At 41.8% G+C, this 72,089-nt stretch overlaps 3 protein-coding genes across 16 annotated transcripts; 1 reads left to right on the top strand and 2 right to left on the bottom strand.

Annotated features, from left to right (window-relative positions):
• Nucleotides 1-7,034: 7,034 nt before the first annotated feature.
• Nucleotides 7,035-15,889, top strand: oprd1b (opioid receptor, delta 1b). Its single transcript, XM_033641264.2, has 3 exons — nt 7,035-7,560; nt 9,072-9,427; nt 9,602-15,889. Exons 1-3 carry the CDS (start codon nt 7,325-7,327, stop codon nt 10,129-10,131), a joined length of 1,122 nt encoding a protein of 373 aa, XP_033497155.1. The 5' UTR covers nt 7,035-7,324; the 3' UTR covers nt 10,132-15,889.
• Nucleotides 15,890-26,961: 11,072 nt separating this feature from the next.
• On the bottom strand, nt 26,962-39,145 carry rcc1 (regulator of chromosome condensation 1). Its single transcript, XM_033639726.2, has 10 exons — nt 39,040-39,145; nt 37,016-37,099; nt 36,287-36,474; nt 35,983-36,159; nt 30,425-30,521; nt 30,207-30,329; nt 29,896-30,036; nt 29,580-29,699; nt 28,595-28,747; nt 26,962-27,693 (listed from the first exon to the last, which is right to left on the bottom strand). The coding sequence occupies exons 2-10, from the start codon at nt 37,089-37,091 to the stop codon at nt 27,518-27,520; spliced, it is 1,251 nt and encodes a 416-aa protein (XP_033495617.1). The 5' UTR covers nt 37,092-37,099; nt 39,040-39,145; the 3' UTR covers nt 26,962-27,517.
• Nucleotides 39,146-41,421: 2,276 nt separating this feature from the next.
• phactr4b (phosphatase and actin regulator 4b) lies at nt 41,422-71,454 on the bottom strand. 14 transcript variants are annotated; one of them, XM_078171865.1, is made up of 17 exons: nt 71,305-71,454; nt 64,650-64,733; nt 60,535-60,650; nt 60,022-60,066; nt 52,608-52,778; nt 52,206-52,286; nt 50,834-51,349; nt 49,143-49,487; nt 47,715-47,846; nt 46,108-46,624; nt 45,407-45,711; nt 45,105-45,303; nt 44,855-44,910; nt 44,418-44,479; nt 44,198-44,335; nt 43,993-44,069; nt 41,422-42,983 (listed from the first exon to the last, which is right to left on the bottom strand). In XM_078171865.1, exons 4-17 carry the CDS (start codon nt 60,032-60,034, stop codon nt 42,968-42,970), a joined length of 2,628 nt encoding a protein of 875 aa, XP_078027991.1. In that variant the 5' UTR covers nt 60,035-60,066; nt 60,535-60,650; nt 64,650-64,733; nt 71,305-71,454; the 3' UTR covers nt 41,422-42,967. The 14 variants fall into 14 exon arrangements, with proteins under 14 accessions (XP_078027991.1, XP_033497019.1, XP_033497018.1 ...); XM_033641128.2 differs by lacking the exon at nt 71,305-71,454 and adding an exon at nt 67,321-67,540; XM_033641127.2 differs by lacking the exon at nt 71,305-71,454 and adding an exon at nt 66,036-66,178.
• Nucleotides 71,455-72,089: the final 635 nt, after the last annotated feature.

Raw genomic sequence — 72,089 nt, 5'->3', positions numbered from 1 at the left:
TGCTTTTTTTTGCTGACAGATGTAAAAAAATAAAAATAAAAAATGAAAAAAAGCCAAAGCATCATGTTGTTTCAAGGCTTGTGCTCTTGTTCAGCTTTATGTGGCTCCTTCACCAGAGCGGTTAATGGCTGCGCTCTGTTGACACTGCCCGCACACCCACACTTTGTATTTTTATTTGCCACATTAACAAAATTTTGACTTCATCACAGAGTCTAAAATTAATCAGGTTGCTGGCTGCACAACCTCTCCGTGCTGTGAAAGACAGCCTGCTGTTTTCTTCTGCTCCAGACTCTTTCTTTTGTACTCTGGCTTATTTTGCTGCTCATTCAGTCACAGGCATACCGTAACAAAATATTGATCCTACAAAGACATGCCTCTGTGCATTCATGAAGAATGTGACCTGTAAATGATACAGACGTCCTGTCTCCTGGGGATTACTGATGAAAGGTGTTGTCAGGTTGTCACATTTAATTGAATGGCATGGCAAATGTTCTGCAAAGGAGCATCAATATTAGTTAAAGATTTCCCTCACACAGCTGTTGCTCTAAAATCTGCTGCTGTGAGACGACATCTTGAATGTGGTAAAAATGGGTATGGCAAAACTACATGGATCACATAGAAATTGCTCTAATTTTAGTGTGTTTGTAGGAACTAATTATAGTCCCTGCCTATCCAGGAGTCAGAAGATAACACTAGTTCACACCTAAAGGTTGAACAGGTCAGGCTGATGTTCTGTACATGGCTCTGTGTGTGATTGTTAGATAGCGATGCAATGTGACAGCCAGCAGAGGCTCAGTCCTCCGCTGTCCTCCAGCTCTGACAGCTGCACAGCAAACAGGTAACTTAAAAAGTTAAAGCCCCAGCATGCTCTAATACTGCATTTACAGAAAGATGCCAGAAACGTGGAGAAATAAAATGTCAAGATATAATACAGCGTATATCCCTTTATTCTCTGACCTTTCAGAAGTTATTAAGTACCCCAGCTCATATCAGAACTGCGACTGTGCAAGAGATATTGCAGCCTGATAGCAGATATAAAACACATCCATTCATTACAGGAGCAACATATAAAATATAAAATGACTGTGAGTGAAGCCAGTGCAGGTATGACAGCTCAATCGATGCAAGATGATATATAACTGCAGTGGTGCAGTGGTAGTTGATATGATGGATGTACTAGGTGGGTTGGTTACCAGGGAGGAAGTGGGTAAACTCTCCTATATGTTAATAGCTTTTGGGCTCGCTAACCCCTCCCATTCTTTCCAAACTCATGGGCCGGTAAAGCCCTTTGAGATGACACACTGTGATTCGAGGCTCTAGTTCACTACATAAACATAAACTTAGAAACCGTGATTGTTTGGCTTCTGTCAGATTCTGTCACAACACATTCTCACTCCAATCTTGTCACATATCCACATTTGGTCATGGACTTTCTACATCCAGATACGACGTACAAGGTACCCTGGGACACTGTGTCAAGTTCTGCCTGTTACACGCATTGTCTTCTTTCAAAATACACCTCCATTTCACACAAAATTTACCATTACCAAACAGACTATGTCTGTGTAACAGTGCAAATTAACTTGTTTTTCTTCAACAACAAACACACGTGGTTGGGTTTAGGCAACAAAAGCATGTGGTTGGGTTTAGGTAAAAAGAACAGGGTTTGGCTTTATTATCTCACAGGACGCATACACCGCCCTCTTGGGTGAAAGTCGGTGCTTGTTGGACCTATCCACCCTCCCCACCTGGACTTTCGCCGCCTTATTTTTGTTCTTGTCCCACCATGTTTCCTCCTTACACCACCGAGTGCCGTTAAACTATAACTGCGCCTGGCTGCTGTTAAAGGACGCCTTTTTTCGTCAGTGTCTAACGCCGCAAGTCACTGCCCGTGTGCCGGATTTCCACGACTTCTGAGTGAGACTGGGATGGACCCTACTTGTTTCATTTTTACGTTTACTTCCTTAAGTTTAGACAACAAAGGCAAGGGGTTAGGTTTAGAAAAAAACATAACGGTTTGGATTATTATATATATTTTTTCCATTTAATTCATTTCTAACCAGGTAAATTCCGTTGAATTTAACAATCTCTCACAAAGTAGACCTGACCAAGACAGCAGCATACAAAAAAGTTACAGCCAAATACAATTTAAAAAAAATAAAAGATACACTGTAACATGAAGAAATCAAAACAACACCTGCACAGAATGACAAGAGCCATTTATCCTTGTACTTATGAGAGTTTTAAAATCAAGAGGAGAGACAAAGTTTCAACTTGTTTTGAGGGTTATTCTGAGTCAGAGGAGCAGAGCACATAAAAGCTTTCTTTCCAAGCTCAGTCCGTGCACTAGGAACAGACAACAAAACTAAGTCTTGAGATCTCAGACTGTAGCTACAGTCACATCTCTGTTCAGTCAAAGTACAAATGTACAGAGCCTACGAAAGGTCAAAGGTATTTGTTCATTTATAAAGCCAGACTGGGTAAAATAAATATGCTTGTTACTAACGTAATACTATGTCATGTAACATACATCACTAGATGGTATGCTACATATACTAGCACACGGCACTGTTACTAAAACAAAATGGTTGACTTCTGGGTGACCATGGGACACAAACAGCAAGCTCCAAGGTAAAAGTCCAGAGTTTGTTTGACCAATCCACCTCTCCTCCTGTCCACCTAGAGGGACTTTCTCACTCTCTATACTACGGCAGTTGCAGTGGGCCAGTGACAGTGCGTCGGTATTTGACACAGTGGTAGTGATACCTGGTTGTTACATTTTCTCTCTATTTCTTTCATTTAGTATTGTCACACTGCTGAGATGTTTTTATGGGATTTTTGTCTGATGACACGAGGGAAAAAAATGACGACCCAAGCTTTAAAAAAGATTCATAAAGATTGAATCAACCACCAGCAGCTGATTAGACTCCTTCTTCTCTTGTTTGATCACTTCTAAATCAAACACATATCACCATCACTCCATCCTAATACAAAAACTCTATGTGAGCCCACTTTAAATTGTCTGCACTCTGTATTCCCTGCCATGAATGTGATGGGTTCGGGGAAGCAGCGTAATGCTTCCCAAGGTTTCCATTGGGCTGGTGAGTGATGCGAGTAATCATAGTGCCTGTGGACGAATCATGAGTGATTGTCCCTCAGGGGAGACCATAAACCCAACAACAGCTACAGACGCATTTTGTCTTGTGTCGTCCACAGTATTGTACGTCTGGACCCATTTCTCTCTCTTTTACAACACATTTCGACCACATCTCAACATTGTGTACAGAGATAGATAACCTATGGCTCATCATATACACTCAGTCTGCTGCCATTACAGAGAGCACCTACCCTGCACTCATACATTGCAGTATTTTTAGTCCTCTTTATTAGGGGGATAGATAGCCCTCTAATCTAACCCTGTATGTCATCATAGCTCCCACAGCAGTAGCAGGTGTCATATACTGTTCTCCCACACAGCTGTAACTGAATTAAACTTAGTGAATTTCCTTCCTGAGTGGCTGTGTAACTCATTTCATGCTGGTGGCATGTGTCATAGACTCACTTGAGCTATTGTTGTTGAGACGAAGTGTGATGATCAGGGCTTCAGTGTCAGGGTTGTGTAGCTATACAGGCGAGATAACTGCTGAGATCAGAATGTACTGCCGAGCCCTCTGGAGCTGTCATGGATGAACTCAATGAAACATATGTAAAGGGAGGTGTCTGTTTGATAACCAATGCGACCTCTCTGCCCCCACTGCTTCCCTCCGCTCATCTCACACTCACTAAAAGGCACTCACCCTTTCATATCTTACCTGTTACATCAGATCTGTTTTTTATTGTTAACACCTCTTAGATTTTATGTAACAAAGAAGCTTAAAGCTCTTTAATAGCTACATTTTTCACTCAAACATATGTACTATCATGACTGAAAGGACCCAGACTGAAATGAGTGTCTTGCTATTGTGTACTTTCTTTTTATCTGATTGCAATACACTGTCCTTCACTCCCTTACTTTGAGCTAAATGCTGCAATATGACCACATGCTCACATTGTTCAGGGTGTTCTCATCCACTGTTAGTACATATTCCTACGAAAACTAATGCACCACAATTCACACACTGCCAGTATTCTGCTTATAACCAGCATAATGACCACACGACGGGAGTGAATAAGGAAGTAGTCCACATAAGAATGCAGGATAGGGTGGTGGATAGGTCACTCAACATGGGGTTTTCCCTTGGAGACTGGTATTTGGAACCATGTGAAACCAAGGGATCCTCATGTCATTTTCAGGTAATCACCATATTTCTTTTATTCAACCTAACCAAAGTAACTTTACTTACCTAAAAGCAACCTATGTAACTTGTAATGTTGAGTACGTAACATCATTCGTGGAGCGTAAATTTGTTGGACATCATACGAACCGTTGTATGAGGATACGTTGCATTTGTAAGCAGGTATCATTTTACCTTACTCACCATATTAATTTAGCCTGCAAGCATGCTAACATAGGTTCATTTGCACTAAACGTATACCTGGGAGTGTCATTCATTTTGCAAGTATTTTGTCATAAACATAGTATGTAACAGTAATGTAGCATAGTATGCTATACATACTAGCACACTACATTGTTATTAAAACAAAATGGTTGACATTTGGGTTGACATGGGACACAAACAGCAACCTCCCAGGTAAAGGTCCAGAGTTTGTTTGACCAATCCACCCCTCCTCCTGTGCACCAAGTCAGACTTTCTCACTCTCTTTCCTAAAAAGGCGCTGCCTGGTGGGTCTCATACGCCACTAAAGTGTGCCTCAGTGTCTGATGCTGAGGGCCAGTGACCAACCATTGGTATTTGATGACTTGAGTGAGACCGGGTTGTTGCAACATTTTCTCTCTATCTCTCTCTGTCTCTTTCATTTATTGACAGACTGCTGAAATGTTTTTACAGGAATTTTGACAACCCAAGCTTTAAAGAAGATTCATTAAGATTGAATCAATCACCAGCAGCTTCCCTTGTTTGATCACTTGTAAGGCCTCTGGAGCTCTGGGTGATGCATGATAATGTTGCTAAATGAGAAGTTGGAGGAGCACAAAAGTCATTTAGATACATCATCTTGGAATGTAACAATGTTGTGCCAATCCATCTTGTATGTTATGTTGAGATATTTCCCAGATTAAGTGAACATTTTGACCTTCTTGTGGCACAAGTCATAAGAGTTCATCCTGTGGGATACATGAATATCTGCACACATTTCACAGCAATGAATTCAATACTTGTTGAGCTATTTCAGTCTGGACAAAAGAGTGGACCAACTGAATGACAGAGTAAATGATTAACTGACATTGCCATCCATTGATGGATTGCGCACATGGCTAAAAACTCAGTCTTCCACATTATGCTGAGAATTTTACCCACCTGTGGATGGTCCCAGATCTACAAAGGAGGTCCAAACAAACACCCCTCATTAATGAAAGATAAATGAGCTTGCTGAACTCCCAAAATGAGCCAGATCTTTTAATCACTGCTCCTCATCATAGGAAGATGCACATAATCTATCTTTAGAAGGAGCAGTAAAGAGGGAGGCAGCAGAGCTTTTGTTCAGCATGATGGCCCTGTTCTTCTGACTGTCCCTCTGATGGCGGTAGCTTAAAGGCTGATTTTGTAAAGGTCACTTTGCCGCAGTTATGAACACTACGAACACAGCCACAGGAGAACTTTGATCTGTCTGTGTTCAAATAAACAATCACCCCTGAGAAGCATTCTAAAACAGCCTGCACACATGCATGCTTTATTTTCAGCAGATGTGCACGATCACATGCAGCTGCATGTTCCTAATGGTTTCTGATGTTCTCGGTAATGGGCGACAGACAAAAGGCAGCCAGACAGAAAAAATGAGTGCTCTTATGAAAATTATGAAAAGACACACCTGCTTGGCATTAAAAGCCAAACATTTGTGTAAATAAGAATTTACGTAACATGGTGTCAGCTGCAGGCCGAGCAATGCATTCGACTGGAAATGAGCATTGATTATTTCAACTAATTTAATGCCCAAGATATATGCATGCATGTATTTTTTCACAAACCAACAGTGAATCTCTTTTATCCAGGGATGAGACATGTTCCACAGAGATGACGTTGTGGTGGGAACAGTGGTCTTGAAAAACCTGGAAGGAAAGTTTGGTTTTGTTTGCAGTTTTGCATTTATCTATTTTTATTTTATTTGAATTACTCATTAATTAGGGCCATAATCAAATGAATTGGCTGAAAGACTAAACTTTGTATAAAAGAAATAGTACAATAGAACTAGGAAGACAGGAAAGGAAAAGAAAGCAAACTGCCTGTGTAAAGGAAAAATCAAAAGATGTGGGGGAGAGACATGAATCATGGGACCCACAGAGACTGTTCATGCACAGGACCCAGAATTTGAGGCTACATCCCTGCATTAAAAAAAAATCAAGGACAAGTAAATCATTTTTCCTCTGGTTAAACATAAGGTGCATTAAATATTGACCCACAGCAAATACAGAGTTCTCAAATGTGCCTGCACGTTTGTTTGGCTGCATCAGCGTGTTTGCTCATTCAGCTGTAAATGATACCAACACAACAATCCAGACAGCGAATGTAAACATTAACGCAGGAATCCGCGCATCTGTCTTGCTGCTATAGGCTGTCAAAACCATCTTAAATATTTAATCAGCCCTGCCACTGAGAGGTAATTGCATCACTCCTGTGGTTTAGTCAGGTAATTTCATGGAGGTGACTGCCTGCTGACAACCGTCAGTCCTCGGATACGGCTCCCTGCGCGCGGGCCACAGGCCACAGAGAGCGGGAGGAGTGGTACCTCGGGGTTGACGGCAGGCAGGCAGCAGTAAGAGGGATGGCTCAATAAAGACGCTTCTAATTGAGCTGCAACAATGAGAGATGTTCAAGTTGGCTTTGATTGACAGTGTTTGATTGGCTGCTGGGTGGCAGGTGGAACAACGGGCTGTTATTTTGGATAACAGCCAGGAAGGAGAATAATAAAAAAAAAAATGTGATGAAGCGTTATTGTATGCTCGAGCTAATTAAAGCACTTTGACGAATGGTATCCCTTTGGGCAGGGTAATATTTAGGCAGGAACGCACATCTTGCTTTGTGCGCCAGTGCGCTTTGCCAAAGGGAGCGCGCGCAGAGACGCACGGAGAGAGGGAGAGACAGGGAGAACAAACCTCCTCTGGGCGCCTCATTACTAATTTGCCGTCCACTTCGCGTGCGCTCCTGTGCACCTGCTTTTGGAAATATTGCTCTCCGCGCGCTACGATCTCACCTGAATTCTTTCAGAGATGGCCTTTCCTTCCTCCTACTACGCTTTGGGTGATTTTAACGACTCGATCTCAACAACTCCTTTCAATGTTACCGAGGATCCGCTGCGCGTGCTTTCAAACGTCAAAGAGAGCAACACGGTTGCAGCCAGGGACACTACGAGTCTCATCATCGCTGTTTGTATCACGGCTCTCTACTCTCTCATCTGTGTGGTGGGACTGCTCGGAAACGTGCTTGTCATGTATGGAGTGGTCAGGTAAGAAATGCACGAGGAACAAAGTCCTGTCAACTATTTTGTAAAAGAGAAAAAAAATATTAAAAAGGAAGAGAAAGAATGGGTTATGTGTGACAAAGTGGATATCGGATGGATATATATATACAGTACATGCTGATCAGTGAAATGTGACACACACACACACACACACACACACACACACACACACACGATTTGTTGTTGAACTAATGCAGTTTAAATGAGTCTCCAGTGTCAATCAGTCATCTATCTATCTATCTATCTATCTATCTATCTATCTAATAAACTCACTTTTTATAAATATTTGATACTGTTATAGTGATTTTTAAGAATGGCATATGTAAAAAAAACTGCTATATCCCCTCAGTTATGATGGTCCTTTGTAACTGCCCACAGTTTCATTTTGTCTGAGAGCCACTCTCTAACACACCCACACATAAACACACACACACCACCACCACCACCTACACACCAGATGTGGGGAGAGGGAGGGCAGTGTGATCTACAGTTTAGCGTTGAAATTACCTCATTGCACCAATTACTCCTGTCAGCAGTAATGTTGTAAACTCAGATAACTCATTTGCATGGGAAATAAGTAGCATGTTCAACCCTAACCTGCACATCAGAGGCATCTCTTTGTCTCTGTGGCACCGATTCACGCGCTAAAGATTCTGTGGGATTTATGTCATGTTGATGTGTTGTTGGACTAATGCAGCTTAAATGAGAAAACAATGATGTGATTGTGGTACCTCCAGTGTCAATCAGTCATCTCACTGAACTGCTTCCCGTATGGGAGATGAAGCACGAGCTTCTGTACTTCTGTTTTTCAATTTCAGAATAATCAAACAAAAGGGAATATAAAAGACAGCCCACTCTCTCTCTGGCAAAGCAATTACATTCAGGGTGAGATCACGTGTGTGTAATGTGATAAATCTCTTTACGTGGGGGATTAAGATAAGACGTCCCTTTGCATTCCTTATTCCTTGTAGAGCCCGTCGCTGCAGTTTAATTAAATGTGACCAACTACTGTATTATTGCGGACTCATTTGGAAGAATCCATCTTCTAACAGCCAGACGACTGCTCAGCTGGTATTCAGACAAAACTGGTCACTGGTAAAAGAAAAAACCTGAAATCAAGGAGGATTTTTAGAGGGGTTTTTCATCTGGAACTGACTCATTACGCTCTGCAGAAGTGCGGTTTAATGGAGGCTTACACTCACTTTGGCTCTCATGCATTTAGTGTAGTGCCCAAAAAAACATTATGCATCCTAAAAGCTCTTTTATTAGTTTGATATTATTCGAGGGGAAATAGGAGATCACTGGTTTGACAGAGGAAATGGATTAGTTCAAACAATAAATCGGTTTCTAACCTTGAAACGTTTTAATAGAAATGGTGAGTCAGCCGCACTCGTGGTCTTCTTTTTGGCACAGCAGCAGGCAGACCTTGACAAAAAATTCAATCTCCACCGAGAATTTGTAAAAAGTACTTTGTGCTTTCCTTCCAAAAAAATCAGGTACACCAAGATGAAGACGGCCACCAACATCTACATCTTTAACCTGGCTCTCGCCGACGCACTCGCCACCAGCACCCTCCCCTTCCAGAGTGCCAAGTACCTGATGAACACGTGGCCCTTTGGAGAGGTGTTGTGTAAAGTGGTCATTGCCATCGACTACTACAACATGTTCACCAGCATCTTCACGCTCACCATGATGAGTGTGGACCGCTACATAGCCGTCTGTCATCCGGTGAGGGCCCTGGACTTCCGTACACCTGCCAAAGCAAAGCTCATCAACGTGGGCATCTGGATCCTCTCCTCTGCTGTCGGAGTCCCTGTAACGATCATAGCTGTTACCAAGGTTACAGATAAAGGTGAGAGATTTTTAGTGTTGAAAAAAAAGAAAAATTACAATCACTGTGTAAAAACTTTGAATATCAGCACAAGCTTTATAGTGTCGTAAAAGAGAACATTTGCACTGTGTTATTAACCTGTATTAGCTTTTACACCTGGCCCTCTATTAACTTATAATTGTTTTAACTCCTCAGGAAACACCAGTTGTGAACTCAGATTCCCCAAACCTGAGTGGTACTGGGACACGGTGATGAAAATCTGCGTTTTCATCTTCGCCTTCGTCGTTCCTGTCCTGGTCATCACCATCTGCTACGGTCTGATGATCCTGCGGCTTAAGAGTGTCCGTCTGCTCTCCGGCTCCAAAGAGAAGGACAGGAACCTGCGCAGGATCACCCGCATGGTCCTGGTGGTCGTGGCAGCCTTCATCATCTGTTGGACTCCCATCCACATCTTCATCATCGTCAAGACCATGGTGGACATCAACCGCAAGAACCTCCTGGTGATGGCCTGCTGGCATCTGTGCATTGCGCTGGGCTACACCAACAGCAGTCTCAACCCTGTGCTGTACGCCTTCTTGGATGAGAACTTCAAAAGGTGCTTCAGGGATTTCTGCCTGCCCTATCGCTCCCGCCTGGATCAGAACAGCTTCTCCAGGGCACGCAATACCACGAGGGAGCCCATGTCTGTTTGTGCTCCTGCGACGACACAGAGACCGCCGGCCTGACTAGGCATGGATCAGCGGGGAGGAAGAACACTTCAGGACGACCTCCAGACTGAGGTCACACAGTTCTCCACCACAGGAGTGTGAGTCTGCAGATGGAGGCTTATGACCTCCCATTTATTTAAATCATTGATTTACGATCTCATATAATGAAAACCCTGTGTCTCAGGAGGTTTGTGAGGCACGGCTCTTCACGATGATTGCAAACATGCCTGTGTGTGCCTGTGCATAAGGAGATGGATACAAATGTACATGCTTGGAGTGTGTATGAAGCACATGCATAATGCACCCATATGAACAAGGTCAGTGTTAAAGGGACAGTTCGCCCCAGAGTCAAAAACATATATTTTAACTCTTACCTACAGTCTTATTTATTAACCCTATGGGCCCGAACGACACATAGTGTGTCCAAATTCACACCTGTTCTTCTCTGTGGATTTTCTCCACGACCTTGCGTCATAGCGAGAAGCCACATGACCAAGCACTTGTCAGTAGTCCAATGTTTTCACAGCGAAAAAAAAAGATAAAATTACACTAAAATTATGTATAACAGAGCTTTCATACAGCTTTGCACACACATCATTCTTGGATGGATTACTCGCGAACGCAGGTTCGCACAGAAATGCTACGCATATCACATGAAAGCGCAGGAGCAGAGCTTTCCACATCATTGTGCTGTCATCCCATCATGCTATAAATCCAGATTAATTGTCTACAACATAAAAACCTGACGAATTTCTTTACAATCCATTATACGGATCTTGTTATCAGTCACTTCATATAGTGAGGAATATCGTATCTTACCACGTCTTAGGCTTGCGTGTGTTTCTCCCTGTCTATCCACATTTGTAGTCTGGCTTTCAAGATGCAAATATCTCCATATGGTCCAGTTGACACTCCATCAAACTTTGTATGACAAGACCAGCCACTTCACCTTTGCGCACCCAGACAACTGCAGCCTAATGCATGCTGACAAGGCCATAGTCACCATATACACTGAGTGGGAAAATGTGTCCCCCCAAATGCCCAAAATGTGATACAGTTGGCAGTTGTATCTCAGTAGAAAGAAAATCATTTGAACATGAAATTGCTCACAACAAGGTCTGTGAATTAGGTGGATATATTTACAGCTGATACCTCCAACATTCAGCAACACACACCAAAAAATCTAGAATAACAAAAAGCACTACAGGTAAGAGGAAACATATGTGTGTGATATCGGGGTGAACTGTCCCTTTAAGCACACATGGTGCAGTCAGAAAGCATTGTGATAGGGATGTGTTTTTTATTGCTTTGGCTCTGCACAATAAAACAATAGGAGGTTAAAGTACTGACTCTAAGGTATAAAGGTGTCTGTAGGTCTTCCCATCCATATTAGGTGAACAATGTTGGACTCTGTGTTTACACAGTCCCACAGTGATCAGATTGTTAAGCAGGACATAGATACTAAACACACAGACAAGGCCACCAGGAGATGTCTTTTTATGGCCAAACAGTGGCCAATGTTTGATTGGCCTGAGTCGGTCACGTGACCTCAATCCAACATATCATGTTTTTCACTTGATGAAGAGCAGACATACTCTGAAAATCCCCAGTAGCAGCGTGAAGTGAAGATGGCTGCAGCACAGCGCTGGCAGAGGATCAACAGGGAAGACACTGTGGATGTCTGTGGGTCACAGACTTCATTTGTCTTCAGCTAAATGTTGCCTGTGATTACTTTATTTAGATTTATGTAAAATTACTTTCTATTCCCTAAAACTGGGGTAGCATTTGTACATTTGGTTGATGTAACACTTTCGAATTAAACCTACTTTTTCAGCCACTTGTAGGCTGAGGAAACAGCTGTAAACACAACACTGACATATTTTTAGGTTGGTTATTTACACATTCAGCAGTTTTAAATTGGGTATTTGGCTACTTGACAAATGTAAGCTGAATATTAAACTTTCTTTTAGCTCCGTTTTTGTTCTCCACCAACTCCTAAAGGGAAATATGTGGTTCTTTAGCTGCTAAAGGCTCTACTGTGTTCACCAGCTAGTTGCTAACTGTGTCTGCCTGCTATTCATTGTTAGGAAGGTAATATAAAGTCAGTTTTTAGAACTGTTTTGCTGAAAACGACGCTATGAGAGCAGTGAGAGTGAAACAGTAAAGTTGCGGCCCTGAAAACCAAAACAATAAGCTGAAAGACGCTATAATTCCTCATAAAGCTAATGGAAAATGTGGGTTTGTCATCATGATTGACCCCTTTTACATGACTCATTTCACCCATTGTTGCTTAAAAAAATGTTTTTCATAGAGGCTTTAAAGCTGAATTTACTTTAAGTTGGGATTTTAATGTCAAAGTGTTTAATTTCACTTCCAAAGGCGTACCGAGCCAATGCAATAAAAGATGTGTCTCCATCTTTATGCTGTCTGACTGCACTGTCTGTCTCGACTGCTAATAGTATTGTCCTTGTCATTCTCATTGGGGAGGCAATGAGAATCCAATAATGTGAATGTTTAGCGGAGACTATATTTTCCTTGTCTTTGTTACATTCAAATTAAAGGATGTATCCAATTTCATGCTCGTTGTGATGGTAAGTGGAGAAATAATTACAGATGACAGCCACATGCCTAATCAAGAACAATTTTAAAGGAGGGTAAACTCAATGTGGGCACAGCGCCATGTGTCAGTGTCATTTTTTCCACTTTAATTCATCCGATCTGATCGTGACAGATCCTTGTGAAAGACACTTTTTAATGTTATTAAAGGTTTCTGCTTAATCACGAAAGCTGAAACGACTGACGCTTGCAGCATATATTCACCGTGAACATCAGTGTTCAGCTGACTCACTGTTTCCACTCCTCTGGCAGTTAAGATGCTCTGATTTATTTTTTTTTCTGCACAACTGAAAAACATTCAGCTGACGGTAAATTGAGGAGCTGAAGGGGGAGAGTGGCGCTGCTGTTTCAGCTCATAGTTGTGACTGAATGATCTCAAACTGGCACAGACTCTGAATCAGATGAGACACATTAGCAAGGAACCAGAAACTTCCTACACATATTACAGCTAATGGACAAGTTTCCAGTGATGATCTCTGGACACTTACAGGAGAAGATTAGGGTGGTGAGAAGACATTTTTGTTTTGCACATCTTGAGAGAAGAGCTGATGCGTCTCATCGTGCCACTGCAGCAGTACAGTCTTATTTAAAAAAGGCATCTATATATGAAGTGTAAAGATATTGTTTTGTAACAGCATTTTAAGTGATAATGTGCTTCTTTTTTTTAATGTGCTGTCAAGCTGTTGTACCATTACGCTTCACTTGTAACCAATTAGTAAAATCAAATGTTATAAAACTATGTATTTACACTAAGTGCTACAAATGTAAGTGAAGCATTTGAAATTTTCAAAAAAATATTTATTGTTCCTGTCTGGATTATCTCTTTTTTTACTGCCATCACTGTAGGAGGAGCATTTGTAAATGTTATTTTCTGCAGTGTGGTCAACATGTTCAGCTAATTGAAAATATGTACCGTATTGCCTTATTCAGCATTATGGTTTTTGCAAAATGTGAATTGTTTTGTTGAGAAAAAGTGCTTGATCTTTAAATGTTTTTACATTCTTTCTTCAGCGGCTACAGTATATATAAAGTACCTTATTGTATAGGTGTAGTGATTGCTTTACTTTTGAAAACATTTATACAAATGTCATATGAAACAGCATAAGTTGTATCTTGTAAGTGCTTTTTTAGTTTGGAAATGTTGTTGTAAAGAATTTTCAGTTTTAATACAGTATTTTGCTTTCTGTGGTTGTTAATGCAGATGTTGTTAACGTTGGTTGTGAATGCCAGTGAGGCCTCATGGGAGTCAGACATGTGATGTGTTCGTACAGTCCAGAACAGTTTATTGAATGGGGCTGATGGAGCCCAGGGGCCTTTGACCTGGAAGCCCCTGAAGGTCAGAGGCCACTGGTCATATGACACATCTACAGCATGTGTGTGTGTATGAAAGCACAATATAATGCAATTCAGGGATGATACTGGGGTTTGGAGAATAAGCTAATTTTCCAGTGTATCCATTAAAGAATAAGGCTGGTCATATTATATATATATTTTATTGTCAACAAATCCTTTGACAACAACAAAAAATCTTTAGCGTCTGTCTCTCAATACTCAATCCTTACCAAAAAACAAACAAACCAAAAAGCTGAGGTCATGAATATATACTTTTAATAAAAATACCTTGTATTCAAACAGAAGTAAACAGTGCATTTGTTTGGGACTATTTTTAGTGGCAGATTTGGAGCTTTAGTTCTTACAGCAGCAGGATAGTGTTTGTGGAATCTAAAAGTGCCCATGTTAATCATAATGAATCACATCAGTGTGACTCATACATGTGCTTTAAATATTTTTATTTTTTTATTTTTTGGGGTGGAGTGGGGTAATGAACCTGTATGGTAAAGATTAATAAGATACAGTATATCAGGCTTTAGCTTGTCAAGAAAAACTGTCTGTATTTTTATTAATTAATTAATTAAAATGTTTAAAAATGAAATATAGATGTCATGTTAATTATACATACATGATATGAGGCTAATACAGTGTAAACAATCCAGAATCATCTTTCATCTTTCTTTCCATTCTCGCTTTGTCTCCCTCCCCCAGCACCATCTGGTTGCCTTTTCACTAACCGTTAAATGCAATTGCTTTTGTTGTACACTTTTGTACAGTTAGGTTACAGACTCTCTCTCTACCTCCCTAAACCCATAATTTGAGTGTAATTCATTTGCCAGAAGAATAGACAAAAACACACAATAAACAACAAAGCTGCACTGGGTTAAGGCACTATGTAGTTAATTGTAAAAAATCCTGACACCCTGATGAAGACTCTCTAGTCGAACGTGTTGGTTTATCCATGTATTAATAAAGGATATTATAATAACTACAGTCAGCCTGCCTGTACCATGGACTTTTACACTGAGTGAGCTGGCCAGTCGTTGTTTTTTTTTCATCTTTAAAGATGAATTTGACTGCTTTATTTTTTATTTTTCAATTTTTTTTTTAGCATGCACTCTTTTTGGCCACAACAATCATGTAGTGAAAATCCAATATCGTGTCAGCCAGATAAAATAATGAACAAAACACCAACAGGTTGAAGATTCTGCACAGTAAGAGTCACCTTTAACACCAAACCACTAACGCTCAGATATCTGAGGGAAAAGTCATGCCTCTGACGAGTGACAGACAGATAAGCATCTTTTCATGGTTTTCCAAAGAACAAGATCTGTTTGTCTGATAAACATGGGTTGCATGTCAGCTGGACATTTGACCTCTTCATATAGAAGGAAACACCAAAACGGACAAGGTCTGTGTGGCAGAGCATGTGATCTGCATCTGACATGTTTTCCAGTCTTTACCAAACAACATGTAACTTCAATAATTATGGTAATTTACATCAACAATAACAAACAAGTTTATTTCACATTAAAATGATCACCTTGTTGCTTAATCTTTAGTTGCTTTTACTACACAGTATTTTTGGTAAGATTATTTCATTGTTGGTTTTTGTCTTTTTACACAACTTGTTGACAATAATACAATAACATGAATGTCACCAGCCTTATCCTTTGAACTGATGTTACAGTGACACACGCCCAGAGCTCTGATTGACACAAATTCAGACTACCACTTTCATCCCTTTTGTTTTCTCATCTTGGAGGAAAAAACAGAATAAAATAAACCACTGTACTATCTTTTTCAATAAATTCAGATTGTCACTGAATTTAAATGTGTACGTGCAACTGCACAGGTCACACTGGAGTGCAGGTGGAGGTAACACTTAAAGGAATACATCTCACAAAATGACCATTTATATATCAATTAGACATGCTGTGTTATGTTAAATTTGAGAAGAAAACTTAACTTTTCTCTCATCTCCAGTGAACGAAGAGTCAAACATTGTTGATCAGTTAACCATGAATAACTAATATAAAAATGATCACTTTGTAAGTGAATATTCCTTTAAATGACGCGTGCCAGTGAGGCCCACAGAAGATATGTTGAAACTGACAAATTCTTGTGCTTTTTTTTTTTGCATCCTGGTCCTTGGATTTCATGTTCAACTGGTCTTTGATTTCACTTCTTGCACACATTAAAGGGCTGAAATCATTCTCTGCTGAAAGACTGATGGTGTCTCAGAGAATACAAACCTTGATTAGGATGGTTCGGCCACCCTCATTTCTCTTTCACTCTCTTGTGGCTTTTGAAAGGCGTCTCTCAAATGACTGGAACGAGAGACGTTCAGTCTTAATATCGCAGAGGCTCCTTTATAACACATCACAGAGCTCCCACCAGGAGGCCAAACAGACAGTGACGATTCTCTCTGCGCTACAGAGCATACAGTATGTCCCCTATGAAATATACACGGCTCTGCCTATGTGCTCACTGTGCAGAAAGATAAATGAAACAGCAACAGAATTAATAATTTACCCAAACACCACGAGCTGGCTCTTGACTTGGCGAGACTGCGTGTTGGCATTTTAAAAATGTGAATACTAAAGTGATTCATTCAGCATTCAGAGCTACAGCGCTCACTGTCATGTTTGACAACTCATGTGTGACTGTGATCTTTGGCCCCTACAGAAACAGTATAAGACCTACCTGGTGTTTTCTCTGAGAGCTTGTATGCATATGCAACAGGTGCTATTTTTGTGTACTTTACACAGAGATATGGTAGACCAGTTTCAAAATGACACTGAGATAATTAAATGATCTAATCTACTGACCTTGACTAATGGTTGCTCATGCACTTTAACAAATTAACGGAGAAAAACGAGAGCTGAGAGGGAGTCTTACTGGAGCAGCTTTCACTGTTACAAGGCTAGTATTTTTCTTGTTGTCATCAGATGCTCAGAGAATCCAACAGTTTGTTTTATGTTTTATCTTGATGATACCTCTTATGCGACTCCCCCTGTTTATCTGTCTGTGTGGGAGACTCTGTGAAGACATCTACAGTGAGTTAGAGAGGGAGATGTCTTGCTCCTCAGATCTGTTGCTTCGGCCTGATGAAATACAATTATCTTTGTTTGGCTGCTTGGAGAAAAGCAGAACTGGCGCTCCATTAAATCACAGTACTGTAGCCATGGAAATCTTTCAACATAGCAGACATTAAGGCGTCTCAACAGCAGACATCGACGCGCTGTACGTGAGGCTTTTCACACATCTCAGCACCATGGCTGACCGTGCACGACCTGTCAGCGCTGAGTCAAAACCATATAACAAAAACAAAACTAGAGGAGGAAAAGACACTCAATAGGAGTAGCTACTGAGATGATGATTATGCAGAGATTCTGGTAATGGATTTGGCAATTTGGCCCTGTTGTTTTGTGTGACAGATGCCTGCTGTAACACAGATAATCAGACCTCCTGGTGGCCTGAGGTGCTTACGAAATGCCAGAAGTGCAAAAGGCTCCGAAGCAGTTTAGCTGGATGTTTCACAAAGCAGCAAATATTCTGGTACTGCCTGCTGAGGAGCAGAGACAGGGATTCAAACTGGGTGCCATCTGCCAGTGGAGAGTCATATGACTGCATGGAAACTATCAGGGCGTTGAGGGGGAGTGTGGGGGCTGACCCTTAGACTACTGAAGACAGCTAACGCCAGTAACTATTTGAATAATTCTTGTGTTCCAGTGTGAACAGACACATTTTGTAAAACGAAGGTCTTACGGACAGAATTTCTTCTAAAAACGGAGGGGAAAACATCAGGTTTTTAAAAAATATCTGTATACATGTACACAGGGCCTGAAGGAGAACTCAACTGAATTTACACATCAGATTCTTCAAGAGTGCGACTACGTATGTGATTTTTTTCTTACTAAAAGCCAGTTGTGGCTCCAATGGGAGCTGACTGAAATCTGATAAACTGCCTCAAGTGATGTCACTTGAGTCAGTGTCGGTTTAATCTAAAGACTGGAAGTTTCAAAAAGTCAGAAAAAAGTGATGTTACCAGGCTTCTGTAGAGTGCTCCTGCTCAAGGTTACATTAGCAGCTGCTAGCATAACACACTCTAGTTTTCAGCAGTTGCACTGTGGGCAATGCAGGTACCAGGTTTTGACAAGGAAGAGGAATACATGGAATAGAAAAGACAACATCTCTGGCTCTGCTGCCTCAAATTTGATCTTGCTTTAACTGTTTTGTGTTTGTCAACATAACGGAAGTGCAATGCTAAATTAGTGAAAACCGGGATACTGAGACAGAATTTTTGTCCTCTGCACATGACAAAGTTGAGTTTTTCATCAAGAGGAGGAGGGGATGGTGTATGATGTGACACCAGCAGGTAACTGTTCGAGACACAACAAACAAACAACAAACCAAAAACTCTGTATTTTTGACAAAAAGAGACATTTCCAGCTGCTTTTATTGCAACAAAAACATGTATTTTAAATGACACTTTGGGACATTTCCAGCCATGTTTATTGCAACAATTGCAGGTGTTTTTAATGACATGATGGGACATTTCCTGTCCTGTTTGATAAGACAAAAGCGGGTCTTTTTGAGGAACCCATCGGGACATTGTAGCCATGTTCGTTGTGACAAAAGCAGGTATTTTCGATGACGTGTCGGGACATCTAGCTTTGTTTATTACAGCAAGAAACTATTTTTTAAGACAGTTCGGGACATTTCCAGCTGCAAAAGGTGTATTTTTTTAACTTCACATTTCCAGCCATGTATTTGGCAAACAAACTGGGTATTTTAAGCTGAAACGTGATCTTTTCTAAACCCAACCAAGTGTTTTTTGTGTTTAAACTTAACCACACATTAACCACAGCATTGTTACAGCATTTTTTAAAAAAATAAAACGTAAAGAAACATAAAGTTTTAACACATGAAAAGTACAAATGTAACAAATCCGTGGTTTGCAAAAACGTGCAATGCCAACATTTATTCTGGTGATTAGGTTGCTGCTCTTCTAAAAAGTCTCTGGCCAAAATAAAAACTATAATAATCGCCCCCTTTTCTGACCCCCTCTTATCCACTTTTATTATTTGTACGGTCCCTAAGAGCCCTTTGTATCAGACCATTCTACTCTTTTCCGCTCAGCTGTGAATCATGAAGGTGATTTATTTGATCACAGACTACTTTATGTGGACCTCTGTAAGTGATTAACACAGAATCAATATGACACGGTCCTCAAGTCAATTACAAGAGAAGTCCATTAAAAGAATGAGTCATAAACCATGGTGACCACATTAATGGGATTTGATAGGTTTGTTGTCGTCCGGTCAATGTAACAGATGTGTATTCGTGCTTTAGATCAAGAAATCGGCCCTGATTACAAGCCCCTGCACAGCTGTTGGTCCTCCACTTTGTGGCTCATGAGAAGCCTTCAGCCCACTGGACGAGGAGTCCAATCTCTCAAAGCAATCTCCAGTAATTACAAATGTGGCCTGCAGGTGATGAAGCACCAGCAGCTTAACAGCAAGAGAGGTACTCATTTGCTGATACCCAATTTGGTTTCCTGCACACATGTTTACAGAAATTTGTGTTTTTCTCATTGTAAACCATTCTCCTGTTAGATGTCAAAACAACATCTACTCTGCCATGGAAACAGCTGAGTGTTTCATACATGTATATTACTTAATGCATCAGTAACAGCCAGGGGCCACTGAGCAGCAGCGATTTCTTTAATATCACATGCACTCTCAGACACAGGCAGAGTGACAATATTGTTTTAGATAATGTGTTTGAAGAAAATCTTTTTCTGATATTCTTTGAAAGCACAGAGCATCATTACTTAGATGCAACAGATGAGTTTCCACATAGTGTATGTTATTTTCCAGCTGAAAAGTGCAAGCTATTAATAATGGGCAACATCTTCAAAGAGCTTTATAATCTATGTGGTGGAAAAGAAGTGTGGGTTGAACGCTTTCATGCACAATCTGTAATTTGAGGGCAACAGGGAAAAAAAATGCAAATGGATATAAAGTGTTTTATGTGTGTGTGTGTGTGTGTGTGTGTGTGTTTCTTCTTTGAGTGTATGCTTACCTGACCATGGTGTTAAAATCCTAGTAAAAATTAAATATCTAATATTAAACAATAGCAGCATTAAACAGCTAGCAGCAGTTAGCAGCTAACTCAAAGAAGAAGAACAGCAGCCAAAAATGCCTGTAAACTGGGGTGACAATGAGATCCGGAAGCTTCTTCCCCAAACACAGAGGTTGAGATCTACCGCCACATAACAGGCACGTTAAATAATTGTTATTGCCATGTTAATGCCATTGTTATTTGCTAGAAAGCGCTGACGACGCTAATGTTACATGTTGCACTGGAGGCCGATGCTGTTGTGCTACACCTCATGCCTCTTTTCTAAAAAAGGGACTGCGTAGCTCCATCTCTGTGGACAACACATACAGACAGAGCAGAGAAGCCAAGCAGGCAGGATGAAACATAACCTTCAGCTGAATTCACACAAAATCCGGCAATGCGGCACCTTCCTGCAGGGTTGTGCTGAGGTGTGGGTGTCTTAATTTGTGCTTTAGAGTGTTACCGCTGTGAAACAATCAGAAAATAACATTTTATTTCTCTGATTCAGTGCGTTGTATTTGTTAACGCCGCTTCCTTTTCTTCAATCACTTTCTATCTGCTTTGACCTCCACTTCTCTCTAAGTCTCATTAAGCCCGTGACGAGGGGCCAAAATTGCATGTTGTGTTTACAAAGAGTTAAGTGACAAATCCTGCATACTGTGCCTTTGAGTTATTTCATCCAATTTGTCTGTCTGTGTGAGAGGGAAAAAAAAAATCTGACATACAGTAACTGATTTGGCCCACAGGTTCCTGCTGCGCCGTATTCCCAGTATGGACCACTTGATGAAAACAAGCAGGAGTAAAGCTCTCCACAGCATTCAAGTAATCACAGAACTTTGGATCTCTTGATTAAGTCGCACTTGAGAAATAGAACTCAATACAATCTGACATGACAAGTTAATTACGAAAACAGCAGGGTGACTCGATGGCTCCCACATCCCAATCAAGGCTGAGCTAAATGATGCAAAATGTGTTCTATTGTGAGATTATAATTTTATTAACATGATGCTGCCGCTCATGAATACACCATGCAGCCTGTTACAGATGTGCAGTGCCAAGCATGCACAAAAACAGTGTTACACAAACAAAAGGTTATAAAAGCCTCACATACAGCTCTGAGTGGAGCAGCCACTTGCTGTGATTAGTATACGTCTCCCTCCATTATTAGGGTGAATGTGTGGCGATGCAGGTGCCTGAGACTCCTCGGTTTCCTCTGTGATTGGTTTAATGAGAGAAAGATAAGAGCCCACGTGTATTATGAAAAACCTTGTTATACTCTCTGTGAGCCAAAGGTATTAATCACAGGATGCAATTGGTGTATGAATGTTTCTCTTTGTGCTGTACCAGAAGGTTTCTGAGAAGGTTGATAACAGATGTCAAAGATGGATGCTTTCAAAAGCCTTTTTTTAACGTCACAGCTTCAATCAGTCCCATTTTCCTACATCTGTGCTTTTCCTTTAAAATGTCTGTAAAATGATTCAGCTTTATTGCACCCGAAGGTGTAGAATCGAAGAACAAAGATGCATCATCTATATTCTAAGGGAAAAGATCACCTGAAAATCAATATTGAACATAACGTTAGTTCAGGCAGGACACAATGTCAAACTGAGCTCACATCCCAGCTACATCAGCTGATCTCAAGCAGCCCAATGAACTGATGGAGCAGCTGATAGATCATTGGATTACCTTCTATGGAACCAACTGGCAAATCTCATTCAGGGTGCCTGTATTCAAACTGCTCTGGCCTGCCTACTGTTGCTGCTTCCTCTGCAAGCCGCTTTGCAACCCGCCTCCACCCCAGCTCCTCCTTTTCATGCTGTGTCTGACTCAGTGTCATTTCTCTTTGTCATTGATCCTGCTCTGTTTTGTTCCCGGGGGTCTAAGGCATAGTTGGTCCCCCTGTCTAAGGCTTTCCACGAAGGCGCATGCAAAAGGATTTATACGTAGACCTGAGGAAAGGCAGAGAGGCCCCAGAACAGAGCCATACCGCCAAATATAATACTGCAAATGGAAATTAAGTTTTCTTTGACTAAAATGGTCCTGACTGAAATACGTATTTTTCCTTTTATCTATCAATTCAGATTGTTTTGATTGCTTTGTTAGAGGTTTCCGCCCTTGAGATGTCTGCCCTCTCTGGAATATAAAACTCAACAACAAAAAAATCCCATTTTTCAGAAATCAAAGCCTGTGGATTATCTTGAGTAGCCAGGTCATGAGTTTTTAAAATGTATATTTTTGGCACTTTGAGCCAAGTGCCATCACTATCACCATCTAGTTCCATTGTATTTAAAGGGCCAGTGTGTAATTTTTGGCATGGTTTATTGTCAATCTGAATCTGAATCTGAATATTCTACCCATTAATATGTTTATACAAGTGTATGATCGCTATAAAATAAAATTCGTTTGGTTTTTGTAGCCTTAAAATTATGCTTTTATATATATATATATATACATATATATATCAAGGGCCTTGCTTTAGAGAGATCGCCATCTTGCGCCGCCATGTATGTACGGCAGACCGAGTGGACAATCCAGCCAGCCAGAGAACGCGTTTCGCATGTATAAATGAACCAACGAAGACAGCGGAAGGAAGGAAGAAGGAGGAAGAAACAGCAGAGAGTGTTAGTAGTTCGTCGATAGAGAGTAGTGAAAAGTTTTTTCAGTTATAAAGTTTGCGAATGGACCACACTTACCACGCAACAGGAGAGAATGAACCCGAACCGTCATCTGCGAGGAAAAGAAGACGCAACTTCACTCCTTGTGATGCACTCTCTGCAGCGCTTTTCCTCCTGATGATATATCTCCCCAGCGATGGCAGCAGTAGCACTGAATCCCATTCTGTGCATTCAGCCTCTCTTCTCGCCCGCTCAGTATCAAACACATGGAGTTCCTCATCTGTGTTCTCCGGCTCAAACAGGTATGGCTCTGGGTCTGTGTCCGCTACAAGAAACTCTTCAAAATCGCGTTCAAAGTCGTCCATTGCAGCTACTATAGTCCGGAGATATTGCTAGGCTAAATAAACAGCTGAGCTCTGTTACCGGCTACGCTGTCAGTCAGTGTGCGGGCTGGAGATTGGTGGAGCAGAGAGGGGAAGGGGGTCCCCACTTAGTATGGTAAACGAGTATGTGTGTAAAGTTATGAAGTGTGTCTGTTACGCTAGAAGAGTCAGAGTTTGGGATGGAGTGGAGTGTTACCGGAGTTTCTGGAGTGCTCAAATAAACTGGCCTTTTTCCCGAACGCTCCTCTGGTCTCCTGCTCGTGAGGGATTCATTACAATATCGTAACATGGTTTAGATTTCTAAATAAACATTCACCTCGTCGCTAGATAGACCTACTCCTGAAAAAGTCGTGCGCAAGGCTTTTTGTCCCTACGAGGCCACTGTCATTTACCCTGACAGGAGGGGTGAGCGAGTGAGCCCTGCAATCTAGAATTTGACCACTGATGTCACTGTTTTCAACCCATTTTACACACTGGCCCTTTACGAGAAGATATACATCTCAACAGCTGATATCTCCAACGCTCAACAACTCACAGCAAACAATCTAGATTGGTAAATAGCACTACGGGTAAAAGGGGGAAAAAAGTGTTTTTAATTTTGTGGTGAAGCACCGTCCCTTTGATAGGTAATGTTAAGGGAGCTTTCACAAAATTGTTCAAATGTTAAAACTGCCAAAATTCAGGCACAGCGGGTGATGAGAAATAATGAGTGCATGTCTGAAGGTCACTTAATCAGTGTTATTATTCTCAAGAAATAGTGTGCATAATAACATGAATATTTTCAGTCTTATTTGGTGTTTTAAATTGTACCCGCTCATTTCTAAATGAAGGCCAAATTGCAGGACAGAATATGTTATATTAAGGGGTCAAACCATCAGAGAAAATTGTCACACTAGAGTGAAATCTCAAGTGATCTTTTTAGTCATTGCCAGAACAGATTATATTCATCACAGTAGAAATGAATATTCTTACAGCAGTGTAGTATTGATATTTATGTTTTTTATTCATAAAAAGAAAACCTTAACAACTTATGCTCTTTGCAAAACATCTCTCAAAAACATTTGGTATCCATGTGAGGTTTGATGAAGAAAGCTGCTTTTGCTTTAATACTCATAACCACTTCAGATGTTTTCCACTACAAAACAAGAGTGAAGTGGCGGAGAAGAGCATTGGAAACGGTTAAGAACAATCATCACTCTCGCTCTTAAAAGACTCTTACAGCCACTGAACAACCATTACTAATGAACAGCGAACCTTTAAATGTACTCCTGACAAACAGCAGTGCAAAACAAACAAGGGAAGAGGTTCACTCTGATTCATTAACTGCTTATGAAAGATACTTTAGCATTTCAAAGCTGTTCGAGATGCTTTCTGCCACGAGCGCTTGTCGAGGCCCTTGTTCTTCATCACTGGGCCTTTTGGTCAGATGAAAGTGAGATGAGACAAGTCAGGACCCTGTGCGTCTCACCCCAGATAAAACACAAAGCATGTAGCTTTGATGTATACTTGTACCATCATTTGCATTCTTAAGTGTTCCAATTTACATTCATGACTCTGTGTATGTGGAATGTGTTGTTTGCATACATAATAGACATAAAGCAGCTATGGGCTAAGCGGCTGTGCTAGTATGCTAGAGAGGCATCTTCCTCTGTGCCTCCCTTTCACAATGATGTCCTCAGAACTAATGTTAATGTGCACAAGGGTGCAGCCTGACTAATTTAAACGCATAAGGTTGCCAAGACACGACAACAAGGCCATGTTTTCTTCCTTCCCTGCAGTGAGGGTATACAAAAGGACAATGAGCCACACTGGGTGATATAACAATATTTTATCATGCTGAAAATAAAGGTGTAAATAAAGCTGATGTAGGCGTGGGTGTTACCAGTTGTCTCTGTCAGCTCTGCTACATTTGTGCTGAATTCATGCTCCTATGTCTATTTTGCAAGTCTTTCGTGGTGCTTTTTGTGGTTGGATTTGGACGGTGGTGGCGTGTGGCTGCAAGTCACTTGTTTGGGATGAGGATATCAACTCACCAGTCTGTAAACTCTCCTTCTGCTAGCTAACCAGGTCGAGGTTTTCAGATGTAAACACCAGTAAACATAAAGGAAAGATGAAAAGAATGGGCTCCAGCTGAGCTTGCATCCTGCTAGCCACTTTACAGGTGCTGTAAAATAAACTGGATGACCGCGGTACCCCATCAGTTTCCAACAGGACATCAGGAACTGTAATATTCTTTTATTGACTGAAACTTGGCTAAATCCTGGACAGCGCTTTCCAACCAGGAAGCTTTTTTTCTACATGCCAATCCGATCTGACAGAGCAGAGGATTCTGACGAGAGAAGGAGAAGAGGTGTGTGATTTAGCGTAGAATAAGGACTGGTGTGACAGTGGGAATGTGAGGTGCTGTCCTGGTCCTGCTGTAGATCACTGCCATATGGCGAGAGGAATGACCATGTGGCTGTCTTGTTGAGGTCAGGATGTGTGGACAGTTAAATCATTCCACTACAAGAAACCATGGATAACCATAAACCTAAACAATAATAAAGCAGCAACCAATGATAACAGATCAGGCAAAGAAAAACAAACAAACAAAAAAAAAAAAAAAAAAAAAAAAAAAAGAGCACAAGTTAAAGGCGCTGATGGGATCACAATTCACTGGAGCTGCACCTTGTATGATTCCATGTGACAAATAAATGATTGATTTTTCACAGTCTATTTTGTCATGGTGTTAAAGTCAAACAACAAAATGTGCCCATATCCTCAACAACAGATGTATTAAATATAAGCATGTCAAAATGTTTTCTTCTATTTGCTTGAATAAAAATCAACAAAATTTTTGCTCATGTCATTTATAAACAAAATACTGACTAAAACGCCAAGCCCTGTTGATTTTGCTTCACAGTTGATTTTCCCTTTCACAAGTGTGCCAACATGTTTGTGGTTTTAGCAGGGTTGCAAATACACACCTTCATTATCACCATTATCTACCAGCTATTTTGTTGATCGATTAGTTGTTTGCTTTGTCTACATAATGTCAGAATGCTGTTAAAAATTCCCAACACAATATTCCCAAACCAAAAGTGACACTTTAAAATGTCTCATTTGAGCAAAGGTAGTGCATAAAGATGGATGACATTATCCTGGATATGGGCATTGCCATCTTCCACTGGTGACATCATTTGAAGCCAAAGTCTGTGCAGTAGCAATCGGGAGGTGGAGCCACAGTTTTGAGTTCCAATCCATACACCCATCTGACGCTATCATGGGCAACACCATTAATCGTGGGCACACTGACAGACACAGCTGTCAATCATGATGTCACACTTCCTATAGTATCAAATGACTTCTTAAAACCAGAACGAACACTTGAACATACATCTGTGTGATTGGAAATTCCTTAAATGACAGACAACATCTTTGGGAAAAATTTATTTAAAGTGTACTTGAAGTTGTTTTTTTTTGGCCCATGTTCCATCAGCTAACGGGAGGAGGCAGGGTTTCTGACCTACATTGCAGCCAGCCACCAGGGGGCGATCAAGACAATTTGGCTTCATATTTGGGGAGCTGTGAAGTCATCCATCTTTAGACACAGTCGTGTTGTCAACCACAAAGATATTTAGTATCATTAGACAAAGAAAAGCAGCAAATGCTCACATGTGGAAGCTCAAACCAGCAAATTTTGGGGTATTTTTGCATGGAAAATAACTCAATAAGTCAATTATCAAAATGGTTGCAATACATGTGATGCATTTCATAAGAAAAGGCTTAAAACCTTAAAATTTAATCTTTATTGTCAGAGAGGAAATGCAACAAAATGCAGGATACAGTATGACGTGTTACCAAATGTCCAGTCACAGCGAATTTGTGTGCCCCAGGTAAAATGAACAGTAGTCTCACATGTTAAACTCACTGAGTACAAATGTCCCGTCTGAAGCAGTGTCAGTGGAATTATTGCTTTAAAGAAAAGAAAAATCAACATTAAAAAGACTATTGTTTGGGGAAGTCATTAAAAGGCTTGCACTCTCTTTTCCTTTACGTACATGCAGTCACAATCACAAGCATCACATATACCATCTTACAGTCATACTAATGACTTAATGAAAATAATTCAAATGGAACATCAAAAACTAGACTTTAAAAAAATAGTCTCTCATTTGTCATGATCTACTGAACATCCATGAAGAGTTCTCATAAAAGGGCATGAACCTCTCGCACTTCATCGGCTCAGCACGAGAAGTCACACATAGATCGACCCCCTACCCAGATTTAGGCATCATGAAAAAGGCCCCACCGCCAAACAGATCAAAAGATCCCCATCTGGGATGGACATCAGCTCTCCTGCTTGTCTTTGACCAAAAGGGCTGTGTGCTGCCCTCCACTGGAGGCCATCAGTACTGCACGGTTCTCCAGCTGCTTGCCTGTCATCTTCACGGGGCTCCACTCATCATCCTCCTCTCCTGTGCCAAGCTGCAAGTTGGTGCCCATGCCCCAGGCGTACACAGATCCTGGAGTAAGCACAGCCAACAGTAAGTTCAATAAGCATCCACTGTTTTTACTCTCTTAGCTAAGTGCAAACATTGGACAGATTAAGATGACACACTTTGGAAAAAAATAAATAATTCATATCAGCTAGCAGCAGAGAAGTTGCCGCAATAATGGAGATTTGGTGTTAGGGGCGGGGGTGGAGCACATCAAGTGGTATGCACATGAATGCCAGGACACAAGGCTTCCCAGTTTAAGACTGCATCGTCATGAAATGATCAGTATTATTCACTTCACCAGCCAGTGGGATTAATGTTTTGGCTGATTGCTCGCACACAAATTTAATGAATGTACATCAACTAGTAGTTTGTGTTTGAGACGAATCATCAAGGATTGATACAAAATTTTAATTAAACATGGTTCTAAAAAAAAGGAACGTATGAGAAGTACAAGTGATTTATTGTTTTGTTACGTTACAATTACCGTGGTATCGCACTGAGTATCAAGAATAGTGGCATTTCACCAGTATTGACTATTTAATTTCTGGTATACTTACCTATGGCTGTGTTTTGCTGACAGAGGCCTCTTGCCTTTGACTGACTAATGACTGTACTCTGTGTGTGGCAAAGGCAGGAAGTAGGTCAAGGTGAATGGTTGTGTATACACAGTGTGACCTTAACACAGGAGATTGTAATATGTCCAATGTGGAAGTTTTTTTTAACTTCCACAGAAACTTTTTCCTAACGTTAACCAAAGAGGTGGACAATCAGAAAATACTTGTGAGTCCTGTGGGTTGTTTTTAGAGGCACTGGCTAACACTTGTTATAGTTCACTGCCTTAAAAGCAAACAATATGTAGCACTCCAATTAAAAAGACTCAGAAGTTGATCACTCATTCCGCTACTGCATTTGCTTCTTCTCTCACCCTCTCTGGTGACGGCGTAGCTGACAGTCGCCCCACATGTCACTCCACTGGCCGGCTCCATCCCCATCACAGGCGTGGGCTCACTCTTTTCTTCTGCGTCTTGGCCCAGACCGAGACGACCATACTCCGCTCTGCCCAGGCTATATACCTGTCCTGAAAGATAAGGAGAAAAAGGATCCATTTTTATGTTTGGTAGTTAAATTACTTAATCAAGACAGAATGTTTACTTGCATCTTGTAAGTTTTAAAATGCTTTTAACATTTTGAACACACACTATCTTGTTTATTTTTTACCTTTTTCAGCCATTTTCAGCCAGGGTTTGATTATATTGTTGAATTACAAAAAATATATACATAACTTGCAACATCAGCTGTAAATTACCTCTGTACTTAAAATCTGCCTTGATGGGATCCCAAAGTTTGATAAGCAGGTATTTAGTTTTAACAGCCAAACATTAGCCCTTTTATACAGAAACACAGCAACAGGGCCACGATGAAGCCCCTTCAGGCCACCGGGGGCATAAAAGCGGTGTTGAGCATGGCATGTGACAACAGATTTGGCTTCTAGTGTGTCATATAACACAAGTGTCAGCAGCGCATTCTAATCTTGTCCTCTGCTGAGAGAGTAAGGAGCTTTCGGACCTTATTGTTTTCCCAATTTGTGGACATCTTCAGCTGCCATTCTTTTTTGAGTTAGCTGCTAACTGCGACCAGCTGCTTTTTTAATCTACCAGCTGCGGGATAATAGATAACATATTGTCAAAACGTCACATGCCTCCTGTCCTGCCGGCTGTCCCTTTTGCACATATTGATTCGGCACTGTTATTACCTCCACCACCAGTATAAAGGCAAGACAAGGCTGTCCATCTATTCTGAAATCGTACCCTTTATACAAAATGGCAAAGCGGAACAACAGCACAACATTCCCGCACTGAACAAGTGTAAAAGGGGCCATAGTAAATCTGGATGTGTTAGAAGGAGCTTACCTTCAGCATCAAGGCAGACTGTGTGATGTTCTCCTCCAGAGAAGTCTACCCAGGAGGTGGTAGAGTTTTTGAAGCACGTCAGTTTTACCGGGGTAAAACTCATCTTGGTGCTTCCAGTGCCTGAATTAAAAAAAGAAGGGTGCATTATAAATAAACATAAAGTAACCTCACAAAGTCTGCTGCAATAACCTTAGAGCAGAATGTGAGCAACTGACTCATAGCTGACCGTAAAGCAGTGTCAGATACTGCAGTCAAAGTTATGGCACAAATTTGATCAACTGACATTATCAAGGGACTAAACACTGATGACACTTACCCAGCTGGTGATAATTGGCGAGACCAAATCCATAAACATGCCCATCTTTTGACAGAGCAAAGGTGAGATATGCTCCGCAGAAGGCATCAATGAAGTGAACTTTCCCTTTGACTTCCACAATCTGCGGTACCAGCAGCCGGCCTGAAATCACAGGACACAGTCAGGCAGAAGGCCACAGCAATATACATCACACATGAGACATGAAAACATCCGTTTCTTGCAATCACAAATTAATGTTAATGTAAAATCCTGTATACTATTGTAACATCACAAGTTGATGCTTTGGGCTTGAAAAGGCTTGTGTTACTTACTGAGGCCTTTCCTGCCGCCTCTGTCAGAAAACCGCTCAGACACTCTTCCCAGCTGCCCCTGCTGTGCATTGCCTGATGTGTAAAGATTTCCCTCCAGTGTAACCATGACAATGTGGTCATTACCTATTAAAAAATCATAAAAAATTAAAGAGAAACACAGTTAGAAGTTCATATGCAGCATACAAAAACACAGACTTAAGTAAAGGGGACTTTCTTACCTGACGCAATTTTCACGACAGGTTCTGTCACGGGGACCTTGATTGGTAAAGTGCTGTTCATCATGGGCTCCAGGAGACCTATCCCACCATTACTATCCTGGGAAAAAAAGGGTAAAGTATATATATATGGTTAAACCCAGAGATACAAACTGGTCAGGTTTTGGGTTATAAAAAGTAAAGCATGGCTTTAGATGGGACCACTTTGGTCATCAACCTTCTATGCTTGCTACGATGACATAAATGATAACCGATTCTTTGTTTCTTTTCTGTAACTAAATTCCCTCTCATGCTGCGTTCACATGGAATCAGGAGACAGTCAACAGCAAACCGGATATCATTTTAATGACATTAGGTGAGGCTAGCAGAGAATACTGGCAACAGTAACGGTAGAAGCTATTGCCGTTCAAACTTTTTTTTAAGATTATTTTTTGGGGCTTTTATGCCTTTAATTGACAGGACAGTGAGGGGGGGTGGGAGGGAGTGACACGTGGTGGGGGGCTGAGGGCTGGAGGCTAGCTTGCGGCCGCTGCAGCAGGGCCAGTGCCTTTGTACATGGGGTGCCTGCTCTATCCACTAAGCCACCGACGCCCTGCGTTAAAACTTTTTGACATCCTCTGCGACAAAATTTACAGCGTGATATTACAGAGCTCTCTCACACAAGGAGAAAACACTTGCGGTCTAGACAATTACTGGGCATTACTAGCAAAAGCACATAAACTAATAAACGCAAAATTATTTAATACATTTTAGTCCATTCTTTGTAAATACAGCATCACCTTTGAAACATATCATCATGCATGTTTCGTTTTACCGTCATGACATTTTGTCGGACTGTTTGTTTTTCCTGTGCTGTCCAAGTAAATGCAGCATCAGAGGCCACGATTAACAAAGACAGAGATGGGTCAAGAAGTACAGTATATGCACATTCTTCCAGTACCAACTCAGATGCCAAGTTTCACTATGTTATTACGGAATACTTCACTTTTGTGCATATTTTGATGCCTTCGGAACATAGTCTCAACTCAAGTCAGCACAGTGAGAATGCAAACCTACATTAAGAACACGCAATGTTGCTTTAGTCCACATACATGAGATACACTTCATAGGCATAAATTTCTCTGACAGTGTTGTTTTGTCTGTCTGCTTGATCACATCACCAACCAAGCTGAACTGAGCAAAAAATTAAGTTTAACCACAATTAATTCAATTATTTTGAGCAATTACTTGATTCTTGTTGGGACAGCTTAATTAAATGTCTTTTGGTGACTGCAGTACTTTGTTTTACTTGATAATGTACTTGATTTCTCCTGGATTAAAGAAACTTGAGTAAGTGGAATGAAAATTTTACAGAATACAGTGGAGATGATTAGAGCAAAAGGAAAAATGTTCAGCAATATATGTGACGCAACTGGAGACATTTGACTTGCCAATTTTTTTCTGAATGGAAATAAATTGATGGGATGAGTAGCGCACTTAAAAAGACATAAAAAATATAAATCTGATCTGGGAAAACAATAAAAACACTTAATATGGATTTTTTTTTTTTTTCAAAACAGAGGTTACTGAGTGTTTAACATAGTTAATTTCAGCACGGTCAAAAATCAAGTGGGAATGCAGAAGGTAGGCAGAGGTAATTGAGATGAAATTGCCAGTGTGCCATTGAGTATTAATAATGAAAAACCCACGAGTAACCTAGCAGGAAGAGTGATAATAAGTGCCGAGAGACTAGAGAACAAAGAATGGCATGAGGAAGGATCATCAGACTCTGTTTTTCTCTTTAACAACAATGTGAAGCCCTTTTGTCCCCCTACACGCTACAACAGTCAAGTGATCTGGTCATGTAGTCACAAGAAGCTCAGACTGTCTCTTATGCAGACACAATTAAGGAGGTCTGAGGAAAAATAGACACACCATTGGGGATAAACAGGCTTGCAGGGTTAAGAAAGGAAACTGATGAGAGACCTTGCAGTAGACAAAAAGTATGTGATTGTTTTTTATGCTGGATTATTTATAGCACAGCAGTTGGGGAGGCTAAACCTGACAAAGTTAATTTGTTGTTACAGCAGCAAAGCAGCATCTCAGTTAACTGGACCGACACAAGAAGCGGGTGATGACCTTAAAGCTGGGGCAGGCAGAAATCTGGAAAAAGACAACCATGGGCATATGCATGTGCTCCATACAGTAACTCAGTGTTTCCCATGCATTCTCATCTCATTCACTGAGCCCCTCCCTGCCCTGCTCTCACTCTCTGTTTATCATATCACAAGTGAAACAAGAATTAGCATGCTAACATTAGCAACCCTGCCATCCCTTCCCTGACGCTGTGAACTGCTTTCCCAGGAAGAGAGCGGGCAGCAGCTCGGGAGACGGACCCTTGGTCAGCAGCTGTAGTGGGTCAAATTCACCATTGAATCAGGCTTTCCCAAAGAGACGTGCATGTACATCTACATGTGCAGAACAGCGCAAATAAGAATGCTGTCTCTCTAACAGACAGGCAAGCTATCCAATACATTTTTTCAGCCATATCATCATGCAATATGACTGAACAGGCTAATTACAGGCATAGATAAGGGATTTTTTCTTTTATTTTTCAGAGCATATCATTCATTGATTGCTATCGGGATGTAAGGAGAATTTACAACAACAAAAAATGTCTCTGAAACAAGTTGCCTACCCTAGCTTTAAAGCTCAGTCAATTAACAAACTAGAGGTTGAAATTTTACAAGGTAATTATAAATCTGATATCATCTGTGTGCAGGGAAATTATTTAACAATGACACCACAGTAGTATGTCAAAAGGACTGAGTCAAACATTTATACATAGTAGCTAAGCAAGGAATTGTTAGAATCCAGAGCAACAAAAGAGACTAGATTTTTTTTTTCCAAACTAAGGTTCAAGACAGTGAGAGACTTGTGGGGTGACATTTTTGTGAGATGCTACTGGTTTAATAAATAAGGAACTGATACATAGAGAGCCTGGTGTGCTTCAGGTATGGAAATATGACAAGAGTAGACCTTACATTCATCTAGTATTCACCCTAACAGTCAAGTGTATTTTTCTTATAGCTGTGTTAGATCTGTCTACAGCTGATGGAGCTCTGTAGAAGAGGGGAGGGGAGGGTGGACACATTATCTGTTCATTAAAATAAAAGCATTGATGAAGTGAAAGAGTGGAGAATACGTGGCGATTCAAGATCACTGAAGGAAAAGCTTGATGCTAAGAGTGAAATTGAGGACATCGGAGACTGAGCTGGAAGGAGAATTCTGTTTGTTTTCCTAATTTTGTGGGACTGTTTGAAAATCCTGTTTCAACCTGCAGCACAGGGTGCGGCTGGAGGGTTGGCATTTGAAATGAGAGGGAAAAAAAACAGGTTGAGTAAAGTCAGGCTCATCTGTCAAGGAGTTGCACACACTACTAAGATGATCTATCAGCTTTGTTGGGAATATGGACACACCGAGGGTTATGTTTGATTTGGGCAGAAAAAAAAAAAACAAAAAACAAAATCAGAGCATAATCATCAAGTAATTAGCTGGACAGAAAAAATAAAATGTACTCTGTAACAAAGTACTTTAAGAGCTTGTATTTGGGGTATTTGGAATACTTAAATACATTAAGTTAATGTCATTTTATTCTCAAATAGGACATATCCCCTGGTTTAAACTGCAGGGGAAAAAAGTACAACAATTAGCCTAATCGCAGTTTTTCTGTGAAATGCAAATCAATCACGTGACATGTCCTGTCATGTCCAGCAACGAGCTCCTTGTAATGTACCGCATTTCATCTGTGGTCCCCTGGACTGGTGATGCTCGATTCATGAACACATCATTCTTTTTCAAATTAGTGTTAAAGAGAAATTAGTTAACTGGAGTCACAAGCAGGACCGAATCCAAAATCCTGGTTCTGTATGGTGCATGCGCTGTTGTGTATACGAGACAGGTAAACTTGCAAGGGCCACTGCTCCAGGGTCTAGTTCAGTGCACACCCCGAGCCGAAAAACGAGTCATTTATGAGCAAAAAGCCCCCTTAGCCGTAGAAACAGTCACTCATGAGCACTGACCAACTGAGCCAAAGAACAAATGAGAGTTGCTGCTCACCCTGTAGCCCAATACACACACCCATCAAGCCAGAGGTGTTTATATGTTTGTGGCATGTGAAGGAGCTGTTTATTAGACTAAAAAAGTTTAGAGAGCTTGTGGAACATAGCGATCTCGCAGCTTGCACACATCTCCCAGCTAACCCTGACCTCAAAGCCTCCCACCTTCAAGATATCCTGATTGGCCACTTAAAACCAACGATGTAGGAAATTAGCAGAGCTTATCTTTTCAGTGTGGAGTGGTTAAGGTCACATTTTGATACATTTGATAAGCAACTAATTCATAACATGATACTTTTTGACGTATTTGTGCCCATCTGTGGGACACAGTACTTTCTCAGTGCCAGCAACAAAACTGAATGTATCTTAGTATACATTCAGTTTGCATCTTGTTGACATTGTACTGAGTACAGAAGGACAAACCCAGAAACTATTAATACGTTCAGACTCAAGCTCTGTGCTAATGAGCTTTGAAATGTTTAAATCAAATTAGTCAGCAAGATATTCTGTGCCACTTGTTCAAGCTCCATGAGATTGCTTATACCACTGAGATACAACAAATAAATAAAAAAGGACCAGAAAGGATAATACTGAGGATATTATATATGGACAGAAGATTGTTTTATGTTTTTAACTGTCTTGTTATTTCATCATAAATTAAATTTATTTTTCAGAAAACATTACAAATTCACCAAAACTTGGCTAAATCCCGAACTGCGCTTTTCAACCAGGTGACTCTCTACATGCCAATCTGACAGAGCAGAGGACTCTGGCGAGAGACGGAGAGGCGGCATGTGCTTTACTGTGAATAAGGACTGTTGTGACAGTAGGAATGTGAGGTGCTGTTCTGGCTGGTCCTGCTGTGGATCACTGCTAATGGTGGCAGCAGTGCGGCGCTGCCATGTTTGGGAGAAACAACCATGCGGCCGTCTGGTTGAGGCTGGGATGCGTGGACAGATAAATCATTCCACATCCAGAAACCATGGATTACCAGAAACATGGATGATTATAAGGCAGCAGCCAAAAACATCGGAAGATGCTAAAAGGACTAATTTACAGTACACAAGAAAAAGGATCTAATGGGATCACATTTCAATGGACTTTTACCTTGAATAATTCAATGTGACAAATTATTAAACTGAATTGATCAAATGCTCAAGTGAATTTTTTGAGAGCCACTGACTGCCAGCTGATAAGTGACTTGTATCTATCTGAAATCAAATATTTTTTAATGGACTGGCTGCTAATACAGTGTACAATAATGTTTGTGATGGTCAGGTGTATGTGCAAATTGAACATGAGTACAGAACATTTCTACTGGTGCTCGTAAATTTTGTAGTTGGAGGGGATTAAAAAGGTTACAAAAATCACTAGTTGACTAGATGTAGGGAAAATTTCTCACAAACACAAACATACACACTTCTAATCACAGGCCAAGGTGGCTAAAAAGAGGAGGTAACTAACCCTGAAGGTGCCCCACATGTACACTTTTCCATCCTCTGTGAGCGCAGCTGTGTGGCTGTCCCCTGCCGACACCTGGACCACCTTCTCCTCCAATGTCACCTTTCCTGGAACCACAGATCCCTCCTCTGTTGTTGCCCGACCAAGGGCACCTTCATCGTTGCAGCCAAAAGTATAGACCTACAGCAATAAAAATATCAGTTTATCTGGGAAACTCATCACCCTTAAAAAATGTTAGCAGTGGGCCTTAGCCAGAGCATTAAACCATATAATTTAAACTTGAGAGAAATAAGAGATGCTTTCTTACATGTCCAGTCTCGCTGAGGCACACAGTGTGCATGCCTCCAGCCATCACTTGCACAATTTTCTCTGGCAGGGACACAAGGGCTGGCTTCTTCCTCTCAAAGATGTCCTCGCCGAGACCCAACTGCCCAACCTCACCCTGGCCCAGAACAAGAACCTGACCTGCTTCCTTGCCATGACTCCTGTGAGAAACTGTTAGACACAAACACAAACACAATTTCACAGCAGTTGTTTAGTTTGGTCTTACGTGTTACTAGTCTTGACTGTGGCATGCAAATAATAATCTGAATTGAAAAAACAGGCATGGGACTCAAGGCAAACCTGTTAAACTGTGATTAGGGTGTACCTGGGTTGGAAATTGACACCAGCCACCAGTCAAACGTTGGTAAAATATGCAAGCGACTGTTAGATTTGCTTTACTCACAAGCCAGAGAAAAACAACAATGATCTATTGAGAGGTTGGTAGATTTTGGAATCCACCAGCCACAGTGGCAGGTGCCAAAAATGTTAATTTACAACCCTGGGTGGGACATGCTTTCCTCCCATAAACTGGTTGTGTATTGTTGTTTAAACAGCAATCTGATTTGGTTATTCAAGTTAGAATAGATTTACGGTGTTTGTTTCTCAGGCTAGCAAGTTAACAATGTATAAAAACACACAGAAAAAACAAGTGTGGGTCTAGAGCAGTCTGGTTGCCTTTACTGACCATTTTTTTTGAATGACAGTGATTTACCTTTCACTTTCTTGGGCTCTCCTTCATCCTCCACAATGGGCTCAGACTTCCTCTTGGCGGTCTTTTTAGTAGGCATGATGACAACTTTGGAAAAAACATATAAGGAGACTGGTGTAAGATGTTAATAAGTTACCACTGGTTAAAGTCACTGAGCTGTACATGAAAAAAAAAACCACTTAATGAAAAGGATGTTTATTAGAAAAAACTGTAAAACAATTACAAACTCAGTTGCAAAACTTACTAAAATCAAGTAAGTGTAGGTGTCAGCTTACCATCAATTACCACTTCGATTTGATAGCTTATAAAGAAAAATGAACTGCAAAAATATTGCCTGAACTGCAGATCAATTGATCACAAAAGCTACAAATGGAAAGTGAAACAGAGGTTGCAAGCTGATTAAGTCACCCTTCACATGATAGGTGCTCAATGCCACTGAATCTGAACCTCTGGACCAGTGTACACAAAAACTGTATGTGCCCTGCCTGTTGGGAAACCGGGACTTTACAGGAGAACAAAACCACCATCATGGCTTTTAGTTATACTGCTACATTTTCTGGTGAGAAAACTTCTGCACGAACAAAATGTTCAATTAGAGTTAAAACAATTAATAAAACATGAGAAAAGTAATACGAAAACAACATTTTGACAATTGATTTAGTCGTTTGTCAAGCAAGAACGCATTTTGCAGGTTCTAGCTTCTAAAATGTGACAATGTAATATTTTTTTCTTTTTAAAACTCACTGTAAATTAAATGTCCCTGGCTTTTAGACTGTCAGTTGGATAAAACAAACAAGCAATTTAAAAATGTACTGGGCTCTGCGAAGTTACGATTCACAGTTTTTAGTATTGATAAAAGGTTAATTACAGCCTCACTGACAACAATATGTTACTAATATGTTAGGGGCACATGTGATATTCCAGCTTAACCAGTGCACTAATTAATTACGTTATTTCAATTTGTGATAAACCTGTAAATTTATAAATGCACAAAAGTACCTGGGTCTGCACTTCGCATCAGAGCATCTACTGATAAAGTCTAGCACTCATATTAATGTAGAAAAAAGTCACATTTGAGCATAATGACCCCATACTGCAAATCAAAGAGCAGTTTATGAACACATGGTTGACATCAAAACTTCCACCATGGTCTCTCTGCTGCAGGTCTGAACTACAATGGACCTTGTGTGATGTTGTGGGACTTTCACGTTAAGTAAAAGTGTGTATTGTGGTGCGTATTGTGGTGTGTATTGTGGTGCTTGTGGTGTATTCCCATACACCACAAGCCCACTGGCAAACTGGAGTTGACCGACAGACACAATCAACCCTTATTTAGGTCGTAACCTTAACCAGAAGCTGTTGGGGTTCAACAGCTGTCAGAGAGTCGTTTCAATGGCTGGCACAGCGTCGTCTTCTTTCACCCCTCAGACAGTTGTGCTTTACTGCTTCTGCTCCCATGCTGTTGTGAAATAAACGGGCACAAAACCACTGCTCCAATTTAAAGTGGAGTCACGCCCAACTCTGTTACACACACGGACTCTCTGATAAACACCACCTTGTCTTGGGGACAAGCCTAGAGAGTGCTGTCAGGGCTTTAACATTTTGTATAAGCTCGAAGCATATCGCAGTTTAAAATAAGCAGCGTGACCTAACTCTGGCAGTGCCCATGTGTCCTTGCTAACATTTTGATAGCTAGTGACCGAAAGTGCTCTACGTGGCTGAGTTTCAGCCCTCCTCTTACTGGTGAATAAATGTGGCACAGTGAGCTACTGATACAGTGAGAATATGGGATGCGAAAGTCATGTTTTTCCCACATAGAGAATGTTAGTTAAAGCAAAGCTAGCCTGTGTGACACTAGCTAACGTCCAGAGCAGTGTGCTAGCTAGCGCGGCGTTAGCATGGCATTCAGGAATGAATGAACTGAAGTAACATAAATATCCAATGACCCACACATCCACTGCTTCAGTTGGGTTTAATAAAGCTTATCTGTCTCAGTTGAATAGTTTAGGAGATGATAATTTACTGACCTGTGATATGCTAAAGTTTGCAGTTTACCCAGAAGTGGATGTGCGCAGTTTGTTCCCGGTCTTGAGACACGCACCGTGCGTACTACGTCACGCTCTGCAATCCCCGCCTCCTTAAAGAGACAGTAGCACTCAAATCAAAATTTAGTAATCAAGTAATTAAATATGATCAATACCCACTGTAGGAAAGTAAAAGTACTTCTTGTGCAACAGAGTTTCTCTCCTGTATACCATATTATAAACTTTGACAATGTATTGTATTTCAGAGAGCTCCAATGACCACCATGTAGGTAGTAAATGGGCTGAAAAAAAATGGCCCTATATTGGCCCCATGCCAATTGCCCTCATGCATGGGTTTGCTCAAGTGGGCCCCACATGGGTGATGCTGGGGCTACCTGGGTACAAAGTGGGTATGGGTCCAAAATGGGCATCCTATCTGGGGCCCACTTCGATAAACCCACCCATGTGGGCAAATGTCATGGGGCCAATATGGAACCCGTAGACAATCCCATATAGGGTCAATTTTTCAGCCCATTATTAAGTTACTATAGTTGTCAAATCAGTGTAGTGGAGTACAGGTAGCAGGAATAGAAACCCACTTAGGCGGATAACTTAGTTACCTACTTACATTGCAACACTGCAAATCTGTGATCCAGATGAAAAGAAAAGGGTCGCCTGACGATTAAAACACTGGATTGGAGTGGAACTATATAGCATTATATTTACATTCTGTCATATAAATTTCTTATTATTTTTTTGTACCAGTACTACCAACTTAGTCATCTGAATTACTAATTTGATCCTACTAACTTTTAAATACCCTTTCTTTTATTCACTGTATGGTATGTATAATCGTTTTACTGCTACTTTTCCTGGTGAGACAACATCTGCACAAACAAAATATTTAATTAGAGTTAAAACAATTAATAAATCACAGAAAAAGTCCTACAAAAAAAAAATCATTTTGACATTTGATTTAGTCATTTTTCAAGCAAGAATGCTTTTTGCTGGTTCTAGCTTCTAAAATGTGACAATGAAATATTTTTTATTTTCAAAACTCACTGTAAATGAAATGTCCGTGGGTTTCAGGCTGTCAGTCAGATAAAACACACAATTTAAAAATGTCACTGGGCTCTGGGAAGTTGCGATCTGCAGTTTTTACAATTGATTAAAGGTTAATTGCAGCCTCACTGAGAATGGCATGCAAATGATTTCTGCTGCAAGGGGAAAAAACTCCATAATATGTTAGGGATACATGGTATTCAAGCTTAACATATGCTGTAATTAATGTATTTATTTTAATGTGATATACTTCTAAATGTATGAATGCACGACCGTGCCTGTGTCTGCACTTCATAAGTCTTTTTTTTCTTTGTGAGACTATTGTCATGTCATGTTGTCATCTGTGCTATGTGTATTATCGTTTGCCTGTAATTAATTAAAAAAAAAAAACAACAACCACTGGACTGAGGGTACAGCATGTTTTCACCTTCATCCATTTTGTATTGCTTTTATGATATTTAGACTGATTTTGAAGTAAAGGTAAAAATATATACGTATGTGTACTCCATTTGTAATATACTGTATATTAGAGTTAGAGTACAGTCCAGTTTTTGTTCAGTCTTTGTTCTAAGATTGTTTAATGTATTCTACTACTTAATGTAAATACTATGTGACTCTGTATTTGTTATGTCTCTGTATAATATCTGCATTGGTCCCAAACCATACATTTTTAATGAATATATTCTATGCTTGGGTATTTCTTTTTATTTATTACTTTTGCATGGCCACATAGTATGTATCCTGTGTATGTGCAGCAATCTGACAATGCTGGTTTTCCTTGTTATTCATTTAATCTACATTTTAGTGTTATTTTGTGATCTGTGGAGACATTTTGTCTTCATGCGTCAACTTGTGGCCTTTATCATGCTGCAACTTTCTCAACTCACAACATCTCATAAGACATAAAATCACTGATAATATAGTTACAATGAAAATATACTGCATTAATCTTCAGCATCGACATTTAGACAACTAAATGTATTTTGAGGTTCCTATGGAACGTTTAATTGCTACTCTTAATTGCTAACAGTTTTGGCCCGTTTGTTTAGCATTAACATACTTTCCAACAAGAAATACACTTTGACTCATTTAGAGTTTACGTTGTCAAGTTTGAATCGGTTTATAGACATTTTGATTATGCATGATGCATCTATAACTATCTCCAGGTTTAGCTCCTCGCAGTGCCACCAGGTGTCACTGCAGCCTTGTATTCTTACTGTAGCGGTTCCAATGTAAGTCTTCCTTGCCAATGTCCACCTGAACACATCCGTAGGTGAGACAGGTCTATTGATTTAAGAGCCAGGTGCAGAGTCATTGCAGAGGTTCAAGGAATTGTATGATTTTTAATTAGATCCAGATGTGACTATTTACAATTAGAAAGAAAACTGTCAGTCCATACAATTCCACATTCAATTAAAAAGGAACTTAGTTTTACAGAAAAGGTACACTTTCATATTCCCATTCTTGTAGCATTTAATCATAAACTAATATTCTGTGCTTAAAAAAATAGCAACCTATAATACTTTTATATTTAAAATTTCTTTTCAAATGAAAGGAAGACAAGATATACACAAGCATCAGTTAAACCTATATCAACCTGTACACAGCATAGAGAACCCTGTAAGCTACTGGCCAGACGACAATACAAGATAAAACACTTCTGCAGTTTCAAAAGGTTCCAGCCAAAAATGACTCCCTGTTGACCGTTTATACATTTTCTGATTTTTTTTTTCTTTGATAAATCCCTGATCTACACGCACAGCAACTTACATTTAACTCTTAGTATAGACACTATTAGCATGACCTTATTCAAAATGGCTACAGAATGCATTGCATGTTTGATCTTTAAAGGGAAGTACAAAAACTCATAAAAAAAGTATAAATGAAGAGAGATTATCCAGATCCAATGGCTTGGATTCTGTGTTGGCTCATGCAGTGGATTGCAGAAATCAGTGATATGAAAACCAGTATCCTATAGTCCTTTAGGCGTCGGGTATGTTGGCACACATTAAAACACCAACAAGCCTCTTGACCTGCACCTTTTTCCTATATCTAGATTGACGCTTAAATGGCCACCTCACATCACAACCATAAATACAGGCAAGCCAAATAAAAAAAGGCTCAAATAAAAGCTGTCACTACTCATGTGATCAAATTACAATATAAAATATCTTGTACATTACAGAAGATTTTGTAATTAGATCTTTCCAAGTTTCATTCTAAGGTATAACAATAGCAGTCTGTACACAATTTATATAAAACACACACACAATATCCCAGAGATGTCCAGTCCTATAACAGAATATCCCAGTCTTCATCCTCTAGCCCGCTCTCGCTGCAGCTGTTTGTCTCTTATCTATTATTACTGTGTGGAGTATTATAAGTCATCATCATTATTATTACTATTATTATTGTGTGTTATTACATTAACAAGATGAATTAGCTTTTCCATATACAGTAAAGAAGAAAAAAGGCAACACAGAATGAGGCCGCGTTAAAGGTTGTAACTAGATCCGAGTCCCTGAGGGGTACCACACAACAGCAGAGTCAGAGTCAGCCCTGTAGGTCTTCTGTCACTTCCCCCCTTCATTGGCACGTGGTTCCCCCTGTCGTCCGGGAGAAATACTGCATCTGGTCCTCACCCACCACCACCTCAGTTTAGCGAAAGCAATGTAGTGGGAGGGCAATGGAGGGCAAGCGAGAAGCATTCTTGTTTTTGAGTCAATTCCAGGCTTTCCCTGATAATCTGTACAGTACATTCGGGAAACGTAAAAGGGCGATCCGTCTGCGTAGGGAGCAGCTTCTTGCCTCACAGAGATCTTAAGTGCTTCATTATCCGCGCAGAGGCGGCCGCGAGGGGGGTGGGGGGCTAAGGCCGATGAAACCTATAACAAAGCAACGAGATCACATGAGGCATCAACAGACACTCATATTCTGTTTTAAGTTATAATTCTTAAAATTTTGAAACCTGATTTTTGATAGTTTATGATTAGGGTTGGGTACTGTTCACATTTAACCCAGTGTACAACTGTTATCTTTTTTGGTACTTTACTTTCTATGTAATAACAAAAATGTAATTTTCTAACAAGCTGCAGGAGTGACGTAAATACAGTTCTGCTCTTCTTCTCTTTTGTAGTTAAACATAAAGTTAATCTCCTGTCCCATGTGCTGTCAGGTACCGACATTTAGCAGCGGTGGATTTAATATGAATTGTATTTAGGCTCAGTACCATTAACGGTACTGAGTTCGGTACCCAACCCTATTTATGGTCAGCATTTTTTAGCAATAGCCAATGTGTTATCATCTTTCTCTATATAGTAGTTTTCACTGTTAGTGGCGGGGTCCGCCATTCCTGTGCTGGATTTAATTTGCCTTCACGTGCACAAAGGATTCACACGACACAAATATGTAATCCATTTTTACTGCTTTTAATGTTACCTCATTCATATCAGCCTCACTGTTAACTTTCAACTCTGTATCAGAGCTGTATTAAGTTACTGCTACTGATGCTGCTTCACATTAAATGTGTTTAGATGAATTATGAGGTGGCTTTTATTGTGAAGCAGTCACAGGAAACAGTCTCCCAGGTTAGTGCTGAAAAAAATACTTTGTATACAAAACAGGGCAAAAGTAATCTTCAGTATTTTTCATCAATGGATGAGCTTTAAAACATGGCAGGGAGTAATGGAAGAAGAAGAAGGAACAGCTTCAGCTTCATCAGATACATCAGTTGCTCTTCTGTCGTACTTCTAATAAAGTAGCTGCACACAGAGTACTTGCTGTAGGATTAAACTGCACTTGCTGTTACCACGGTAACCACAGGTATCGCCAAATGAACCAAAACTGCAATCTGAAGGATGATAATGTCAAGATCCACCTGATAAAAAGCTATACCTTGTGTAGATTCTGCTCTCTTCATGGACCTCCATTTCAGTGCTCTTATAATCGTTGAGCTCCTTTCGGATGGCCGCCTACAATGAAGCAACAGGAAAGAGTCAGTCTGCTAAACACGCTTGATGCTAATATAGAGTGAAACACAAGCCACTGCTGGGTGATTTGTTGGGTTTGGGTAGCTGGACACGGCTAACTGAATGAGCACCTTATCAGCAGGAGTCAGCTTGGTCCACGGCTTGTCCGCTCTCCGATCATAGTCTTGGGCATCCGTGACTTCCACGTACTCGTGGAACCGCAGGATTTTTCTTGCCTGCAGTTCTGCGACAGTGGGTCTTTGACTCAGCTGCGACAAACAGATGTTAGTTTAATATCCAGCAAATGCATGATCTGACACTTGAATGTCTGTTACGAATGTGCTGCCTCACCTTCCTGGTCAGCCGCCGCTTGATCTCTCTAACCTCAGCTTGTCTGTCAGCCTGATTTTTGGCTGGAAAATAGAGAGGGAAGAAGAGAAACAACAACAGAGCTTTATTTAGATGCTGCATAAAAGCTAGGCTTGATGTGCGCGAAAGGTAGGGTAAAAGCAGTTTCCAAAATTAGACATCTGAACTGTAATCCATGTTTCAAACTGTCTTTTCAAGTGTAAATTCTTGTTAGTGCTGCATGTGAAGTGAAGACCTGGCTAAACAATGTTAAAATACAGCTTTAATTACATACACAAGAGTAATTCATGGACAAATCATCAGTCCGACGTGAGCTGTCATGTTTGTTAAAGCTCACAAACACATCAAAGAGCAGCAGACTCAAAACATTATAAGGCTCAGTAATGGAAAATAAAAGGTGAAAAAGATTTGATACTAACGCTGAAGGATGTTTCTTTGCTCAAGCTCCTCAGCAGTGGGTCTCTGGCTAAGTCGCCTGAATTGGGGGAAAAAAAAGAGTAGTACTATTTTTACACAGTTTCATCACTTTGTCATTCAGGCTATAAGTAGGACAATGATCTAAGAAATGATCTTCGGATTTCTGCAGGAAATGCACATTCACGACTGTCAGTTTAAAGCCTACAAAAGAATGGAACATACACATATGTGTGTGATGACGTCAGTCTTTACCTTGTGAGTGCAGTGCCAATCTGTGTGCGGATGGCCTCCCACTGCTCCCTGCTCTGCCACGTGAGGCCCGTCTGTCCTGGAGGTTGGTCGTCTCTGCTGCTCCTCTCCTGGGTAAACCTGTCCCTGTCTGGCGCACAGGGACGGCTGCTCAGCTTCAGAGCCAAGGTGTCCTTCCTCTTGACCCTGCTGGCCAGGGCACCTGGGTAAAAGCCGAACAGAGATGTGGTCAGGTGGGACCAAATCTTGAAACTAAAAACACAAAATAACATTTACATCTTTTCATAAAGTTTGGCTATGCTCACTAAGTGGGGGCTCATCCTCTTCATCTTCATCTGATTCTTCATCTTTATAAAGCACAGGACCATCCGAGTCACTGTCCTCCCCATGCATGTCATGTTCTTCTTCCTCGTCCCCTTCCTCCTCTTCTCCCTCCTCCTCCTCCTCACTGCTGTTTCCTCCTGGGATGACACAAACACCGGCGTCTCCGACCAAGCACCTGCGACTCCGTGGCTCCAGCTCTGGCTGGGGGATCTCCCCATCATACTCCTCCTCTTCCTCGTCATCTTCCTCCTCTTCTTCTTCTTCCTCTGAGTAGTCATCTTCAGATCTAATGGAAAGGAAATAAACACATACATGAGCATTGTGGATACAGATGAAGCATCTGTTTGTGCGTATTTAACTAATTTAGAATCAGGACTAGTTTAAACTAGTTTTGACTTTTGAATTTGAAATTTAAATGTAGGTCTCCAAACTTCAACGTAACATTTTCTAGCCTCTATCAGGAGCCATATTTCACCCTCCCCCTTCTAGCTATACCTGACTTGGTAGTAATCAGGAGAAGATTTACGCAGACTGCTTATGGTCACGTGCAACGTTGGATCTCACGTAAGTAGACGGCTTAAAATATTCCTGCAGCTGCCCTCTTTGTCATGTAACCTTGTGATTTTGTCTTGACGATGTAGCTTTGCAAAAGTTCTTGCATTATTATGTACTGAGAACTCACAGTTTTAGTGGCTGGATGCTGACAGGAAGGGGGCGACCACCTTGGTACTCTGGAGGGGTTTCGAAAAGCAGCGTGTGTGCACGCTGCGACCCGTCTGGATGCGGCTGAGCAGGGCCAGGACTGGACAGGGCTCTCTGGATCATGATATGCAGCGGGACAGGAGCCGGGCGCTGAGGAGACTCATTGGTTGGGCTTGGTGGGTCAAACAGCATGGGTATGGGTTGGGGAAGTGGGTGGGGGTAGGAGTGCTGATGGTGGAGGTGGTGGGGGTGTATTTGCTGGCGGGGAGGAGAGGGTGGTATGTGTGTTGGCAGGGGTGGGGAAGGAGGCGGGGGAGGCAGCTGAAAGCCCATGGGGAGGTTGCTGTGGTCCTCTAGAGAAAGCGGTGAGGGGTTGATGGGATGGCTTGAATCCTCTGTGTTGCGTTTGGTGACGGGGGTGGTCCTCTTAGGGGGCATAGGCGGAGAGGGCTTGGCTGGCACAAGGCTGGCACCACCCGTGGCTTGGGTGAAGTCACCTGTGAATGGAAAAACAGTTAATACATCCACTCATAAAGTAAAAAAGCTACAGCCTAGGCGTGTGAATGAGTTGCTAGCAAGTGCTTTGTTGTTCTATCTGGTTTGCCGCTGTGACATGAGCGCACGTGCATCAGCTCTGCATGTATAATGCGCTCAACATGACAGAATACACATGAACAAATATAAATACTGGGATTACATGTCTGACCGAGCATTATTGCGTGCATACAGTGTGTCAGATCACATGACTGAGTCGACATGAATGCACACACTGCCCTAACAAACCAGTGTACAGCATGTGCCCCAGGTCACAGAGACGAAGAAGATACACACAGCCTACATGCTCTACACAGCCAAATTCTTAACCTGCCTTTAAACCTTGTTTGTTAGCATCTTTGAAGTGCAAAAAGCTCCTACACATAAAGCTGAATTACAAACCCTCCCATTATTTGCATGCACATTTTTATATTTGCTTTATAATTCTTAAAACTCTGTAGAGCAGCTTTAAAGCCACATCAATGTTAAAAGCCATAGCCGTGCTACTGAGGCATAATAAGAGATCAGTGCTGCTGGACTTGAAACATGCAGTGGACTGAGCTGAATTACATCTTCCTCTCTAATTTAAGTCAAGCCCTTACGTTAGAACCCTTTACCCCCTCCATTCATCCTTCCATTCATATTCACCCATCCATCCCAGTTGAGCAGAAGCTGAGTGGATTAGTGCTATAAATTTCACTCGATGCATTGCAGGCCACAGCTGGAACCTGCTAAAGGCTCTCCCTCAGTCACATGCCAACTAAGAGAGAGTACGGCATTAAATACATTCAACTGCTCACTCACACAGAAGTTGCCTCTCACGTACACAAAGCACACAGCACACTCATTATCAGCTCATTAAGTGCATGCGGCTCTTATATACCACATCCAAAGAGAAGCAATCAAGGCCAGTCAACAAGTTAAAGGCATCAGTGGGAGAAACATGTTGGCAGCGAGAGAGGACGCGACACGATGAAGAACGCAGACTCTGAGAGGAGGGCATTCCAGACATGGGCACCCTGGCCACACAGATACCAGAGGGCATCCTTTTACCTGAGCGCAGGCCTCCAGCCCGCCGGCACAGGTAGACGGGTAGGGACAGGTAGACATCGTAGTCGCACTCTCGCTTCCAGCAGGACCAGTAGAGTGGAAGCTGAGCGTTCTCTCCCCCCTGTAGGGCGGAGACTAACAGGGAGGAGATGGAGGCCTTCAGCTGGAGTGTTTAATGACTGTAGGTACATGGTAGCACTGTATATGTTGTTGTATAGATAGAGTGCGCTATGAAGGAGGGGCTAAATGCTCATCATGCTGCCATACTATTAAAAATCTTTAACCACATTGTGGGAGGCACGCTTATTTGTTTTCTTGCCATGGGTTACATGAGAAGATCGATACCATGCTTATGTCTGTCAGTTCAATATAAAGCTACAACCCGGAGAAAGTTAGCTTAGCTTAACCTAAAGACTAAAAACAGGAGTAACAGCTAGCCTGGCTCTGTCCAACGGTAAGAAATCCACCTGAAAGTAGCTTCATATTTAACAGAGAGATATGACAATGGTATTGATTTTCTCTTTTGAACTCTGAGCAAGAAAGTGAATGTATATTTCCCAAAAGGTCAAAAAATTTGTTTAAAATGATCATCTTTAGTAAGTTTGACTTCATGGACAGCTTCGTAAAACAAAAGATTTTTGTTGTCTAAATGAGATTACTGGTTGGCCTTTTCTTTGTCATCTAAAGCTTGTGAAGCTGAAAATGCCATTAGTTTCCAAGTGATAATCAATACAGCCTCAAGTGACAACAAACACAACATCTAGCAATATTTTTCCCTCGTTTGACTGGTCACATAACTGTCTAATGACATGACTAATAAATAAGTGAGAAAAAGAGAACATCTCACAGCATATAATAAAAAAAATTGCGTTAGTCAGACACACAGACACAACTACAGACATTTATAAGGTATCAAAAAATCATCAGATCTGCTGATAAGCTAAAAATGAATCAAAGTAGACAGCCTTGCCCGTGTGGGAATTAAAGCAAGATCCCAGATGAGACAAACCCACAGTAAACAACAACAACCACCACCACCACTACTACACTGCATCTGTGTGAGCAGCATCACACAGCAACAAGAGTCCCTGTTATCTTCAGAGTGTAAAATTCTGGGGGAAAGTTGCAGCTAAAATAGTCCAGGCGTAATAAGTAATTAGCTGGGGAAAAGCTGCTCAAGCTGTTCAGATAACATCATTACCAGGATGTGTGTGTGTGTATGTGTGTGTGTGTGTGTGTGTGTGTGTGTGCGTATCTAGCAGTGTTGTGATGTACATATTGTATTCGCCTGTGGGAAAATTACATGCTAAGTGAACAGACATTTGAGTGTCTATCATGCCCACTTGTGACTGTTGATGTAGGCTGCATGTGATCACGTTGACACCCCCCATCACCTGTTAACAAAGGCACCCACTATTCAGTAGAACTCACCCAGCATTGCAGCGTTGCCCCTGTTCACAGGTTTGGGTGGGGGAAGAGGCGGCTGCTTGGTGCCATGAGAGGTGGAGGTCGGGGCTACACATGAAGACTGCTGAGTGGACGCACCCGCAGAGGAGACGGACCGAACAGGTTTGGGCGCCGTAGCTGAGGGGGCGGAGGGAGAGCAGTACTGGTTTGTGGGGTGGTTGGATGGGGTGCGAGGTGGACCCTTGCTGCCGGGTTCAGGGGTGGACGTCATCAGCCATTTTGGAGGCATGACAGACTGTTTGGGTGGCAGAGGTTCACGCAGGGTGTCCCGCAGGGCTTCTGGGTCAGGGACAAAATGGCTGTCTGACTCTATAAAAACACAATATCATGGGGATATGTTATATAAAATTCCAGCAAAATAACCACAGAGCATCATTCCACTGAGATTGAAAGAGTAACATTTTAACATTTTAAAATCTGCATCCAGCTGTGGTCCTCACGGCAGGCACTGAAAAAGTGTACTTTTATCTTTTCCATTATTGAATTAGTGACATCTCATTATGAAATACCTCTTCACATAGCTATAAATGTTTCAGTTCAGGGACTGAGCAGTGAGCCATTTTCTGCCGCTTCACTACTCCGAGCGCTCTCCACGATAGCACTTGTTTGAGAATTGCATTATCTAGGGATCAGCTGTGAAGATAAACAGAGTAGGCGGCTGCAATTACCACCAAAAACCCACCTCCCACTGCCCACCCAGCAGCACACCCCAAGCTAGCCCCCACGCTGCTGATGCCACTCCCACGCCATTCCTCAGATCTGCGGTGTGGGGTTATTTATTTACAAATGAGCCTTTATCACTGTGATGTCACACAACCAGAGAGGAAACAATCCAGAGGAAAGGAGGAAGTGAGCGTGAAGAACAGAGAGGAGAGAGGGAGAGAGAAAAAGGAGGACAGAAAGCAGGAGCTGTGATAAAGATAGAAAGAGAGTGGGAGAGAAAAGCAGCATCAGAGAGAGAGAAAGAAAAAAAGGAAAATACAAGGTGAGACAGAGAAAAGAGACAAGCAGGGACACATGAAGGAAAGTGGGAGAAAATATCTGTTCACCTACAAATCTCTCCTTTAAAAGAATCCTCTTTTTTCTTATAGCACGTTTGCAGTGGCGTTTTCAACATGACCGTTTCCTCTCATCTTACCCACATACTTTTGGACATGGGTACCAACATTGAAACATTAAAGTGGTTCACGTGTCAGATAAGAGACAACTGGACAACTGAGGTCTAAAAACACCATTATTTCTCAACTTGTGATGTTTTAGTAAAATCAATTAGCTGTGGCTCTTCACCAATTATCACTGAGCTGACAGTGTTAGCGTTAAAGGGCAATAATGGATATAGTGATCGTGCCACGTTAATTAGGAGAGGAGAAGAGAGGACAAGCTATTCCCTCATGTTCCTGAATAAGAAGCGTAGCTGGAGCAGGGCCCCTGGGACCCGACAGGAGCCTGTCTATATCTGGGAGGACAGCACATAAGCAGGAAAGTGACAGTAGGAGGGAGTGAAAAAAAAAACATGGACTGATCTTCAAACATGTATGAAGGAGGTCAAACAGTTTATCTTTGACTTGTCCACAGTGAGGAACACACGGGGCTCTTATTATTACAGCTTTTTTAAAATTTGTGGAGGATCTGAAAAAATACCAGAAATGACTCACCTCTGCGGGCTCTTCCCTCTTCAGCAGATGCATGTCGAGGGAGCGTGGGCTTCCAGTCTGCTTCCGCAGGCCGACTCCTCCTGCCGTCCTCTGATGGGGCCTTCTGCAGCCCGGGCCTCTTCTGCCCATCCTCCGGGTGAAGTCGGCCCCCACGTCTGCCCTCCTCCATCTGCCCGTGAATCTGGCCCTGCCAGACCATGTTAGGCTTCCACTCGCCCTCGGTGTGTGCACGATGCCCCATCCCTCCCCCTCTCCGCCCATCTTCATGCAGTCCCGTCCCCCTGGAACCCGGAGTTCCCCGGCGGTCTCCATCCGAGGGAGAGCGTCCCCTGCGGTCGTCTGGCTGGGTGAGCCAGGCCGGGTTCATCCTAAAGTCCGACTCTGAGGGGAGTTTGCCCTGGTTGCATGGACTCCTGCCACCACTCACGACTCCTCCACCTCCTCCAACCCCAGCGCTCACAGGAAGAGTGTGGCCGTTCTTCACGTAGAGCTGCTTCATGTTTTGTGTGTCTGCATCTGAAGAAGTTGGACAAAAGAGCATATGTTTTTAGAGACAACACAACTATCAACGCACAAAAATGACAAGAACCAACACTCCTCTGTCTAAACACTAAATATTTATTCAATCTAAATTATTCAAAACGTTTTTGTACTGTCAGTGTCTTTGTTTGCTATGGTAGAATATTTTGGGAGTTTATTGTTCTCTCCCTCTTGATCCAAGATGTAAAACAACAGAAGTGATGAAACAACTCAGACAATTAGTCAATCCATTAGCTGATTAAATCGTGTGTCCTCCTTTGGGTCATTTCTCAAGCAAAAATACCAAGTATCTGCTGGTCCTACACCATTTTCTGCCATTTTACAGACTAAGAATAATAATAATAAAAAAAAAGGAACAGATTAATCGATAATGAAAATAATCTGTACAGCCACAGTAAAACAGGAAGGTGCCCTTAACCCAAGCCCCGTAGACAGAGTCTGTGTTTGTTGGTGTGATGAAGGAGCAGCTGTAGGTTTAATAAATGGGCTTCTGCAACAGCGGGAGCAGCATTACGCTTGCACACACCCCTCTCAAAGCTATTTTGCTGCAGGGCACAATTCGTTCCACTTTTCCTCAGCTCTGGAGAGTGGCATGCCATTTTAAACAGATATTACATTACTTTGAAAAACAGCAAGGTGAAAGTAAATTTGCCTTTAAAAAAAAAGAAAAATGTATGTCTCAGACACCTGCTGGTTAGGAGGACAGTGTTCCTGCCATTATGTACTGATGACTTCACTGTACTGTCCTGTGTGGGTGTGATATCCTCGGGCTGTCAGATACAGACACTGGTTGTGTGCAGAGAGATCAGATGTATCACACAAGCACTCTTACCGTTGTCCGGGACCTCCTTCAGCACCCCCTGTTCTATAAGCTCCTGCCGCGTACGCCTCGTCGACATCTTTCTCTCCAGTTCTGCCATCAATAAAGAGAATTTACATCACACACTCTTTCTGGAGAAAGAAACATTGCAGTAAATCGGCCACATTTAGCACGTGACGTCATGCTCCGTAATTCAAAGAGGCAAGTTTGGAGAGCTTCACTCAACAGGATGTTTTGTTAGCAGCTTATTGTCTTACTGTAGAAAACACTGGGCGAGCCAAAGCGGCCTGTAACACTGGAGCAGAAACACATGCATTGAGGAATTTTGATGAAATGTAACTGATATGACCAGTGAGAGAGGAGGAGGAGGGGGGTTCACTCACTCTACGAACACAATGAGTTCACGCAACAGACCTTCTGAAGTTTCCTTGAACTTCTCGCTGCTTTTCTTCTTCCGCCACTTCCACGGCTTGAAGATCTTGCCAAGGGTGGAGAACTTGCCCTTACGCTTTGGGGGAGGGGTGCCGTCCCCTGTGCTGCCCCCCTCTCCCACCATTGTGCTGTGGTGCTGCTCAGCATCATCATCTAAAATAAAAGCGGTAAATAAACATAAATCCAACAGTTCTAATGAGATTCGTGCAACTTAAAACCAGACACAGGAGCGTGGAAAAAAAGAGTATAGATCCATCAGCAGTCACAATATTCTGACAGGATCTCTCTATGCTAACTGAGCTCATCTGCTGCCTTTGTAAAGAGGGCCGTGCTCATTACGGCTGTTATTATCTTTAGCTGTTAGTTCTCGAGGACTGAGTGTGCTTTGGCAGGGCAATGCTGAGAGCTCATGGACTCCTCCACATATCCACAGTTAACAGGAGAGGTCTGACGCTGGCGTTCAGCCAGGATTTCTCACTGTCAAGTGCTCACATTCCTTGGCTGGATGGAGACTAGTGCCTTATCAGCCTTTCAGCCCTCGCTGCCTCTATAGAGGAGAGAGGCACACACATGGATGCAGCCATACAGGAGCAGAATGTAATAGCAGTCATGACACATATATACGCAACCAACAATCAAGAAACGTTTTAAGGTGCGCTGATCGTTATGAGACGCCATTAAGGCTTAGAAGCACTCTATTAAATGGCATTCTGTCGTCATGGTTACATATTCTGGGTGGCGTGATTGACAGGCCAACTGACAGGGTGCTGAGCTCAGAGAGAGTTTCAGACGTTAGCTCTTCCAAGGCTGCAGCTGCTGTACTCAGCAGACATAATATTTACCAGTGGAGAGAGAACAGGGTCCGATTTAAAACATCCAGTCTCATGCACACACAGGATGTCTCAGCGACAATAGTGCCTCGCAGACTGATTCCCACAACAATATGCTTTGGCACAATACCTACAATACTGATGTGGCACACTTAGCTGTCCAGTAAAGAATGTATGAATGTAACAACAACAATGAAAACATTCCTGGGTGGGAGCTGACTTTTCATTTGACACACACAGCAGGGACGTCAGGGTTAGCCACGGACCAGCAGCCCTGGAGCTGGCAGCGTTTCAGTACCTTGCTAAGGGACATTTTAGCATGGTGGATGGTTGCTGACACAGGATTCAAACCCATTTTTTGCAGCTGAAGGACAGTGTCTTTAACCACCACTCCACACAGCTACCTCAGTGCTGCTGGCGGGGTAAAATTTGAACCGTATGCTTACATCGTGTTTAAAAGCCTGACTGTTTGTAAAACCTCCAAAACAGTTCAAATCAGAACTGCTCAAACTCATGCACTGCTGCCAATACAAAATTAGGGAATGATGTTATGTCCTGAAAAGTTTCATTTTTGACAAGCCTTAAAAAAATAGACTCTAGTCTACCTGGAAGAGGGGTGTTAAGCGTCCAGCTTCCATGGTGGCGGGACTTGAAACAGCATGCCATGGAGAAGCAGGAAGCATTCAAATCAACTGTCCTGTATATATCCCAAAAGAAAACGCCACAAGGACAAGTTGCAGAGAGCTCGTCAAAACTACAGTGCAGAGGCTCCGGGTTCAAGGGACATGTCCACACCATGGAAATCCAGCTTATCTTGGCGAGGTAGAAATCTGAGGATTCAGACCAGCTGCCATAACATCCAGATTAAGCATTGCTTAAGGCAGCCTGTGATCCAGAACTGAGGTTCTCACACAGCAGACTGCTCTGTCAGAGGAGCCTCTGACACAGTGGCTCAGCTGAAGCCAGTGAAGCAGGATAAGAGCTGCCTGTGCCAGGCCTGCACACTCCAAAGCACTGCAGAGATGACGATCGCAGAGGACTCAGCCCATGCAGCAGGCATCTATTTGAAAAAGATGACTGACCATATCCTTGGGAGGCTTGTACATTAGCCAGGGATGCCTGATTATAAAATGTGTCAATCCACCGACACACACACAAAAAAGAAAAGTACAGTACATCCACTTCAATTATCACATTCGAGGGAGAGCTGTGGATCCACTCAAGATTCTTCTTCACAGATACAGAGAAAAACTCTCCCTACATGTCATTGTTTCAGCTGTAGTGAGAAGAAGTCTGGCGTGTGGTGGCACTACAGCTGTGTGTGACTGTGGGAGTGGGAATGGGAGTAAAGGGTAAAAAAGAGCTACAAAGAGAGAAAAAGTACAGGAGTTATGGAGGGGGGGGGGGGGGGGGGGGTGTGGGGGGCAGCCTGGAAACACAGGGAGGAAACGGCACTCCACCCTGATTCTGTGACTGAGAACAAAGACAACCTCTTCCCCTCACTCTCGATAACACAACACCGCTCATGGAGACACGGCGCTGCAAGGTACGACACAGTGAAACTAATTAATATTCTGACTGTTAAAACATCTAGATGATATAAAACCCATTTCCATTCAGAATGAGGCCAGGACAGGAATTCTCACAGTCATACTCTGTAATCAGGAGCTCTGCCAAGATAAGGCATACCAGTCAGGAAACATGGGGGTGTGTGACACTGTGTGTGTGTGTGTGTGTGTGTGTGTGTGTGTGTGTGTGTGTGTGTGTGTGTGTGTGTGTGTTCCTCTGACGTACCCCTCATCCTGAAGCCACACCTACTGCTCTCTCAAACATCTCCCACAGAGGCCAGATTTCCCTCTAACCTCATGATTCGATGAGTCATGGCAGGGCTGGTCAGGTGAGCATGTGGTTAAAGGAGATTGTTGTTTTAAAGGACCCGGCTTTTAGTCGATCTGTTAGCCAAGCCATCCTGATTACTTACATAAGAAGCCCCCTTCCACAGGGTGCAATGGTTAGGAAATACCTCCAACTTCATTATAACCCTAACCCCTTGCCAAACCAGATTATGAATTTTAATCTGCTTAATTGACAGCACACAAAGGGGTTATAATCACTGCGATTGCTTCTTGTGGGATCTTATGTGCCATGAAATCATTCAATCCTTTGACCCAATATCACAGCATAAGTATGTTAAATGAATACCATAAGGGCATGTTTTTTTAAGGTAAGACATATTTTATTCTTTCATATGAATTCACTGCTTTCTACTTTGTCAAACCCAAGGTCAAAACCCATAATTAATGGATTAATTTGGTCTGTAGGTTTACACTCTCTGCAAAAATCAGAGGAGGAAAAAAATAGCAATTAATCCAAATTTATGTAAAACCTCTCAGCCACAATATAATCCCCAAATAAAAATGTTTTTAATATCTTATTTTGCAGCGAAACTAACTGCCTTGTGCACCAAAACATAAGAAAATAAGTGCGCAACACTTGAGTGTGTAAAAACACAGCTGAGATTCATCCACATGATCCTGATGATTTCACATTCCATGTGGTGAAAGTGAAGGAGGGGGCCTAGAGGAGACTTGATTATACAATCTCCAACCCTCATCACTCCTCTGTGCTTTAATTCATTGAAAAATGACAAACTAACACACTGATTTCATGCTGTCTAAGTTGCTCTTGAGGAATGCACAACTGTGCAAAGTAAACACCCATGCACCCTATGAGTGAGTGCAGAAACTCACCGCCATTGTTGTGTTGTTGTGGGTCCTGAGCTGGGGTCTCCACACGAAGGCTCTGTCCCATGATCCAGCCCCTGAGGGGCCCTCTACCTGTCCTGCACCCAGAAATGTGCACACTGCACTGGACAGCTGCACCTGCCTTCCTCCTTCAACAAAGTCCACTGGTCTCTCTCTACCTCAGGTCCTTTCTTCTTCTCTCTGTTTCTCTCGTCTACCCGTCCTCTGCGCCTTTCAGTTCAGTCCTTCCCCCCGTCCCTCCCACCCGCAATCTCCTTAAGACCTTCCCTCCCTCTAGGAGTTGGACTCGCTCTCCCGCTCGCTCACTGACCCTCCCTCCTTGGCTCGTAGCACAGGTCAGCATTCACTGAAAGATGCCAACCATTCCTGGGAGAAAGACAAGTCATGTTTTCAATCTGATGTGCGCGCCGCGGTATGTGGTACAATCTATGCATCCAATAATGCATGTCAAATGTAATGTATGCTCTGTGGTGCAGCTGGTCTCAAGAGAACAGGGTCTTTTAACACTCTGATCCAGAAACAGAAAATCCAGACTTAAAAACCTCAGACCACATAGTATGACCTGAAAACAATCATCTGCCTCACACACTGGTGTCAGTATTTTCTTGCCTTCCTAGCGTTGAGATGACAAGGAGAACAGAAGTTAGAGATATAGACAGAGTTTGTATAAGCTATTCCTAAATTAGCAATGCCTCTAACCTCACAAACAAAAACTAATTTAGTCTGGATGTAGAGGAAAATGAAGCAATTTCAATCAATGCCTTCAATCAGGAGAAATATAACACAAAATCAGAGACCTGACTTTTTGTGGGAGCTGCGTAAAGGTCAAGTGTGTCTGAGACACGGCTCCCTCTCAACATTTAGACAAGAATCACAGCTATGGCACTGAACTCGTTAATAGAAGGAATGCCTGATCAAAAGTCTTCTGACAAATAGGGAAATGTGCTGATCAGACTTATGTTGCCGTTTCTATATCCAGCTACACGCTAATATAAAGCTACTACAACTCTTTTTTTCTGAACTTACAGAGGGTGTTTATCATGGCGCTCACCTCCCTTAATGCCTCCAGACACCATTTTATGCACATCTCCAAGTACTCTTATCACAATTTGAACAGTCTTTGAGGCATTAGCATGACTTTGAAATATGTTTGCCAAGGAGAGCTGCCCTGTTTGGGGCTAGAATATAGAGACAGAAGCAGAGCAGGAAATAAAAAGAGACAGCTTTCTCTCAACTAGAAGAAAAGAGAAAGCACGGACTGGACCCCTGAATTAGTGCTTTGATTCCTTTTGAGGTTTGTGTGTGTGTCTTCAGAAAAACCTTGTCTGACTGCTCCTCAGAGGAATCCGGAGCATTGAGCTGTGTCATTATGCCTGGATAGATCAGAGTTTTCTGAGCGTTTGGCTGCATCTCGAAGCCATTTCTAAAGATGGAGAGCTAGTGTGTTCGACAGCGTTCCTTTTCTCTCCCTGTGCCCCAAATACAGCCTCCACACCGGGCCGGCTTCCAGAGAGAGCTGAGCCAATCCGCATGAGCCCAGAACCTGTTGGCCTGACCTGGATAACAGACTGGGCCAGGCCACTTCAGCAGACTGAAGCAGGTACACACACACACACACACACACACACACACACAGCCCCGTCCAACATGGGGAGAGTATGGAACCTATGGATGGTGCTAAAAAGCTACGTGTCACTGCTCCGAGTCTCATTCATAATAGAAGAGTGCTTTTTCAAGCTGTTTAACTTATGCCTCATATTTTTTTACAAGGACATGTTTTTAACCACTCGTCTGCAGTGACTTTGTCGTGACAATCCACTTTTATAGCCAAGAGTAAGTTGAGAAAATCAATGCCACTTTCATGTCTGAATGGTAAATGTGAAGCTTCAGCTAGTTAGCCTAGTTTAGCTTAGCTTAGCTTAGCTTAGCGCAAAGACTGAAAATAGGGGATAACAGCTAGCCTGGCTCTAAAATCCACCACAAAGTGACTGCACTCGTCCAAGTAATAATCTGGCACACGGCCCTCTGTAAAAGAACAACCTCTAATTCAAAGTCTTGTTTTGATGGATTCAACAAAAGAGATACAGTGTAAGTTAGTGAGGTTTTTCCTGCTTGGAGAATTACAAGGTGGCTGCCTCCATCACATTTTGTCCCGCCTCCAGTTCTTGACAAAACTCTGACAGGGTTCATAATAGAAATCACAGTTTTCTAACAAGCCTTACGCTTGGTGGATTTCTGTCATTGTGCACTAGGAAAGGCACTGCTAAAGCTGCCAAAGAAGAGTTGTCTGTTTTGGACCGCAGAAAAGCGGTGGCTAGCCCGGTCATTGCCACCGCAAAAAAACAAAAACAAAAACATGGCACTTGGCACACATTTGGGCAAGAGGTTGGAGCTGTGAGGGAGTGAAATAAAAGTTCACTCTCTGTACAGTTGTCATGAAGGGGCAAATTAGCTAAAAAGACTGAAACTGTTTTCTGTACCAGGCTGTTAAAAGGTTTATTTCTGCTGTAAACTCTGGCCTTTTAACAAGGAGGTCTATCAGGATTGGCTTGCTTCCAAAGCATCGCGATTAATGCATTAACACTTACAGCCCTACTTCAAATGTAATTTTTTTTAAATGCTTCAAAAGTAGGAGATCTAAATTTGTGTAAATAACATTTTGCCTGCAGAATAAAACTATTTCACAAGATATTCAGTATATCAGTGTTTGTGGTCATGTTCTTAGTCTCAAACAGAGCTTAACCAGTTCATACACAAACATACAATACACGAACAAATATTACTGGGAATACAGAAAATTGCAGATCAACATTTAACAGCCAGGAATTCACATCAGAGACATAGCTGACTATCCACATAACAAATTAGACACCATTTATTAATAATAGTAATATTTTTTAATATATAATTACTGCAACTCCTAAAATTCGTTGCTTGAAAAAAGAGCTTCCTTGAGCTACATGAAGGTACGGTACACATACATGTGTGTGCAAATCATCTACCCTGGCTGGTAGGCAGATTTTGTCCCCTTAGGACAGAGCTACACTGTTTCTCCTTGTATCCAGACTTTATGCTTACTTAAGCTAAGTGGCTGCTGCCTGTAGCTTCATTAAAGTGGCACTGATTTCTTATCTTACTCTTGTCAAGCATATAACCTATTCCCTACAACGTCTGACAATTTCTTTAATGAAAATTCAACTCTTAAAAACACACTTGTAGATGTTTTTCAGTCTTGCACTGATGAGAATTGAGTATGGCTTTTAATATGAAGTGGCCACAGGAAGTGCTACCTGACAGTCACTAGGGATGGCTTAGCATATTGACAGTTGGGCATTTAGCTGCGTGTTTTTTGGCTGAGTAGTTTTACAAAAGGGAAGTGCTTAACTGAATAGCTACAGGTGACTGTGCACCAAAAACCACCGGTGCAAATAATCAAGGTTAATACTTCCTTTTTCGTTTCAAAGCAGTTAAGCACCTCATTCTCGTAATCAAACTTTAAAAAACAAAAAACGCTTAACTTAAACAATGACGCAACAGATATTCACCGAACCATCTCTTTAACAACACACATGACCAGGGAAATCCCTGAAAAGCCAAGCTTTGGGAGGGGAAACTGATCCTCAACCAGAATGTGAGGTTGAGAAGATGTATGGCTGGAATCCTGAGTGGCTCATAAAACATCAAGAGGCTACACAGACCCCATAAACACAGTGTATGTACAGCGAGATGAGTGGATCTACAGCTCTCTCCAAAGTATTAACACTGCACTTAACAAACCACAACGAGCAACTCGGTACTCACCACGATTTTCCATTACAGAGTTTGAGGCACACCAATCAACGGTTCCTGAAAAACAACAGTGTGAGATGTGAGCTGAGACACAACAGCTGAACAAGTCAGTAATTCAGTTTTTCCTTAAACTTTTTTTTATTTGCAAGTGATGCTCCAAAAACATAAACAATGTAGTCTTAATTTCATGGCGTATTTAGTCTTAAATGATTCGATTAGAATTCCTTAAAAGCCATAATTATCTTTACAGTATAAAAGTATCTGAAGCATCTAACTCAAACTGATCTTGGCAAGATAGACCCCATATTTCTTGACCACTTAAACACTAAATTTAAAATCAAACCACATGTAGTTACGCCTGTTTAGATAAAAGAAATCACATATCTAGGAGTTTACATTTGGTCAACCAAAACTTAATGGCTATGGTTAAATTATCTTTCAATAGCATGTATGTAGCATTGCACTCATTATAAATGACCGTAGCATCATTACCTGTGCATTTATGTTAATAAAAATTATACATACACTATAGAAAGTCATGGGTGGGGTGGGGGTGGTTGAGGCTCCTCAGCAGCAGTGTAGCAGTATTTCTTCAGGTCTCCAGCATGCTTAAGATGGCAGCGCCACCCATCTTAACCCCTCTGATAAAAGACAAACAAAGAGGATTAGATCAGTTAGTCATAAACAGAAATCACGGCAAGAAAGAGTGAAGATGCGTGTATCATCACTACAAAGAACACCAGCATATTTAAACCAGAGTGAGCTTGAGACGTAAGATCCAAATTTCAACTTGACATAAATTGTGATCTGCATTTTTTGCATCTGACGTAGACTGAGCAGAATACAAAAAGCAAATAGAATTTAAAAGAACTACAGCATGGAGAGGACATCAAGCTTAATCTCAGAGATGCAACAAAATCATCCACATTCCTTTGTATTTGATCGTGTGTGCGTCATGAAGCAGAGAAAACAACAAAGGCCCTTAAAAAGAGACAAAATATGAAACATCAACATGTAAGAAAATCTCACAGTTTGGTACAGCTTGAAGTAAACGGACTGCAGCAGACTCCGGTCATCTAAAAAAAGACAATGATGCTACAGTAATCCTCAAAACTGGATGACTGGAGTGTGAATCCATATCTGTTACGTCACTACTGATGGTAGTGTTAAAAATCTCGTGGGAGAACAGTTTCCTGGCATTCGCTCAGACCTTTGCTTCCAACTGGGCATCGTTCAAACTATTCACGTGTAAAAAGTCAAAACGCTCTCGTCAAAACACTTCAATAATGTAATTAAACACTTTTGTTGGCCGAGTGCATCGCTTCGTACCCACAAAGTAACACTCTTAAGTCCCTGAAGTGGGCGAATTTATGTATAGCAAAAAATATTCTGCTGCTGATGACTGTAGTTACTGACAGAGCTGGAATAGCAAATACCTAACAAAAGGGTTTATTAGTTTCCAGGAATACAAAGATGCATAAGCAGAAGACAGACTGATAGAGACCCAGGGCAGAGAGCAGCAGAGCGGGGCAAAACAGAATCAACTGTAATTCAACTCAGTTTGATATCGTCAGATCGAAGCTGTTGTGAAGTGATTTCCAGCACATCTCTTAGACTGGAACACAAAAGGTCTTTATAAAAGAAACTGAGAAAATGAGCAGGCTTTACTTTCCTGAACCTACTGGACCTGTTGCATGTACCCATCTGTTGAGAATGGAAATATCAACATCTGCTCTTGACAGTTCAAAGAGAAAAGAGGACAGAGCATGAATTCCAGCTGCGCCACGAGATAGGATCGAAAGGCAATAAAAAGTAGTGAAAGATCCATTTCTCATAATGCTGAAAATAGAGCGGTCATGATTAGGCCAATGAATTAATCTGCTACTTCGATAACTGACTGATTGTTTTAGCCATTTTTTGAAGCAAATATTTCATGGTTTCAGCTTCTTAAATATGAGGATCTGCTGCCTTTCTGTGTTTGACATCACTGTAACTTTAATATTTACGCTATTTTAAGACCTCACCTTGAGCTCTACATCTGCAATGTACACTCCTCCTTACAGAGATTTTATAGAAACTATTATATAGAATTCCAGTATGTTATTGCCATGGCCCAAGAAAGCTCAATAAATATTTGAGAACATGAGCTACTCTCTCTCAAAGCCAGAAGCCAAGTCTCAAACTTGTGACGTCATCAAGTTTAAAGTCTGGAGCTGCTCCACAGACAATGAATGATGGATCTTGTGGACACACAGAATGTTTTTTTGTTTGTTTTTTTTTTTAAAGATTATTTTTTGGGCTTTTTGCCTGGACAGGATAGTGTGAAATGGGGAGAGGGGGGAACGACATGCAGCAAAGGTTTGCAAGCTGAAATCAAACTCGCGACCGCTGCAGCGAGGCATCACCTCTATACATGGGGCAGTTGACCTGGAAATCCAGATACCCCGCCCCTAGCAAATTCTAATTTGCACTGCACGGTTATCTGGCCCCAACGAGCAGAGCCCGCTGAATCGCCAATCAGATCAGTCTATCTGACAGAGGCGGGCTCTGGGCGGGCGTAACATGATGAGAAGAGCACTGCGCTGTAGGAGTCGAAAAGTAAACAGCCAAGATGGCAGCTGCCGAAGGACCGCGTCCATTCAATTTAGCTTTGGAAGAAACACTAAGCCAACTACACTTATCTTTTTCCTTGAGAGAGGAACAGAAGACTGCTCTAGAAGCCTTTGTTTCCAGGAAGGACGTTTTTGCTGTTTTGCCGACGGGATACAGCAAAAGCATAATAAATCAGTTAGCCCCACTGGTCCACAAACAAATGGGGCTTACTGCAATGAATACGTCACCTTGTTTTTTTGCTCTGATTGGCCATGCTATCCAATTGCGTGCGGCAGCATTTGAAATGCCTCAGTTAGTGCCGCCCCTTGGGTAGGAAGGGTGTATCGGTGAGGGCCAGACTCAAAATCTTTCTAGATTTGAGTCTGGATTTCCAGGCTATGGGGCATTGGCACTATCCACTAAGCTACCGACGCCCCAGAATGTTTGTTTTTAAATCCAAATGAGCTTTATTCTATTGTAGGCTTGGGTGGTATCTCGGTATTATGGTATACCAGGGTATTTAAAAAGTCCTGACAGTATGATTTTCAACACCATCAAAACTACTCTATTAAACGCACTGTGTGTAGCACACAGCATGCACCACCAGAGGTCAGTCTCTGGTCTCTACTGGTGGAAAAGGCAGCTGGTGGTGGTGGGGATAACATCTCAGAACTCTTAACAGCCGGTCAGCAACAGCAGAGAGGCCAAAGGGAAATAGTTTTACAACCAACTCAGTGAACTATCCAAACCAGATTTGGTGATTGTTGGAACAGTGGACTAACTAACTGAATGACTATCAAAGCTAACCAAGATGGTTTTGGTGAGATTTATTTTGTTTCTGTCAGTTTGAATGAAGTGTTTTACCATGAGTTAAAACAGCAGTTAAGCTAGTCGTAGTTCTGTGAAAGAGAGAAACGGGTATTCAAAATGGGGGAGGTTGTATTTCTCTGTTTAATGAGGAAACTAGTTGCAAAAATATGCCATTCTTGACATTTTGTCAGTTTCTACTGTGCATTTATTTGACTGTAAAGCCTAAGAGAGCCTGAGGAAAGTAGTGAACCCGACAGTCACAGAGGGTTGGGGGTAGTGCCACAGACTAATATTGTCATATACCATATACCCCGGAGAAATTTCAGGAAGGTATGGAGGTATTAAAAGTTAGATACCACCCAAAGATATTCTATTATAGCGTTCGCAGGCCTGAAACAGATAATCTGGCCATATACTCAGAACAAAACGCTGGGTGCTTTCAGTGTCATCTACATCTTTCCAAATTCATTTTGGAGCAGATCCAGAGTTTGTACTTGATGACATCATACATTTGAATTTTAGCACTCTAGTTTCTGGGTTTGGGAGAGTTATTCAAATTTACAAATATTTTTAGACTGTTTTAAACCACAGGGAAAACATTTTTGACTTTTGAAAACAGTAGTTCCCTTTAAACAAAATAAATATAATAATGACATAAAAATAATAATAAGCTGCAGCCCAAGACCTCATGGCATCTTAACACACTGGACTGCAAGTTGACCTTACTTTGCTTAGCTTCAATACTATGAAAACCACATCTTTGGGGGTAATGGAGAAAAACCAGCAGAGGCATTTTCTTTGCATGAGAAACCAAAAAGCAAAAGCATGAGAAAAAAATGCTGGTTATAACTAGCAGTGAAAAAAAATGCCTATGACCCAAAGTCTAACCCCAAATGAGACCGCAAGATTCCTTCAGTTGCTCTCTCCACAGCGCATGCAAAGCAATCCTTCTGGTGTACTAATGGACCTTCATATCGGCTTACATTTTTGTGAATTACTGGTCTAACCAAACTGCAGCATCTCTGTCTTGCGGGCAAGTATTATTATCAATGAATGGCAGGATAACAGCAAAAGTGCTGTCGGACTCTGTGAAAGCGTCCAGGCCACAGGAGGCCCTTTGATAAGACTATCATTGTAATCAGTGATCAATGTCCTGCCATGAAGCACAGCGCCGTCTGTCCAAAGCATGCATGGCTGGGTAACAAATCAGATGGGTAAACTCAGAAACAATTTCCTACCTTTACAATTATATTCTGACTTTTGGCATTCTTCTCTGTTCCTCTTCCAGGCCAATTTACTGGCAGGGTCAAAGGTGAACTTCCCTATCAAAAGAAGAAGCCCGAGTAACGAAACTTGGACATCAAACAGGTCAATAATCCTGCCAAACATTACATCAAACGGGCTTTAAAGAATTGTTGTCATAGTACAGCCGTCCAAACAGACTGGAGGAGAACCCTAACACCACTGAGAGGAGGCAGATGTATCCGTGGTTGGAGATGATTTTTTTTACACTCCCGCCCAGTGCCACAGCCTTGGCTGGATGACTCAAAATAATCGAGCTGAGTGGTGAGCGTTTTGCTCTATCCAGGGAAAGAGAAAATATCTTTGGTGTCTGAAAGTATGAGCGGATTTGAGGCAGTGAGGGGGTAGAGCTACAAATACTGAGCATTTTCCACCAGCTCAACCACAACCTCATGTTATGTGTGCATCAACTAGATAAATTCCACAATCCAATATTGTTCTGTTTCACTTGCTGTTTCTGTCACGCTCACAGCCAGTCTCAGAATGTGCCCATAAAAAAGGGATGTTGATGGCCTACTTCCCTTCTGAGTTGTTAACCCTCTCCCTGCTCTGTGCTGTATACAGAGCAGATCAATATGAAGTCTCTCCAAACTTTTGCGAGACCCTCTGTCGCTCAGTGTTTGCACTGTCACAAAAGATATTTTCTCTGACGCCTCTGACAGCTGCCACGAGTCACTTCAGAGTGTTGGGCAAACAAGTCAAAGATGACATGACGCACTCGACCAATTAATGACCTAAACACCCAACTGGAGCTGAAATATTCTGACAGAAGAGTAAATAAATGAGTCATAAAGTTACCTCCCCTCCTCATCAATCTGCAACTCATACTACAGTCTTCGTCTGCAACTCTATACAGTCAGGACCTTGTTCGAAAACTCTTATTACAAACCCACATCCTTTTCACGGATGATACCAGCTGGGAGCTTGTCCTCTTCCCAGCTTCCGTCCCACAAACACTCTCACCAGGAATAGGAGCCACCAATCAGGTATGCGAAAGTAGCCGTTACAGACCGCCTAGATGTCCCGACCGTATAATCTTCTGTGGGGTGCACACACCCTCACTGGCGCACTCTACTAGCGCTGATTCAATTACGATGGGAGCGGAAATGGCAGCAGCTGGCTGAGTTATGCCATCTTTAAATAGCAGTGCGCTTCTTTCTCCAGGGCTTGGGTTTTTGGGCACAAAAAGATGCCAAGTCAGTGGAGTAAAATCATTAACTCCACACTTGAGACTTCTGTCTAAGACAGAGTGAAGTTACAAGATGGTTCAAAGCTGATTTAGTAGGTCCTGAGTCAGGTGGACTGAGCTGACGCATACTTACAGGCCGGCTCCAGAGAGGTATCAATGATAGATGTGTAGATCAGAAAAAGTGGCTGCTGTTTGGAAGGCAAACCTGCAGTCTCTCTGCTTGGACCTTTCCGCAGCGTGTATCCGAGCACCACGGTTTCCGCACCCCTCTCCGAAATGGATGGACGAGGGTGTCTGTTCCCAATCCGGGCTGGGTGAGCGTCATCACGAGCCTGCCCCAGAAAAGCATCATCCACCACAGGGACCAGTGGCCCACTTCTCTCTTTTTTTTTTTTTTTTTTAAACAAGGAGCCCAAAATGCTCCTCGCCTTTGCTAAACTTTTCTCAGTGTCCCCCCACCTGTGTGAGGACCGCACTGCAGGGATAACTTACCGCCATGCAACACAATGCATCCACACAGCAACAACATGGTGCATATGTTCAGTTTACACAGCATCTCCAGGCTCTCCACCTCTGCTCCCTTGCCTTGGGGGGGGGGACATTTACCCGAGAGCTTCCGAGGAATCTCAGGCACACATCAGTCTCATCTGTGGTCTAACCGAATCAATCAGGCCCAGCTGACAGCTTAACCATTGGTGGTTGCCGCTTAATGGCCCATTAAAGTGGGGGGGACTTCCAATGGGAAGTGGAAAGAGCTCAAACACAAGGCATGAGGCAGCATTTTGTTCTTGGAGGAGAAAATTAACTTCAGGAGCTATTACGCCACAGGCAGATGAAACCAGAGAAAATGCATGTTACTGAATAGGAGAGGGCGAGGAAGCACCTGAGCCAGGGTTTAAAGAGGTCTACATGAGCCAAACATACTTGGTTCACAGTAACAAATGCACTGAAAAGAAATATAGCTAGTAAAACAATAATTATGAACACATACATGCCCTTTTTAAGCTTGTTTGGTTATTTAAAAACAGCTTTTATCAGTAGGTTTCAGGCAAAAAGTGTCAGCCTACTCTTGTAATGTGAATAAGTGACTGTATGTTCCTTATGGCATCCAGTATCACAATGCCCTTGAGGAAATACACTCTCCTTAGTCAATAATACAACATATTACTAAAAAATTAAAGTAAAAAAAAAACTTTGCTAGGCTACCAGCTCCAGAATTACACGTTAATACCACACACATGCAAGCGCAAATATTCCCCGTGAAGATGAACAGGCGAGTGTATCACGTCTTCCATCTTTGCCCGAATACTCCGTGTCCTAATTAGATTTAAATGGAGCGCTGATTTCTACTTGTATCGCCGAGCTGAGGCTGATTGTTACTTAACCACTTCCTTTCCTGAGGCAAGATTACAAATTACCTGAGAGGTGGACTCGGTCTATCGCGTGAAAAGCATCAAATTACACAGCTGTTACTCCCGGCAAGAGGAGAAAGAGGAGCCCGTGTGTGTGTGGAGGCTTCCTACATCGACCTGCCTCCCTCTCCGCGAGCGGATCTCGCGCCAGTGGACTCAAGATGCTGCTGAGTGACTGAGAGAGGAGCTGCGTCGAAGCCGCCGCAGCAAGCACGCACACTTCCTGTCACGGCTTTCAAAATAAAAGCCGATGTAGCATTTTGCTACGTTGTGGGGGGCGTTTCGTTTGAAACGTTTAAAGTAATAAATAAATAAGGGAGCGTTTGTTATGTATGTTTTTGCTTTTGTTGCTCATATTTTAGTCACTTGCTTTTCACATATAGTGACATGCATTTGGGCACCCCTGGTCAACATTTATTTTACTGTTAATAGTTACTGTGAATAGTTTTTTTTTTTTAACTTTAAAAGATTTAATTAAAAAAATAATAATCTTAAAATATTGAGGAAATGTGTGATCTTTAACTTTTTGTCCTTTGGACATCAGGGGTCATATTCACAAAGCTTCCTAGTGCAAAGAGATGCTCCTACTGACAAAATTCTTGTGACATTTTCTTAGAATTTCCCCTTAAAGTTACGACTATGTATGCCCTTGTAAAGAAAAAAGTCATTCACAAAGCATCTTAGACCTTAAAAGTGCTCCTAAGGAAGCTTTAGAGTTTGTTAAATGGAGGAGAAAATGGTGGAAGCACAAAGAGGCTGGAGGTATACCACTGGATGGAATGCTACAAGTTAGATTGTGCAGGGATAATATGTGTGGTTGATTTCATTAGGCATACGCAGACATTTCCCACCTAACGCTATAACACCAGAAATAAAATGATCACAACAGAAAGATATTTGAAAACTGGAAAAATGCAACAGTGCAGCAGTGATGATTTGGGTCTGTCTAAACCTTCCATCAGCAGAGTGATCACACTAAGAGTGACAGCACTTTAAACAGTCAGTAGTTCATTTCATTTCCACTGGGTGTCCACGTCTTGCAGAATGCATCATACCTAGCAACGGGGTCAACCACACCTCCTCACTAAGGTAAAATTTTCTGTCCCTTCCTTGCTCAGAGTTGCCTTGAGAACTCTCCTAAATCACTCCTAAGCTAAGACTCCTTGCTAAAAGTTTTTAGCCTAAGTTAGGAGCCTTCTGAGGGTATTCTCAGAATGTTTGTGAATACCGCCCAGGGTCATCTTTTACATCTTTTTTTAGTGCACATGAACTAAGTTAGATGAGTAAGTGTAGTTAATGGAAGTAGCAAAGTTTGACTCTAAGAGCTCTGCGATGTCGCACACAGGTGAGCGCCATCTTTAGCATTTAGCTCAAAGCACCACTGTGTCACATAGTTAAGTAAGCAGAAGATGAAGTGATCTCCAAATGGCATGGAGTTAAAGATGGAACATGCTTTTCAACATTTTAAGCAGGATTAGTGAATTAATTTTGTTTTGTACAAATTTAAAGTGAATAAAAGGAAAGACGCACCATGCAAAAGTCTGGGAACCCCAAGACATTGAGCTCCCACATAACTCTTACCAGGGTCTGAGATTTTAATTAGCTTGTTAGGGCTATGGCTTGTTCACAGTCATCATTAGGAAAGGCCAGGTGATGCAAAATTCTAAGCTTTATAAATACTCCATCTCCTGAAACCTCATCCCAACAATCAGCTGCCATGGGCTCCTCTAAACAGCTGCCTGCACTCCAACAACTAAAATAACAGATGCAAACAAAGCAGGAGAAGGCTATAAGAAGACAGCAAAGTGTTTTCATGTTTCCCCAGTTGGTAATGTAATAAAGAAATGGCAGTTACTGTGGCAGGAAATGGCAGGAACTGAGGAGGTCAAGTTGAGGTCTGGATGACCAAGAAAGCTTTCAGACTGCACCACTCGTAGCATTGTTAGAAAGGCAAATCAAAACCCCTGTTTGATTGCAAAAGACCTTCAGGAAAATTTAGCAGTCTCTGGAGTGGTGGTGCACTATTCTACTGTGCAGTGACACCTATATGAATATGACCTTTCCTGTGTCCTCACGACAAAAGTCAGCATCAGGAGTTTGCAAAGGAATGTCTAAACAAGCCTGACGTACGTAGCCTACTGATCATGCAGGGTGCCCAAAACTTTACTTCAGCCTTTTTCCTTTTTTGTTATTTTGAAACTGTGAAAAAAATTCTTACAACATTGAAGAAATGTGTCATCTTTAACTTTCGCCATTTGGAAATCAGGTCATCTTTTACTTGCTCAGCTATTAAGGAACAGTGGCTACGTTTACATGCATGCTAGTATTACGATTATGACGATATTCTGAATTTGATTAGGCTCACGCAAACAGCATATTCTACTTAGATATTTGGAATTAGGTCTTTTTCCAATTCTATCTTTTCAATTAGGACTCGTGGGATATAATTCAGGTTTGGGCATGTATACAGCACATTCGGAATATGCGTCTCAATTGAGGTTTTTACCCCAATTGAGACACACAGCCTCTTGCTTGTATGGTCGTCTCTGTGTGTGTTGTCATGGAGATGTTGTACACAAACAAGCGTCAACCTCTGAGGCTGAAAACTGAGGCCAATGCAGAAGTGCCAGAAGTGCAGTTCATCGAATGGCCACTAGAAACTGGTTCCAAAACAGAGTCAATCCTCACAACCCCCCATGTTAAAATGTCCAACTTTATAGTAAACATATTTTTGCTGTAACAAACAGAAATAAACATATTGAAAAATGTTGGGTCTACCGGGATTGACTCGCTTCCAGAGCCAGCCTCAAGTGGCCATTCAAAAAACTGCAGTTTTTGGCACATCTGAGTCTGCTTCATTTTTCAGCCCTGGCAGTTGCCGCTTGGTTACAAATCAGTGTTTCTCCAATGCTCGTTTGGCATGATGGAGAGGGATTGCTAGCCCAACACCTGCTAATGTGAGCTCGCCTTTTTTCTCCAACCTAAATCAGGAGCTGAAATATCTGTAGGGGTCTCTTCCTCTCCAAAAGAAATGAACCCTCAGATTTAAACAGGTAAAAACACTCATGTTAAAATAAAATTAATGTTTTATTGAGACTCTAGTCACGCAGAGGTTGCTAAATGGCTGATGCGAAATCACAAATGGCCCTATCTCGAGCCAGCATTTGGTGTGTCCGCTCTGGGCTACTGTAGAAACATGGCGATCTCCATGGAGGAGGACCCGCTCCCTATGTAGATATGAATGGCTTATTCTAAGGTAATGAAAACACAACAATTCTTATTTTCAGGTCATTATACACTAAAGAAAGCACAGGCTGCTTATTATATTGTATTATATTTTCTGCCAGTATACCTAAATCCTACACTCTGAACCTTTAAAGCCGCGTGGAATCGAGCACCTCCAAAATGAAGCTACAAGTCAGAGAGCATTGATCTGGAGACTGATCAGTTTCCGATTGAAGCATCATCCCCCTTCCTGATGGCTGCAGAGAAAATAACACATGCAGGGTGAAGCGTTTGTAGCGGCCTGTACGAGTCTTTTTCCACATCATGACGCGCAGCTATGGGGGAAATAACAGCATACAGACCTTTACGGTGCATCCCACTGACAGAAACATCCGGCTACAAACATCGACACACACCATCTACATCCCGGAGATCACACGCATCCTTTGTTGTGCACGGACAGACGCCTGAGCAGAGATGAGTGGAAAATGGAGTTTGAGATGGTGAAGCAGCAGCAGCAGCACTGACTTCAGCGAAAAGGCAGCACACACACTCATCCCACAGCACCCGGGACGAGACAATATATTAACACGCAATGCTGCACTGTATACGTGCAGTTTGCTCCAATGCCGGCTTGTTGTGCAGCGGCTAAGTTGGAGCGCAACTTGGTTTATTGTCTGCGGAGAGATCTTCCCTCCAAACTCACTGAGGCTCATCCGCTCCCCCCGTGCCCTCAGCTGTTAGCCTACCTCTCTCCTCACTCACCTTCCTCCGCCTCCTCTTCACAAATTAGTTACAGCCGATGTAAAAATAGCAGCCCGGTCATTTCCTCACTTCACACTTTCCCCCTCTTCCACTGCCCGGTCCAAACATTTTACGCATTTACCGGAAACCATCCCGAGCTGGGCATCTCGGTACCGGTAGTTCTTGGTGGAAGCTGCAGCTCCTCTGTGGGCGTTGCGAACACGGCTCCTCTTTGTGTCAGGAAGACTCCAGTACCCACCAGGCATTGCATTGCATTTATCTAGGGTGGGGAGGGGGGTGCGGGAGAGCATTCCGTTATATTCTCCAAATCCCTACTGTGATAATACAACACTACAAAGCAGAGAGGTTCACTTCTACCGTCCTTTATCCATCATTTTATTACTCAGTTAAAACAGTTTGCACATTTAAAAACACTAAAATGAACCCTATTGTCATGATCCATCACTATGTGACAACTTAAAAACTTTACACACCATGCTATAATGATGAATGAATGGGGTAACATTTAAAAATAAAATACTGCTGCAAAAATTGCATTGATATCTGTGTTTTATTTTGTAGGAAAAGGGTTTGGACCAAAACACAGCAGATCCACCCTCACAAAAACAATCCTGATATTTACTGTACAGTATTTTTTAAATGTTTTTCGTTTAATCTCATTTTATTTTAATAATATAATAATAATAAACTTCATTTATAGCACCTTTCAAAACACAGTGACAATGTGCTTTACAAAACCGAATAAAACACGAGACAAATGAAACAAGATGAAAGCAATAAAAACA

This window comes from Epinephelus lanceolatus, chromosome 10 (genome assembly GCF_041903045.1).
Source record: "Epinephelus lanceolatus isolate andai-2023 chromosome 10, ASM4190304v1, whole genome shotgun sequence".
Classification (NCBI taxonomy): Eukaryota; Metazoa; Chordata; class Actinopteri; order Perciformes; family Serranidae; genus Epinephelus; species Epinephelus lanceolatus.
Note: the sequence above shows the minus strand (reverse complement) of the source record. Positions and strands in the feature narration are given on the sequence as shown.

Excerpts from the sequence above, each read along its gene's own strand:
- oprd1b (XM_033641264.2), top strand. The coding sequence starts at position 7,325 with ATGGCCTTTCCTTCCTCCTACTACGCTTTGGGTGATTTTAACGACTCG. Across the intron at positions 7,561-9,071 it reads GTCATGTATGGAGTGGTCAG|GTACACCAAGATGAAGACGG; the intron begins GTAAGAAATGCA and ends CAAAAAAATCAG. Across the intron at positions 9,428-9,601 it reads TACCAAGGTTACAGATAAAG|GAAACACCAGTTGTGAACTC; the intron begins GTGAGAGATTTT and ends TTAACTCCTCAG.
- rcc1 (XM_033639726.2), bottom strand. The coding sequence starts at position 37,091 with ATGCCTACTAAAAAGACCGCCAAGAGGAAGTCTGAGCCCATTGTGGAG. Across the intron at positions 36,160-36,286 it reads GCCTCAGCGAGACTGGACAT|GTCTATACTTTTGGCTGCAA; the intron begins GTAAGAAAGCAT and ends TTATTGCTGTAG. Across the intron at positions 28,748-29,579 it reads AGTCTGCCTTGATGCTGAAG|GACAGGTATATAGCCTGGGC; the intron begins GTAAGCTCCTTC and ends CTTATCTTTCAG.
- phactr4b (XM_033641122.2), bottom strand. The coding sequence starts at position 54,253 with ATGGTGTGGACATGTCCCTTGAACCCGGAGCCTCTGCACTGTAGTTTT. Across the intron at positions 52,779-54,060 it reads GCTTAACACCCCTCTTCCAG|ATGATGATGCTGAGCAGCAC; the intron begins GTAGACTAGAGT and ends CTTTTATTTTAG. Across the intron at positions 46,625-47,714 it reads GGCTGGAGGCCTGCGCTCAG|GTGACTTCACCCAAGCCACG; the intron begins GTAAAAGGATGC and ends TTCCATTCACAG.